Raw genomic sequence first — 69,366 nt, forward strand, 5'->3', positions numbered from 1 at the left:
GGTGGGTGCTGTCCACCTCCCCGCTGGGGTTGGCCGAGGTGATGGCCAAGGGCCCGGTCATGTCGATGAGGTGCACCAGCACCGTCAGGTCAGGCACTCGGATCATGATGCTGTCCTGGGTTCCCACCCTGCTGTATCCTGCTCCGACCCCTGCAAGGACAGGCAGAGGATGTTGGCAGGGGCACAGCTGGCACAGCCCCTGTCATGGCACCAGGGGGATCTCCTGCTGCCTTTGGAAGTGACCCAGCTCCATGCACCCAGCTAAATGTGTTTCTTTGGATGTCAGTTCCTGAGCAGAAATCTGTGAGAGCAGAGGTACAGTTTGGGGTCCAACTGGGTAAAAGGGAAATTATTCACAACTGGAGACATCACAGCTGTTTCCATGGACACAGGATCTCCCTGCATCCCAAAGTCTGACTTCCTGTGACCCCTGCCCACCCTCCCATCCTCCACCACCTTCCTCTGCTGTTAAACGTGATTAACTCAGAATCACTGAATCCACTGAGCTGGAAAAGACCCTTGAGATCATTGAGTCCAACTTGTGACCCAGACCATGGCACCAAGTGCCACATCCAGGCTTTCCTTGGACACCTCCAGGGATGGGGACTCCAACACCTCCCTGGGCAGCCCCTTCTATTGCCCAGTCACCCTTTCTGGGAAGATTTTTTTCCTAATGTCCAACTGAAGCCTGCCCTGGTGCAGATTAAGGCTGTGTCCTGTCCTCCTCTCCCTGTTCCCTGCGAGCAGAGCCTGATGTCCCCCTGGCTGTCCCCTCCTGTCAGGAGCTGTGCAGAGCCACAAGGGCCCCCTGAGCCTCCTTTGCTCCAGGCTCAGCCCCTTCCCAGCTCCCTCAGCTGCTCCTCACAGGACTTGTGCTCCAACCCCTCCAGCTCCCTCATTCCCTGCTGTTTCCCCAGGAGCCAGGGTTGAGGTGAATCATCCCAGTGCTCACAGTGCCTGCCTGTGTCCGTGTGCTGGAGGCAGAGGGATGAGCAGGGATGACCATCAGAACCCTCTCATCTCCTGGACACTGCTCCACCCTGCTTTGCTCATTCCAGTGAGCAGCGGGGGGCTTGGGAGAGGGGACCCTCCCAGGCTGAGGAGCCTCCCTTGCCTCTGGTTAAAGAGCTCATCCTGCTGGCTCCCACTCTTGATGAGTCATTCCAGCTGATTAATACCCTCTGCTAAACATCCACCAAAGCATCCGGGAGCTCCAGGGAGGATTTCTTGGAGAAAGTGACCGGAATCTCTCCCCATCCCATCCCAAAGGGTGTTGGGATTGCAGACCTGCCCTGCTGAAACCGTGAAAGGGAGACAGGAGGGCTGTGCTGTTCATCTCACCCAGCTTCTTCAGCCACTCTCCCTTCTGGATAATGCAGCCAATGCCACCGGGATAAACACTTTCCATGAATTCCCAGAGCAGGGGGCTGATGGGCGGGGCAGCTGCTCGCAGCTGCTCCAGGTTGGAAATGAAGATGCAGATGGGCTTCTCTTGAGGCCTGTCCTGAATAAAACAGAGGGGGGAAATAGATAAAGAGGGAAAGTTTGCCTGGAGAGCCTTGAAGCCTGCTGGGATCCTGGTTTGTGTGTTTCCCATGGAGCAGGAACTCCAGGCAAGGAAGATGCTGTGTCTGCACAAATGCTGAGCTGTGATGGATGCCCCAGCTCAGATCTGCACGTGCAAATTAAAGAGGAGACAGAGCAGCAGCCTGCCCTTGGGAACTTCTGGGATGCATCCAATTCCCCCTCTTTAAGCACATCCATCACAGGGACAGCGATGCTCCACTCAGTGTCAGCATTTTTGAGATGTTGCACACCAGGGGCCTGATTTTCTCCAAACTTCTGCTGATGTAAACCAAGGTCAAACATACCAATTTGTGATGGGATAAGGGATGGAGAGCTCATCCCCCTGCAAACCAACATCTCCATTATCACCCCTTCAGAGCTTTGAAAGAAGCTTGGTGACATAAGTTCAGTGTGAAACCAGCAGTGGAGATGGAGGGGAAATAAAACAAGCTTGCAGAGCGGTGTCATTTCAGTCCTCAACTGACATCAGCTTCAGTGGGGCCAGATGACTCAGGAACTGGGCATGTATTTACATTCTGTTTGTATTCTCTCATTGGCAGAGAAGGCCAGCACTGGCACCAGGGCAGTGCAGAAGAGACGGCCTTTGTGCCGCTGCTTGCGCTCGGCCAGCTGAGATCGTCTGTTATGGTTATTTCTCCAGGCTAGCCAGGAAATTGCCTCATGGACAGCAGACAGGGCCAGGTTGCAAAAGCTGGATTGAAGGTGCAAACTCTGAGGCTGGTTCCAGCACTGAATGGCTCCAAAAGTCTGGGGGAATGTAGCCCTGGGATTCTGATTCAGCACTTCACGAGGCACAGAGGACAAACACAGGTTTGGACCTGCTTGTGAGTGGCTGTTCCTATTTGGGGCTGTGCTCTGTCCATCCCCAGGGATGTTGCTGCCTAATTACCAGTGCTCTAGCCTGGAGAGGAAGGGCTGTACCCTGGGTTGCTCAGAAAATGGTCCCTCATGTTCTGGTGTGGCTGCCCGTGAACTCTGCCATGGTCAGCTCCTGAGTCTTGGGACAACCTAAAACCAGGGGCTTCCCTTTCTGCTTCTGCAGAAAGTCATGGACAGGACACAAAGCCAGGTAAGCAGAGACACTCCTGAATTCCCACCTTGATCCTGTAGACCTTCTCGATGGCCTGAGGGTGCTTGCAGGAGGCTGCCAGGGCGTACACGGTGTCTGTGGGGACCCCGCACACGGCCCCCGTGTTCAGCAGCTCCGCGATGGTCCTCAGGCCACTCGTGAGGTGGGACTTGGGGCAGACACAGGGCAGGGGATCCTCCCTGTCCTTCCTGGAGCTCTGGACCTGCCAGGAATCAGGAGGCAGGGAATAAGCAAAAATATGGAACACAGGGCAGGATTGCACCCACCTGAATGCAGGGATCCACCGTGCCGTGATCCCTTGGCCATCCAAGGCAGCACCTCTAGGAATGCTTCTCCCACAGCAGGGCAGGGAATTCCAATTATTAAAGTCAAAGAGAGCAGCTCAGGGTGGACATTTCAACTGCCAATGCCTTAAGTTAGAGGAGATGAATCCCACCCAACACAGCTTCCTGGGGAAATGGCTGCTCTCCAAAGTGACCTAAGGAGAATCAGGAATCCAAAATCCAGACCAAGATGGAGTATCAGGTGCATTCCCATGAAACGCTGATTTAATGGAAATGTTTCTCTGCAACAGGAACTGGAGCTGGCAGATCCATCACTCTGGATAGGGGGAATTGTCCTAGGCAGACACACCAGATGGCAGAAGGAGTTTGAAGCTAAGAAAATATGGGGAATTCTTGCTGTCCAGTCTGGGAAATTTGCAAGCTTCCTGCTCCCAAAGTTAAGGCTTTAAAACTCCAGTCTATAAGGAATTAGACTGGGGATGGCTGATTCCCCAGGAGCAAGGTATGAGTCTTGTAAACATCCTTGCCCTATTTCCAATATTATTCCCAATGGAAGAGAGCTCATTTCCAGCTCACAGCTCCCTACAAAGGGACCAGGACTTCAAATGGCACTGAAGGATTCAGCAGACGGGAAATGCCACAGGAATCTGCACTGAAGGCCTCAGAACATCCCCTCTAAGCAAGGAAGCTACACCACCATGCCAAGAACTCTTACTGTGAGCAGAGGAGGTCCCATCATCAGGAGGTCCTTCCCGAACATGCAGTTGGTGAGAGAGGCCATGGCTCCGTAGAAGCAGATGACACTGATGATGCTCAGCACCACAACTGGAAAAAATCCCAGAGTCAGAGGCAGGAAGGGTGATTGAATCCCCATCCCTGGAGGGATTTAACAGTGTGGATGGGGCACTTGGGGACAGGGTTTGTCAGTGCTGTGGGGATGGTTGGACTCAGTCGCTCAGATTTCATGGTGCTGTGATTCTATTCTGCGGTGACAAAGTCCTGGTGGAAAAGCTTCCACTAATCCCCTTGCTAAAGCACTCCATGGAATTAAAACTTAAATTGTCACTTGCAGCAAAGCCAAGGCTTCAGCAGAACTACAGCCATTGACAGCTGTGGCACATCCAGCTCATCCCACACCTCAGGGAACATCCCCTGGGAAGCAGTGCTGGACAGAACCTCTAGAGGTGCTCTGGTCCAGCAGTATTTGGTTTATTTGGAACCTCAAGGCCCTGGGGGTGATAGGAGGAAAGGTTTCCTTCTCCAGTCATGCTTATACACACCCCAGACTTCCAGGGAAAGAGGAACACCCTGCTTGATTTCCTCACACTGCTCCCCAACCCAGGACCCACTCCCTGCACTCTGTAGGTGAAGGTTTAATGTCCAGGTTTCCCTAAAACTCACTTTCAAATGGCAAAGGGAGGTTCTCCAGTGTAAAGAGCAGAAAACAAACGGTCAAGAGCTCCATGGCCAGGGTCAGGCAGAGCAGCACCAGGTTAAAAGAGGAAGCTGTGGAAAGAAACACAAACAAGAGGGACCCACATCAAGCACGGCCCATAAAATGTCCATGAACCAGCAGAAGAGTTCCTAAATCAACTGAGGCTTGTTTGATTGAACCGAGCAGCCCCAGCTCTGATTTCCCTGTTGGTGGAGGAACAAAGAGGCACAGCCAGGGTCTGTTCAGCCCTCAGGTTCCACAGACATGCTGCCAAACCCTTGATCTGCCAGGACACTGCGCTCACACGGAAAACACTTCTCTGGCAGCCAAGCAGGTTCTGATTTACACCAGCTGGGCTGGAGTGTGGCTGAGAATTGGAGCCAGTGGCCCAGTGCGTTGGACACTTTCACCTGATTTGATCCTTTTATTTTCTTTGAGATGTTCTTCCATTCCCTTGGGACTGTTTCTCCTAAGCCCAGCTCGGCTTCTGTTACTGGCTGTGGGCAAAACATCTCCGTTCTTGCTTAATCAGAGCGACAGGCAGAGCTGAGCCTCCCTCACCGGTGCATCCTCACCACAGAGCAATCACAGCAGGATTCATGATCTGACCCCAGATGCCCCTCAATAAACATCCCACGTGGTTCTGAGACTTACCCAAAATGATTAAAAAAGCATTGAGCACCAAAAAGGCAACGGAGCCAGCAGTGAATCCCTCGGTGTGCCCTGCCCCGATGTCCAGCAAGTGGCCTGAAACAGGAGCAGCACATCTGGTTACGAGCAAACCACAAAGAGCAGCGTGACAGGAGAGTGGCAGGAGAGTGGCAGAGCCTCAGCTGGGATTACCACAGCTCCAGCTGTTGGATGGTGGCCTCCCAAAACCCCTCCCTCACCGACACCCGCTGCTGCTGCTGCGCAAAGTATTTGAGGTATTAATTGTGGGGCTGGTGACGGTTGTCCAAAAAAAGCTCTGGATTTTACCTCCAGCTTGGAATACTCAGGGCCTGGCTGGACACTTCAGCTGCTCCTGCCACACATCCCAAGCCACAGCTTTAACTGTCCCCACAGGTGCTCATTTTAAGAGCTCCTGGCACGGAGGCTGTGTGAACACTCTGCCCACCTGGAGCAAAATGCAGCTTTTAAAAGCCAGGCTCAGCTTCTGAGCGCTTCTTTCATGGCTGTGACCAGCTGGAATAGACTTCTTCAGGCTCCCGAAGGAGAAATCCAGAACCTGGAGTTTCTCACTGCCTAAAAGCGTCTCCTGAGTTGTTATTCTGAGATAACAGCCCAGAGCCAGCCCAGTGTCATAATGTTTTTGCAGGGAAATCTTGCGTTTTATTGGAGTTGAAGACAGAACTTGAACTCCGGGAACTGAGGGCACCAAGTGCCTTGCAGCAATGGCAACCGAATGCAAACTGGGGTGATTGGTGAATTAACTTTTTCCATGGAGGAATATCAGTAAGCCTGATGTCACTGACTCTCCTGAAAGAAGGAATTCCATCAGAGAAAGCAATCTGAAATTCCCCGGGAACACCCCTTAAGCCAGGAACCATCCTGTGCTTTACCTGCCAGGCGCAGCCAGGTCCAGGCTGCCCAGAAGGCAGCGTAGCAGAAGGGGAGCACGGACCCGAACCTCTTCCCGCCCTGCACCTGGATCCGGCACACAAACAGCTGCCCCAGGGCTCCTGGGATGAGCACGGAGGGGATGGAGAGCTGCTGCCTGCCCGGGGCACCCACGCTGCCCTGCACGGCGGCGACCGCAGCCAGGCCATTGCAGATGTAGAACAGCGAGTCCGGCACGGCAGCGCTGGTGCCGCTGGGGATGTCCTTGGAGCTCGAGAGCCAGCTCTGCACAGCCCCCAGCATGGCCTGGAGAGATGAGCTGGGCATGGCCTGGGCGCCCACGGGAATCAGAGCCTTCTCCCCGATGGAGTTGATGAGGCTGGCGAAGGTGGCGTACAGGGAGAGCGCGGTGCAGAGGCTGCAGGCGGCCCCCAGGAAGGGCCGGGCGCCGGGCAGCGGGATCTGGTGGATGAAGGCCAAGGTGAGGAGGATGAAGGAGGCGTTCTGCAGCATCTCCAGGGTGTCTTTGTGGATCGACATCAGAAACAGCAGGCAGGCAGTGGCCAGGAAGAACCACGCTCCAAACATTCCCAGCCTGCTGTCCTGAGCTGCAGGCAGCCCGAGGAAGGTGGTGAGCACAAACTCCTCCCAGGTCATCACCAGCCAGAGCAGGCTGTGGACACCAAACTTGGTGGTGTGGTAGCTGTCCCCTCTGAGGTAGCTGTAGAAGCTGGACAGCAGCTGGCAGCTGGAGATGATGGAAATCCACGCTGCCCCCACACAGAATGTCTTCATGTACCCAAAGAAGTAAAAGGCAAATATAAAGGGTGACACGGTGTCGCAGATGTTCCCCAGGGCCATCGGCTCCGCATACTTGGTGTTCTTCTTCTTTTCTTCCCCAAGGGCCTTGGAGGAGCTTTTCTGTGCTGACCCCAGCAGCAGGACGTTGAAGAGGGGGTGCCCAAAGCCGGGCAGGACGTACCTCTGGGTGATGCCCTTCAGGAGCAGAGCCACAGCCCCATACAGCCCGCACAGGACGATGCCCAGCTCCAGGACCCCGGACACCACCAAGGCCCAGTCCCCGAAGAGCGCGACCGCCTCGAAGCCCAGGGCCAACGCAATGGCCCCGAAGATGAAGGGCATGATGTAGTTGACGGTGGCCGAGCAGAAGGACAGGATGAAGGAGATGGCAATGTAGGCCACCAGCCCGGCCACGGAGCTCTGGCTGGCTGAGAGCAGGGCCGTGCCGGCGGCCGGGAGCTGGCTGGCGTTCCCAGAGGGGAGCGTTGTGTTCTTTGGGGAGGGATATGCAGCAGACAGGACCTTCGTGGCCCCATAGCTGCTCCACAGAGCAGAGAAGGTGAGGAAGGCCGCGCCTCCAAGGTGGTCATACTTGCGGAAGGCGAGAAATCCGGCCAGGAGCTGGACAAAGCCTCCAATCAGGATGAGGTGGACACCTGAGGAACACAGGAAGTGGTCAGGTGTGAAGCCAAGCACAAAAAGGCTGGAGCTGCAGGAGTTTATGGGCACACCCCACGGCAGGTCCCATGGCCTTCCTGTGAGCAGCCCTGTGGCCTCTGCCTGCCCCTCTTCCCACCTTTATGGGAAATTTCTCTGCATGGCCCCTAAGCCCCTTGGCTCAGCGTGCTGAGCAGGCCCCAAGGACAGTTTGGATCTAGCAGGGAATAGCACCTGGAATACTTGGCCCAGTGGCTGGGGAAGGAAGAGCAGCCATCCCCAGGAGAACACCAACCTGTACAATGGAGACAGCCCACATTTCCCATCAGGGGTGCCCACTGGCCCGTGGGGATGACCCTCAAAGAGCTCAGGGGACGTTCAGCCCCATCCACGCCACCCTGAGCAGCAGCACCCACCTGCCAGGACCTGCTCTGCTGCGTGAGGCCCGAGGCCGGTGGCGGCCACGGTGAAGTTCTGCAGGCACAGGAGGAAGGCACTGACCACGTTGCCAAGCAGCCCCAGCACCCCTGGTTCACTGTAGAAGACAGCAGCGAAGCCCTCGGCGCTCGCCATGGCCCTGGCAGACAAAACAGCAGAGTCAGCCCTTGCAGACAAAACAGCAGAATTGGGCCTTGCAGACAAAACAGCAGAGCTGGGCCTTGTAGACAAAACAGCAGAGCTGGGCCTTGCTACAATACAGCAGAGCTGGGCCTCACCCCTACAGCCTCCCCAGCCAGGCCCTCTGCACCAGGCCCGGGCACCTGTCCTGGGCTGACTATATGGTGCTTTTATCCCCAGTTGTCTTTTTCTGTTTATGCTGAATAATAAGTTTTGTACCTTTAAGACTTATTGCAGAGAGTGAAGCGGGGAGAGAAGAAGCAGCAGTTTGTTTTCAGACACTGCACTCACTCCTCCACATTCCTGCTCCTGGACTGTGTTGTCTGTGGATGGACAGACAGCGGGACAGAACTCTCCTTTATTTTAGTTAGTTTAGCTAGCTGAGGCAAAGAAGTTCCCTGGACTGTGGTTTTTTTCCCTTTTCTTTTTTCCTCTTGAAACCTGCTCTGGACTGAACACCCAGGGGAGCACCGGCAGCTGCAGCTGTGGCCCACCAGGCTGGGCCTGGCCTGCGACATTTCCAGCACCGGAGGGACTGATCAGAGCCTGAGTGAGCTGAGCTGCAACCCGGGAAGGGACTTTCTCAGTTTGTCATCTCTTTTGGAGCAGCAAGGGGTTTTATTGTTTAATAGTGTTTAGGTTTTATTGTTTAATAAACAGGTTTTTTCCACTTTTTTCCCAGGAGGTAATTTCTCCCAGACCAGTTGCGGGGAGGGACCAATTGAATCTGCTTTCCTAGAGGAGCCCTTTGGGGGTTCTCTCCAAAATTTGCTCTGAACCAGGACAGCACCCAGCCAGCCTGCAGAGCTGTGCCCCTGCCCTGAGCAGGGACAGGCTGGTGACAGGCTCAGGTGTTTCCATGTTCCTCCCCACTCCTCGCTGCAGACAAAGGCTCCATTCAAAGCACCACTTGAGGTGCCTACTTTCCGCAGCCCTATCCAGAAAAAACACACACAACCTATTTAGGCGACCAGGATTCCTGGCAAAAACATGTTTAGGTGCCCCAAAGTGCTGCAGGTGGTGGTGATGGTTGCTGTCCCCTCTTCTCCAGGCTGCTGGAGATGGAGAGGCATGAATAGCCCAACACAAACCAACAAACATCCAGACAAAACCCACAAGGTATTTTTGAGCCGTTCCAGGACGTTTCTTATCCACTGTTGCAGACAAACAGGGCAGGCACGGTGCACACACACACACAGTCTCCCTTCCAGCTGGAATTTTCCAGCTCCATCCCTTTCTTGAAACCCCAGTGACTAAATAGGCTATTTTCAAACCCTTCATATTTCTCCCATGAACTCGTCTGTTTGCAGGCAGCCCCCACATTTCCACTCCTCGGCACTCCTGGGTACCAGGAGCTGAAGTTTTCTCTCTGGAGGGTTTTGTTGGGAAACAAAGATGAAAATAAAACAGCAATGTTCTTGTTATTTGGGTATTTTTAGAATATTTGGTGAGCTAAAAAAGCTGGAAAGGGAGAAGGTGATGTATTCTGTCCTCAGCCATTCCAAAGAACCATTTGGAAAGGGAGGAAAGCTCCACTATTGTTAGGGGAAATGAGGAGGAGGGAAGGAGCACCATCCAAAGAAAAATAATATAGGAGTAATAACGAACCTAAATCCCAGGATCACACAAATCCTCAGCCCAAATTTACATTTTGCAAAATTTCAGTACCCTCTGGACTCTCTTGTTCTGCTAAAACCCCTGTGTTTCACTCTTTCCATTTATTCTAAAGGATGTCACTTCCCCAAAGGAAGAAGGATGAAGGATAAATCGACTCCAACAGCTCCAAACTGCTTTGGCAACACCAATTCTCATCAAATAAGGAAGAGCTAAACACCTCCAAGCAAAGCTTGGGGAGCAATGAATTATTCAATTACTTGGTTGTGCTAAAGGCTGGGATTTTGGGTTCAGAGAGGGAGATGCACCAAATCCCACTTCCCAGAGAGGAATTCTCCCTTTTCCCATCAAGGCACTGCCTTTTAGGAGGTCCCAAGAAATGCTGTGCCCTTGGGCAGAGCTGAGCCTGTGGATTCCATGATTTGGTCTCTTTTATTGTTTAAAATGACACTTCTATATAAAGAAGCAGTTTGGTTTAAATGGTTGTACTTGGAAATGAGCCACAAAATTAAGCTTCTCCAGTTGTTTTTCCCTGAAACAGCCCAGGCAGTGGCTCAAAGGCACACTGAGAGCCCCTGCTTGGAGTGGGTCCCAGGAAGAGGGTGAGCTGGGATTTGGGAGGGAGCTGGGCTGGCAAGGTGACTCCTTGGCTCCCACCAGTGGATTTTAATTTGCCAAAGCTCATTTTGTTGGTGTTTTCTGCATAACAGACCTGCAACAAAGAGCTGAGGTTGGAGGGGGAGGGAGAGACACAACTCACAGGGATGTTTTCCTCTTCTTCCAGTGCAGATATGGGGGAAGGAAGACAAACACCAGAATATGCTGTCAGGCTAAGGAGGTGTAAAGGGGAAGGATGTGAGAGGATCCAGCCCAAGATGTGGAAAAGGAGAAACCCACTGCTCACACCCACGCGTCACACACCAACCCAGACTCGTGGTCCCTTGCCCTGAGACATTGGGCACGATGTCCCTGGGCATTGTCCCTGCCTCAGGTTCCTGCAAGGTCACGATACATCAAACCAGGAAAATCCTCCTGGTGCTGTCTCGGGAGCAGCAGCACCAGAATGCCGAGGGCTGCGCTGAGCTGGAGAAACAAGGCCCAGCAGGGGAACCCCCAGGGGGTTTTCTGATCAAATATCCCCAGGTTTGGCCCTGGGATGGCCCCACCCATGGGTGCTGTCGATGTCCTTAATGCTGTCATTTCTCCACACACACCACAGAACCCTGGTGGTGAGACAGGATAACGCGGGGCTGTGCAGGGGGCAGATGGAAAATCCCTCTGTGCCAGGTGGGATTAGAGGCTCTCTGCACACCCAGGGCACCAGCAGCACAGCCACTGTCCAGGGAACCACGGGATGGAGATGTCCCCGTGCTGAGGAGGCAGCTGGACACCTGGGGTGCTGCCTGAGAGCCGCATCTCCCAGAGGGAAGGGGCAGCCTGGGATGATCCTTGCCTTGCTCAAATATCTTGTGCAGCAAGGGCAAAGCCAAAGCCACACCCTCCCTCACCCTGCTCCCTCCACCCTCTTTCCTCTCCCTGCTTGCCCCGACATCCCTCATCCTGGGGGCTGCAGGAATGCTCTGTGATGTCCTCCCTCCCTCCTGGCTCCTGTCCCTGCTGACCTCGGAGCTGCGTGGGACAGGCTCTGGGCACCACTTCCTTCACTCCCTGCTGTCCTCACAGCAACCTCACCCCCTGCCAGGAAAGGTCATTCCCATCTCATCCCAATTCCATGGGCTGTCAGGTTTGCAGGAATCTCTCTGTGCATCTCAGAGCCGCTGCTGCTTCTCCGTGACCAGTATTAACAAGAATATTCCAGGGCACAGGAATATTCCGTCCCTAGGAAGCTGGAGCAAGGCTCCCCATGCAATGGGACACATCTACAAGCACCAAACCATTCCATTTTCACTCAACCCCAGGGGCACCTTGCCATTAGTTTTCCATCCCACCTTGTTAGTGATAGCAAACATTTACAGAGCTCTGAGGAAATGCTGCTTCTCTCCAGATAAACATGGAAAGAGAACAAAATTCATTTTGGATAAACACACAGCGAGATGAACAGTGCACAGCCACAACACACAGCTGGATTTCACATCACAACCCTGCCTCTCCTCTGGTGCAAACCACGACAGAATTGCCAGGGATGCATTGCTACAACAAAGGTCTGCATGTGGGTTAGTAAAAAAAATCCAATTTTAAATAAAGGTATGTCCCTCCAGGCTGTTACTCTGCCCAAAATAATAAATGCCCCCAGGTTCCACTGCTGAACAAAGCAAAGAGCCGTGGCACTCCCCCAAAATCCAAACATTGCTTTGGGAATGAAGGCTCCCGGTGTTCCCTGGAAGCTCCAGGGTGCACTCCCAGTTCAGTGACCCAGCAGAGCTGGAGATGGAGAAGGAGAGCTGAGAAAGACTCAGCCAAACACCCAAACACTGAAGGTATTCAAGAAAAGCATCCAAGAAAACCACCACTGCCTCACTTGTGCCTCTGCAGCTGGGATTTACCTGCTTTGGTGACACTTCAGCTCAATGGGAGGATGCTCTTGTCCCTCTCATTTCCTGGTGAATCTCACTTTTATAGTCCTCCTTGGGAGGAGGAGCCTGGAGCCAGTTGCTTCACCCATTGGCACCTGTGGCACTTTGGAGACAGGAGTTTCCTTGAACCTTGTCAGTTATTGTCTGAAATCTTTATTTATTTCCTGAAACCGGGGGTGTGGGGGGGGGGAGGAGGGTTTCCCTTCTGTCCAGCAGGGACAAACCACCCCTCCTCACGGATTCCCCCCACCCTCTGGCTCCCCAGGGACTGATGTCATCCCCCTGGAAATTCAGTTGCACAAAACAGAAAGCAAATTGCCTTTTGGACGCAGATATAAACTCTGCCACCAGCACCTTCAGCCACACACCTCTGCCATCCCTCGCGCCGAGCACACCGAGCCGGGAAGGGCACTGGGAAAAGCAGCCACCAGCATGGTCTACTCCACCTTCCAGGTAAAACTCTTCCATGCAAACCCTCCCCATTCCTGAGCTCGCCTTTTGCACTTTAAGGAGGAAATGTCGCTTTCCGGACGGTTCCTCAGCTGGTCCAGCTGATCATGGCACTAAACGGGAGCCTGCCTCAAAATTAACAAATTCCAATGGTTTTCACAGTCACTTAATTCAGCTACTGACCTTTTCCTGCCATCCTGCTCCTTTTATGAGTCCCAGACATCCCCTAGACCGTGCCACCTGGGGGTTGTTGTTGTTGGGATGTGCTCTGTGGGTTCTGCTCCCTGTGCCCGCTCCGAGCTGGTCCCACTCGCTGCAGGATCTCGTGGCAGGGCTGCACAGGCTCTGCTGCCCCTTCAGCTCTGTGGCTTTATTTCCCTGGATGTTCTTGGCATCCCTGCTGGACGCAGCTTCGGAAAATATTTTTTTCCCTCCTTTAAATATGTCGCTACTTTTACGTGCTCTTTTGATCTGTGAGTGTCTCACGATGAGAGGCACAACAAGGAAAACTGCTCCAAAAAAACTTCCAGCAGCTCCAGTAACAAATTCCCTCTCTGTGTCTCTCCTCTAGAAATCCCAGAAGTTCTTGGCAAGCTCTCGGCAAGTCCACAAAACTGCTACCCATGGTTTGTATCTCTCAGCATTCCCCATCCTTTCCTAGCATGCATCCCTAAATAATTGCTGGAAAAGAAGGTGCTGGGCTGAGCACATCCAGAGAAATCCTCAAATTCTTGGAAGGAAAAGCTTCCAAATGTTTGGGGGTTCTGTGGTTCTTCTTGCCCTAGGGGATAAAGGACCAGGGGAAAAGCAGCAAGGAGTAAAAATGTGGATTGTTAGTCCTGTGCTAAACCAGATCTTTAACTGGTTTAGAACCAGGCTTTCCAAATTCTTTGACCACAACTGTAAGGTGTTCAAGGGGTGGCTCAGATCCTTAACTCCTCCACTTGTCACTGCTTCCTACTTACACCTGATCCTGCTCTGGGCATTGCCTGCAGACATTCCTGGCTCTCCTTCTGTGGCTCCAGCACTGCCCATCTTTGGATAAATTAATCACAACTTGGCCATGTAAACACTTGGTCTATTTTATCTCTTAACTTGATCTAAGATTGGCTATAACTGATCTTGAAATATGTTTTTGTTCTATTATGTTTATTAACTTCTTTCTAAAAGTTTTCTTGGTTTAGTATAAGTTTATTATAAGTTTATTAACGTCTTTTAAAAGGGGCTCTTGGTTAATTGTAAGTTTTATTCTAGGTTTATTAACTCATTTTAAAATATATTCTTAGTCTATTGTCTCAATTTATTTTAAAATGAGTTATTAATACAATAAAAGCAAGGAATGTTGCCTAATGAGATCCGAGGACAAGAGAAATAATAATCCACAGGGATTTATTTGGTCTTGTATCAAATTTAATTTTTGTATGAAGTCCTGCCATATCAGAAGGAAAACCCTGGAGTCATGGAGTGCTTTTAGCTGAAGGGTTAAAAACCTCGCTGCCTGCTGAGGTGACAAAGAGCATTTGATGCCGGGGAGGAACCAATCCAGCTTTTCTGGGCGCTGGGTGATGGGAGCAGATTTTCCTGCAGCCCCTCCAAGCCCTGACATCACCACTCCCGCTCCGGGGGGGTGCGGGGGGACCCGGGGATGCTCCGGGGGGACCCGGGCTGGGCTGGATCCGGGGTGCTGAGTGCCGGGATTCCTATGGGAGCGCCGGGATTCCTATAGGAACGCGGTGCCGGGAGGGGGATGTGCTTTCTCCCGGTGAGTCAGGCGGTGATGGCATTCCCAGCTGTGTTTACAGGAGCCTCAGACTGGGCTCGAGGTGAGCCCGAGCATGAGCCAGCGCTCCGTGAGTCACTGATGTGACATTTCGGGATGGATCCAAACTAGCGATATTGGGGAATGGTCATTTCATTAATTGCCATGTTTGCTGCTCCAAAACCAAAGCCTCCTGTTTACCTGCCGGTCTGGATGAGCTTGGGTTTTTTTCTCACCTGTGATTCAGTAAATTTAGGCATTAATTCATCTTTTATCTCCATCAATGTGTGTGCCCCCACATCCACCCGTGAGTAAATGGATGGATTTGCCATCCTGCAAATGTTGTCCAGGTGGAATTTTATTTTTCCTGCTCTCCTGTGCACTCTCAAATTAACAGTATAAATTGTAATGGGCCATATCAATTTTAACTCTATGAGTTATAAATATAATTATATTAATAATATTCTGTATTCTTATTATAGAATTATGAATAATTTTATAAATTATAAATTAATATCTAAATTATTAATATATAAAAATTAATATAAAATAATGGTATATTTATATAATCTAAACAAGGCAATTTGTCACTGAAATTAAAATATAAATAGACACAAACTGGGTATTTTCCATAGACTTTTAACTTACTTTTAATGATTAGCATCCTTTGGAGCACATAGGGCTTAAGAGCTTTGGTGGCTGAATCAAGACACTTCCGTGTCTTTTAGGATGAAGCACCTGGATAAATCCGGGCTTTGGGTCTAGTCCTGCTTTCCAAAACATTATGGAAGTGTTGGATTTCTGTGGTACATTTGTATTTGGCTTTCCTCTGGATAAAGGGACATAATTTGTGTTGATCCCTCCCAAAAAATGGTCGTTGGAACCCCAAGGTGAGGGGATGGGGCTGAGCTCTGAAGTTTCTTCACCTGAACCTTCTGGAAGCCACCCCATCTGTGGAATATGAAATGTTATGTATAGAACCCATGGAATCAGAGAGTACCCCAAGTTGGAAGGGAGCCATGGGGATGATGAATTGCAGCTCCCTGCCCTTGCAGGCTCCCCAGATTGACCCACCTGCCTCGGGCAGGTGCAGCTCCCTGGGCCTGGTGGCACCAGTGCAGGGCTCACCGCTGTCCTTGTCCCCTCCTGGTGTCGTGGCACTGCAGTGGCAGCCCGGAGCGCTCCCGAGGACACGGTGACCAGCAGCTTCGCCTCGTTCATCCGTGCGGCGCGGCCCGAGCACCTGTCCCCGACTGTGCGGCAGCGGAGCAAGAGGATGATCCTGGACAGCATCGGCGTGGGGCTCGTGGGCAGCACCACGCGCGTCTTCGACATCGCCCTGCGCTACTGCCGGGTAGGGACAGCCCCACAAATGCCACTGCCACTGCCACTGCCAATCCCACTGCCACTGCCACTGCCATTGCTACTGCCACTGCCAGTGCCACTGCCACCGCCACCACCCTCACCACCACCACTGCCGCCTCTGGGGCTGATCGCCGTGGCTGCTGTGGCTGGCACCATCGCCACTCCTTCTGATGCCTTGTGAAGGCTGACCCAGAACAGAGATTAGATGGAGCTAAGGAATAAAGTAGGGGTTTATTAAAAGGTCTCAATGGATGCACCTTGGGCAGCACAAGAGCCCAGCCAGGGCTGCACCCAAGTGAACACAAAATGGTCACAAAATGGTCACAAAAATCCCAACCAGTCACAGGGGTCCCACACCTCTATAAGCCTTGGTCCACCAGCACACTGGAGTCAATTGCCCAACTACAGCCCCAACCTATGAAGTCTCACCTTTCCTGCTTTTCTCTCTTTAGTCTACTGTTGTCCATGCTCTTGAGCCTGAAATTTGGATCATTTGTCCTTGGTCCCCAGCTACAGCAGGAATTGTTTTGTCTCCCTGCTCTGTGCACAGAGCTCACCATCCCCTAGTATGAAGCCCAGACCCGCACACACTAAAGTAGCACAGAATGTGAAAAACATAAAAGCTCAAACCGATGGCATCACCTCCAGGGCTCTCCTGACATTCCCTCCTTCCCACAGGAGCTGTACTCCTCCGTGGCCGTGAGCTCAGTCTATGGAAAGCCAGGGGTGAAGCTCTCCCCAACGCTGGCTGCCTTCACCAACGGTGTAGCGGTGAGGCTGGATCTTCCCAGGGGATCTGTGCTCCCGGATTTTCCAAGGGGGATCTGTGCTCCTGACTTTTCCATGGGGGGTTTGTGCTCCTGGATCTTCCAAGGGGGATTTGTGCTCCTGGATCTTCCAAGGGAGATTTGTGCACCTGGCTTTTGCAAGGGGGATTTGTGTTCCCGGCCCTTCCAGGGGAATCTGTGCTCCCAGCCCTTCCTGGGGGATCTGTTCTCCTATTTTTTCCAGGGGGAATCTGTGTTCCTGGCTCTCCATGGGGAATCTATGGTGCCAGGAATTAGCATTCCAGGAAACAGAGTGGTCACTGATGGGGGACAAAAGCTGGGAATCTTCTGGCTCTTAGAGGAGCTGAACTGCCCCGTGGGGACACTGAATGGAGGCTTTGGCAGAATTTCCTCAGGAATATCAGCAGGGAGCCCTCATTCCCTCAGCACCCAGCCAGCACATTCCCATCTCTGTTTCCCTGGCAGACTCATTCCATGGATTTTGATGACACCTGGCACCCTGCCACTCACCCCTCCGGGGCCATCCTGCCGGCTCTCCTGGCAGCTTCCCAGATGCTTCCTCCCAACACCAAACCCAACGGCCTGGATTTCCTACTGGCCTTCAACGTGGGCCTGGAAGTGCAAGGGAGGCTCATGCACTTCTCCACTGAGGCTCATGACATTCCCAAAAGGTAAAGCTCCTGTTCTTCGCCAAGGATGAGGAGGGTTGGTGAGTCTGGGTTTTAAAATGTTCCTTTAGGTTAAGCCAAGTTTAAGTCCAGTTTGATTTAGCTTTACCCCAGGATAAAGCCTTACTGAAAGCCAAATGCCAGAGGTGATTGCACCATGCACTTTTTTGGTGATTTCCAGAGATTTTGCCTCAAAAATAACCCTCAGGAGGACTCCCAGGGAGTCTGCAGTGCCATCACCTGACTCAGCCAGGGTAGGATCTCAGAACCAAGCAGCGTTTGGTGGTGGGCATGGCTCCTGGGCCAACTGCTGTCTCCAGCAGTGCCCTGGTGTGATCCAAGCAATGGAATCAACCAGGAACTGTTCCCTTGGGTGTGGTTGAAGCTGAATTGTTTGTCTGAGGGATAGAAAGTTTGGCTGGGGGGACACAAACCATGGCACCTCCTGGAGAAAGTTCCAATTGGTCTTTGGAGATGCTGAGCTCACCCTGGTGTTTCTGAGGAGGTTTCAAGGAGAAACTCCATTTTTAGACTAAATTTATGTCCATTAACTCTAAATTTAGAGTTAAACTAAAATACAGCAAAACTCTGATTTCAAAGTTAATTTATTAGCTAAAATTTATGGTTTAATTCTGAGTTAGGTGAATTCCATGAAGCCATGAGGGAGTTCTGCTGGCTGATGGGCTCCTCACTTCCCATTAATTTTTCCATGAGAGGGCTCCTGTGGTGTTCCCTGTGCCAGGCAGCAGGGCTGCTCATTCCTGCCGTCCCCCTGCAGGTTCCACCCTCCCTCGGTGGTGGGCACGCTGGGCAGTGCCGCGGCCGCGGCCAAGCTGCTGTCCCTGAGCTCAGCGCAGTGCTGCCACGCCCTGGGCATCGCCGCCTCGCTGGCCGGGGCGCCCATGGCCAACGCCGCCACCCAGGCCAAGCCTCTGCACGTGGGCAACGCCACCCGCCTGGGCCTGGAGGCCGCTCTGCTGGCAGGCCGAGGCATGGAGGCCAACCCCCTGATCCTGGATGACATCCCGGGCTGCTCGGGCTTCAGCGCCTTCTACAGCGTCTACCAGCCCAAGCCGCTGTCCGCTCCCGGTGAGCACCACGAGTTCCTGCTGGAGAAGCAGGACATTGCCTTCAAGCGATTCCCAGCCCACCTGGGCATGCATTGGGTGGTGGATGCTGCCTTGTCCGTCCGGAACCTCTTCATCAACTACGCGGGGTCCTTCTCGCCATCCCTGATCCGCACCATTATGCTGAGGATCCCGGTGTCCAAGTACATCAACCGGCCTTTCCCCAGCTCGGAGCACCAGGCCAGGCACTCCTTCCAGTTCAATGCCTGTGCTGCCCTGCTGGACGGTGAGGTGGGGCTGGACTCCTTCTCTGAGAGCAGCATCCACCGGCAGGAGCTCAGGGAGCTGCTGGACAAGGTGGTGGTGGAGCACCCTGAAGACAACGTGGCCAACTTTGACAAGATGTACGGAGAGGTGGCCCTGCTTCTGCACAGCGGGGACGTCCTGACGGGCAAATGTGACACTTTCTATGGGCACTGGAGGAAGCCCCTGAGCAAAGAGTCCCTCCTGAAGAAGTTTCGATCCAATGCCTCCCACGTGCTTCCAGAAGAAAAAATAGAAGCCATCATCGCTCTGGTGGACAACCTGGAGAACCTGTCAGACAGCTCCCAGCTGGCCTGCAGCCTGTGAGGGGACAGCATGGGGGCTTGTCCTGGTGAAGCTGCGATTCCTTTCTTCATTGGTGCTTTCCTACTGATTCCCAAGGACAGGCAAGTTCCCACCCCTTCTACTAGATAATTCCAAAGGAACCCATGAGGCAGGAGGTGTCTGGGTTAACACATGGAGTAAACTTCAACTCCTCATTGGTGCTGGCTGAGGAGCTGAAAAGCCACCATAAGTATAAAAATATTCCCATGGAAATCTCTGAGAATCCTGGGGTATCATCCAGTTCTCCAGAAGGAACAGTGCCTGTGCATCTCTTACAGCTGGATTCCAAACTTTTCCTGTGCAGAATGCCTGACTGCCCAGGCTGGGAAGAGGAGGAAGTCCAGCTGCAGAGCCCCTGTGCTTTTCTCAGTGCTCCTCTGGGCACTTTCGGGATCAGGGTCAGGCAGTCCCACAGGCACAGGAGGAATCCATCGTTGCTGCAAACAGCCCTGCCTGCAGAACTCTCCAGCAGAGTGGGATTCTTTTCCTTCCCAGTGAAAGGCTCCCATTTCTCCAACCCGTAGGCAGTGTTTGCCACTTCTCTGTGTACAAAGGATGGTTTGAGGACCATTGAGACCTGGGTGTCTTTTCTGTAGGGGAGACAGGTGAGGAGTCCTACATCAGTTCTACACCCTGAGGGTGATCCCTGCCCATCCCAGGACTGTCCCACACCATCCCTCCTGGCTTTCCCAGGCTTTCCCAGGCACCTGTTCTGAGCTGGCCCACCAGGTGGCCCATGGGCTTCTCTGGGAAGTGACTTGGGCACATACACTGTGGCTCCCATTGGGAAACTCCTGTTTCCCTCCTGTGAGAGGAGGGCAATCTCCTTGAGATTTGGCTCTTAACTCATCTTTCCATGAAAATGGATGAAATCTGGAATCTGTGCTCCTAAACAGAAAGCCATGAAAGGCTCCTTACCCCGTGCCCTCCCTGAGTAGAGAGATGGAGAACTCAATACTTCTCCACATTAAACACTGGGATTGCTGATCCAAAGAGCTCCTTTCCAATGTGATTGTGATAAAATTGTGGAATCTACTGTGGGAATCACTATTCAAGAGGGATGAGATGGGAGCAGACAAGAAGGAAGATCCTTTTCTCTTGCTGGTCGTGGTTTGTGCAGGGAATGAACCATCCAGAAGAAAACTGTTTTCCCACCTCTGTTCACCCACTCTCTCCCACTGTCCAATAATCACAATGAATCTTACTGAATAAAGAATGGAATTAAATTTTCTCCATAAAGATTTAATGCTGTGTTGTGTAAACCATCAGTTTGATTTGGAATACTCACAATACAGAGGCTTTTCCAACAGATGGGGAGCCCAGCAGAGGTTGGGACAGGGACAACTGCAACGCTGGCCTGTGGCCAGTGGTTCCTCCAGGTAAAAACCTTGAGCCCCACAGGTTCTTTCTCCCAGAGACAACCACAACCATCAGCCAGCAAAGCCTCCGGGGCTCCAGCACCATCACTCCAAGAGAAGTTCCTCCATCAGCAGCACATTCCTAACACTTGATAAATTTCCATGACAAGTTTTGAGTTTCCCATGGTTTGGGTCAGGTGTGAGATCCCCAAAAGTGTCATTCCATGTTTCACCCTGTGGTGAACAGGAAAGCCCCGAAACCAGGCAGGTCCGCCAGGCCTTAAAGGGATTGATGTGTGGGACAGAACCAAGATGGTCTTCAGTGGAGGGAACAAAATTCTCTCCCATGGGCTTTGACTCCCTTCCATGGGCTTTGACCCTCTCCCATGGTCTTTGACCCTCTCCCATGGTCTTTGACCCTCTCCCATGGGCTTTCACCCTCTCCCATGAGCTTGGATCCCCTCCCATGGGCTTTCACCCTCTCCTGTGGGAACCAACCCTATTCCATGGGGATTAACCCCTCCCCATGGCTTTGACCCTATCCTGCAGAGATTAACCCTCTCCCATGGGCTTTGACTTCTCCTGTAGGGATTGACCCTTTTCCATAGGAACCAATCCTGTTCCATGAGTACCAACCCTCCACCATGGGCTTTGACCCTCTCCCATGGACTTGGATCCCCTCCCATGGGCTTTCACCCTCTCCCATGGGCTTTGACCTCTCCTGTAGGGACTGACCTTTTTCCGTGGGAACCAATCCTGTTCCATGGGGATTAATCCTCCCCCATGGGCTCTGCCCTCTCCCATGGGCTCTGACCCTCTCCCGTAGGCTCTGACCCCCTCCCATGGGATTTGACGCCCTCCCATGAGCTTGGATCCCCTCCCATGGGCTTTCACCCTCTCCCATGGGCTTTCACCCTCTCCTGTGGGAACCAACCCTGTTCCATGGGGATTAACCCCTTCCCATGGCTTTGACCCTGTCCTGCAGAGATTAACCCTCTCCCATGGGCTTTGACCTCTCCTGTAAGGATTGACCTTCTTCCGTGGGAACCAATCATGTTCCATGGGGATTAACTCTCCTCCATGGGCTCTGACCCTCTCCCGTGGTCAGGACGCCCCGAGGGGTCCCTCCGTATCCGGGGACAGGGCCGGGGCACATCAGCACCCTGGAGAGCACCGCCGGACGCTCCGCGGGCGCCGGGGGGACTCCGCTCCCGGGAATCCTTCCCTGGGATCCTTCCCTGGGATCCCTTCCCAGATGTCCATTGGAGGAGATGCCCGCGGCTTTCTCCCGTGGCACTCCTGTCTTTAGTTCCCACAAAGGACCCAATGGAAACCAGCTCATCCCTGCTGATCATCCAAAGCACTGAATATTTTGTGACCTTGCCCTTTTTCGCACCATGAAGAATTTTGGATTTCCCATGAAATTCCAGCAAAGGAAAAATGAGTACGATTCAGAGATTGTTTCAATTTTATAGAGGATTTGCACTGTAGAGGTCAGAAGAGTCCTCGCTCCTTTCCAGCGCTGCTCCCTGAGGATATCGATGCTACCTCAGTGTGGCCAGCCTCGGAACTGCTCTGCTTGAGAATCCCCAGGTCCTTCATTGTTTTATACTTTTTAGACAACTTTGAAATGGCTTTTTAAATAACTAAAGGGAGAAGAAAACTCAGGACAGTCCCACAAGTAACCAGGAGCCATCACAGTCAGACTCCTCTGCATCAGACCATCCTCAATCCCTGCATAAATCAGGTGAACTCCTGGACTTCTGACACTTTGCCCTACATGTAGGCTCCTCATCCCTGCTTTTTCCATTTGTGAGTGACAGAAACTCCAAAATTATTGATACAGAGCTGAGGATGAAACTTGGATCTTCAGTTTCAGAAGTGTTTGAGTGTCACACCGAGGCCAAATTCCCAAACCCCAGGAGAGGAATGTGTTTGGACAGCCACAGCTGGATTTAAACCTCTGGCATGGTGGGAGAGCCACCAGCACCAGGCAGCTTGAGACAAGAAGCAGGAGGATGAGAGGAAGGGAGACAGAAATTTCCAACTGTGGAAAAGTGACTCTGGAGAGGAGAGGAGTGACAGGTGGACAGTGTAGCAAAAGGGAAAGCAGGAATTAGGGAAGATGTCCCAGCAATTGCAGTGCAGCAGCAGCAGGACAGATCTTCCCAGAAGGCCAGGAAATCTCCATGATGGAGATGTACAAAAGCAGGGTTCACACGCAGAGCAGAGCAGAGCAGAGCAGGCTGCCTTGGGAAATCTCCCAACATCCTTGCAGCCCTACTTTGTGGCTATGATTTGAGGGTTGTCCCAGGTCTACACAATTAAAGCCTGGACCTTTAAATGGGCCAGGCAAACGCTGCTGGGACCCAGGCAGAGCACGGGCTGTGGTCAGGGCTGCCCCTCAGTGCCTGCAGCCACATCCGTGGAGTACCTGGAAACCTCAACCAGGTTCTCGTCGGGGTCTCGGAAGTAGATGGAGGTTATTGGACCCACAGCACCAGTTCTGGCCACGGGACCTTCTTCAATGGCCACCCCACAGGCCTGGAGGACACAGGAGAGCAGGGGTTTGATGGTCATATCATCACTGTGCCCTCCTCCCCCAGCCTTGACAACATGAACTCTTGGATGAGACAACCCCAACATTCCCAGGAAAGGGTCACTCAGAGGCCCTGGATGTGTGTCTCCTGGGTGACACTGCCCTGGGGACACTCTGGGCCTGCCTCACCTGCAGATGCTCCAGCAGCCGCTCCAGGGGCTCTGCTGTGATCAGGCAGAAATCCGCAGAGCCGGGCACGGGGCGCCGAGCCTTGGGCTCGAACTCCTGCCCAGCCTGGTGCAGGTTGAACTTCTGCTGGCCAAAGCGCAAAGCTTTGCGGTTGCCCTGCTCCCAGAGGAAAAGGCAGAGTCAGGGAGACATCCTGGGCTGGATTCCTTCAGCATCCACCCCCCTGGGCAGTCCTGGACACCCTGGGGCCTGGTGGGTCCTGCTAACTCAGGTCAGGGTTACCTTGAAAGTCACCACCTCCATGCCCAGGACTTTGGAATAAAAGGCCACAGTGTCCTCGATGCTCTTCACAGTCAGCACAAGGTGGTCCAGGCGCTGGATGAAACACGAGGGTGGGCTTGTGCCGCCTTCCTTCCAAGCCATGCTCTCAGGGCTGGGAACTGGCACGGAAAACCAGAGAATATGGAAGTTAGGAGCACCCAGCTGTGCAGGGAAATGGAAAATGGTCCAGGGAGCTGTGGGCTGAGAGGGACCGCCCAGGTTTTCCTCTGTCCTGCAGGTGGCAGAAGTACAGAAGCAATAAATCCTTCTCCCTGCAAGAGCCTCGGACTCTGGTCTGCATCTGGTGGCACCCGAGGTTGTCAGAGCCCCTGGCTGGGCCGGGTGTGGGGACCAGCTGGGTGACATCGCCGAGGGCTGATGTCACCGAGATGCCAAGCTCCAACACACAAACCCCGTGTGCACCAAGGATGGGACCGTGTGTGTGATCCTTCCTCCAGCCCCCTCTGGGGTCCTCCCAGGTGTGGACACTCATCCAGGTGGAGCCAAGCCAGACACTGGAGACAAACTGGGGCCTGGCACAGCAGCAGGAAACATCTGGGAATGCTTCTTGCCATTTGTCTTTGAGCTGCCAGATGTCACCACCAGGCAGAGGGTGAGGCCAGGGGCTCAGGGTGACCCAGCACCAGAGTGTGGGGACTCACCAGGCTGGGGTCACAGGTTCCTGGGGCTTAGGTCGGGTTCAGACCCTCTGGCACTGCCCTTGGCTTTAGGCACACGGGTTAGCATGTTGGAAGGCCAGGGGAATGGTTGGACTCAATGACCTCAGAGGGCTCTTCCAGCCTAAATGATTCCATGATTCTGCACGGGAAGTGGTTGGTGAGGGGAGATCCCCCAGCCCCACTGGCACGGGAGCAGGGTCAGCGTAAAGCCAGGTGCAGTTTCACTGGGATGTCAGAGGACCCTGTTTGGAGCAAGATCCCATTATCCCCTTCCATGGGCTGTGCCCAGTGACTGTGCTGGTTATGGGGGGGCCACCACCAGAGCCAGAGGGATCCCTGCCCCTCCTGGCTGTGTTTGGTGCTCAGCTACCTCGGAGCCACCTGGCTCAACCCCTCTACAAATCCCCTCACCCCGGGTGTCCTCTCAGGTGTTCCCAAATTGCAGCACCTCCATCTCCCAGCCTACAGCCCCCACCTCTTGCCCTCCCCTCCCAGGGGAGCCCCTCCTGAGGCAGAACCTGCAAGGAAACGGGGCTGCAAAATTCCTGTTACCTGCAGAAGAGCTGGGAAGGCAGTGCTGAATGGTTTCCTGTGACCGTCCTCTTCCTGCTGGGAGCAGCCACGTCACGGGACAAAGGGAGGGAAGGATGAGGTTGGAAACAGGAGCTCTAAACATTGCTCCCTGCAGAGGTGGACCTTGACCCAAAGGCCAACTGCTTGAAAAACCCCAGAAAAATTATCTAGATTTTTCCCTTTACAAGGGAAAGTTGGGTTTATGTGCTGGCTTAAAGCTCCCACTGAAGAATCCAGGATATCCCTGGAGAAGAGGGGCTGTCCAAGCAGCCACAGCAGCCTCCCACCTCCCTGCCAATGCACAGGGAATCTTGCATCCAAGATAATTTTCTAACACGCAAAATAACTAAAATAATCTTTGTCCTGTGGGGCAAATATCAAGGAGTTCAAACTCTTCAGTTGTTTAGGAAGAAGGTTGTGACACACAACATGTGAGTCCCATGATCACCCCAAGAAACAGAGACAATATTTACAGAATGACAATATATTGGTGAGTTGCTGTAGGAAGATTCCTACAAAAACGGGTTAAAAGCAGGCAATTCCCTGCAGGATTAGTTTGGATCTCTAGAACTGCACATTTCTCCACTCCACTTAAGATGTGAGTAAATCTGTGCTAAAAGCAATAAATCCATTAATATTTACAGCTCTGGACTTTCATCTGCTGGATGACTTTCAGTGCAGAGCCGAGGAGCAGCTTGGGATACCTGGATGTGGGAACACCTCTCAATCAGAGTGTTTCCATGTGGTTTAACCTCTGGTTTAGCTCAGGCTCACTGAAATTCGAGCACAGAAAAGGAGAAAGTCCCTGGAGAGAAGACACTTTTCCATTGTGAATGTTTTGCTGAGGATTTGCAGCACCAGTACGCACTTAGGGGGAAATCTGAGGCTTGGAGTGTCATTTCCTGGTGGGGAAATGGTTTCCTGGAGCAGGGAAGTTGTGGTTTGGGTCTGACAACTCCACTTCCCCAAGAGAGATTTAGTCTAGGACCAACAGGTTGGAGATTGGGATTGAGTTCAGAGTAGGAACCCCAATATCCAACTTGGGAATGGTTTTGTGTTCAGCTCCTCGGAGGTGGGGCTGCAGACAAGGGTTCCTGAGCTGCTCCCGACATCCAGAGAGGGATTTCCCTACATGTTGGCCATGGTGATGGAGTTGAAGTAGCTCAGCAAGTCCTCCATGGTGAAGTCCAGGGCAATCCCTGCTCCTGCATAGCAGCGTTGGATGAGCTCCTCAAACTCTCGGTACTGCCGGATGAATCCCTGCTCCATGGCCTGCCACACCACCTGGAAAACCAAACACCCTGCTCCATGGCCTGCCACACCACCTGGAAAAGCAGAAACCCTGCTCCATGGGCTGCCACACCACCTGGAAAACCAAACACCCTGCTCCATGGCCTGCCACACCACCTGGAGAAGCAGAAACTCTGCTCCATGGCCTGCCACACCACCTGGAGAAGCAGAAACTCTGCTCCATGGCCTGCCACACCACCTGGAAAAGCAAAACCCCTGCTCCTTGGCCTGCCACACCATCTGGAAAAGCAAACCTCAGCTCCTTCCCCAGCCCCTGCAGCCACCCAACCTGAATCCCAGCCATCCCAGTGTCACACCCATCCCACTCCAGTTACCGGCAGCAGATTTTCCTCAGGGGACAGATGTTTGTGCATTGTCCTGTAGAGGCTCTCCAGGGCCCTTTTGACTTCCTTGCCAGGATATTTTTCGATGACTTTCCGCAGTTCCTGCTTGCTGTAGGCCAGCTGGAAACTGAGCTCCTCTTCCTTCACCCCCTGGGCCAGGCGGGCCTTGACACCCTCGAAGAAATGCTGGGAAGGGAAGGGAAAGGGAAAGGGAAAGGGAAAGGGAAAGGGAAAGGGAAAGGGAAAGGGAAAGGGAAAGGGAAAGGGAAGGGAAGGGAAGGGAAGGGAAGGGAAGGGAAGGGAAGGGAAGGGAAGGGGACATTCTATGAGGAGCCATCCCGAGGTGGATTCCTGCACCAGGGCTGACACCTGAGTGCTGCCCTCAGTTCCCATGTCTAATTCAGTTGAAATGAAGAATTTAAGGATGCTTCATGGAGTGTTGGAGATTTTTATCCTCCAGGAAAGCAGAACTTAGGGAATTTCATGGTTCTCTCCCCTCCCTTCTCATCAAGCAGCATCCCTAAGGGCTACAGGCCCATGGAGCAATGGGACTGCTGGAAAACCCCTCTGGTTCCTTGGTGCTCCCCCCAGTTTTCTCCCCACAGAGGGTCCGGAGCCAGAGGTGGGGAAGGGGGATCCCAGAACCTGCAGAGGTGTAAAGCAAAACCTGAATTTTCTCAGTTCTCCTGACATCTCTGCCAGAGCTGGACAGGAAACTCCACATCTGCTGTAAAACAAGGGAATAATCCCTTCCTTCATCCTCCTGCCTCTTCATACAGCCCAAGAATCTGTTTGGGTACTCTGGCTGCAACCTGGCTGTGGAGAAATATCCTAAATCCCAAGGATTTTGAGTTCCCAAATGTAGGAATTGTTTCCAAGAACCAGGAATTGGCCTCTAGATTACTTACACTGTCACAGACATCTTTTATGAAAATTCCTTTCCTTAGGATTTTTTCTCCTGAGAATCTGGGAGGCCTCAGGAACAAAATGTAAACAATGGTTATCTGCTGCTGTGGGATGCAACAGGTGCATCTGTGATTGGTCTCATGTGGGTGTTTCTAATTAATGGCCAATCACAGTCAGCTGGCTCAGACTCTGTCCCAGACACAAGCTTTTGTTATCATTTCATTCTTTTTCTATTCTTAGCTAGCCTTGTGATGAAATCCTTTCTTCTATTCTTTTAGTATAGTTTTAATATAATATATATCATAAAATAATAAATTAGCCTTCTGAAACATGGAGTCAGATCCTCATCTCTTCCCTTATCCTAAGACTCCTGTGAACACGGTCACACTTACTCCTCTTTGCATCTCCTTGTGGTGAAGAGAAAATGGGAGAGCTGGAGAAGGCCATGCCAGGATTTTCAGGTGCTGTCATAGCCCACTCACTTTGTTGTGAGCAATGAAATGATCTTTTCCCTTGGAAAAGGGAGGATTTGAAGCCATAGCAGAGCTCAGGTAGCACAAGACACGGAGCTGATTTTCCAGCCAAGCCAACAAATGTTTGACAGCAAGGACTGGAAACAAATTGGAAGTAACAGGTCCCATAAATAATTCCAGCTGAGCTCCATCTGTGAGACATTTTAGGGAGAGGAAGGAGCGGAAGAGCTGAAGCCTCGGGAAGGGGGGGAATGTCTGTTTGAGTTAGCAGAGCCAGATGCTCTTAGCTCAGTTAACAAAGCAGCCACTGGGGAAGGGTTGGATGGATCAGCCCAGGCAGCTGTGAAAAAAGAGCTGGGATCTGCCAGATGCAGGCACGCAACCGGAGTGGGGATGGGAGCAAACTGGGAGAAAACTGGGAGAAAACTGGGAACAAAGTGCAAACAAACTGGGAACAAACTGGGAACGAACTTGGAGCAAACTGGGAACAAACTGGCAGGAAACTGGGAGCAAACTGGGAACAAAGTGGGAGCAAACTGGGAACAAAGTGGGAGAAAACCGGGAGCAAACTGGGAACAAACTGTGAGAAAACTGGGAGCAAACTGGGAGCAAACTGGGAACAAACTGGGAGCAAACTTGGAAAAACCTGGGAACAAAGTGGGAGCAAACTGGGAACAAACTGGGAGCAAACTTGGAGCAAACTGGGAGCAAACTGGGACCAAGCTCCCCAGCAATGCTTTGGTATTTTACCCCCCCGTGTCTTGGTTCACCATTTGGAAATGGGCACGTGGACAATGAAGCAGGAAAATGAAAACACCTAAACATGGTTTGGATTGTCAGAAGAGGGAGTGGGAAAGGCTTCCCTGGGGGAAAGGAAGGCTGAGCACATTGTCTGGACATCAGGAACTTTTTCCAGTGAGAACAGGCTGGGATGGCAAATCAAACCTGCCCAGGGATGTGATGGAGTCCCACCACTGCACAGGGAGCTACAGAATCTCATCCAAGCAGTGAAGCTTGTCCTGGGTGATCCTTGGGGATCCCTTCCAGCCTGGGGTTCTGTGGTGCTGCTGAGGTGGGACTGCACAGCCAGACCCAGCAGTGGCCAGGGAAGGGAGCACTGGAGAGGACATTCCACATCTGCTGTGAAACAAGGGAATAATCCCTTCCTTCCTCCTCCTGCCTCTTCATACAGCCCAAGAATCTGTTTGGGTATTTCTGCTGCAGTTTTGCTGTGGAGAAATACCCTAAGTCCTAAGGATTTAGAGTTCCTAAAAGTACAGACTGTTTCCAAGGAAGAGGAGTGGGCTCCGGCACTATTCACACCCCTTGATGTCTGTGCTCAGACTGGCAGAGCTGGAGGAGGCCATGCCAGGATTTTGGGAATCCCTGAGCAGAATGAAATCCAGGTGCTCTCATATCCTGTGACAGCAAAGTAACAGAATCTAATAGAATCCCAGACTGGATCCAGGGCAGGGAGATTTGCACACCAGTTAATGCAGAGCTTTGGGAAGAGCCCTTGGGGTCCTGTGCTCACCTTGAGCCTCTCCAGGGGCTGGCCCACGTACGTGGAGATATATTTCTCCATGTGCTCCCTGCACCTTTGCTTGGCCTCTCTCTTCTTGCCCTCCAGGCAGGGGATGCTCCTTTGGCACAGGAAGTTGTGGATGTGGTGGAAGTTTTCCATCATCACCATATCTGTGTTCACCTTCAGGTTGGCTGAGGAGAGGCTGCTGACTGGGAAGGAAGGAGGGAGTCGGGTGTGGAGAGATATCCCTGCAGGCTCTCAGGAGGGATGTGCCCTTGGGATGGCTCATTTGAACCATCTGACTTCACAGGGAGTCATTATAACACAAATCCTGATCCCTGTCCATGATTGCCTGCCTGACCTGCTCCCCTGCCAACACTCCTGCAGCCTGGCATGGTCCATGGATTGTTGTCCATGTCCATGGACTTATGGGTCACCCCAGGCCCACCCACAGGTGGGAGCTGCCCCTCTGCACCACCTCCTGATTTGTGGTCAGAGCTGGGAATTCTGCAGCCCCTCAGGTCCTCTCCAGGCAGGAAAACAGGATATTTCCACTGACAGGAAGCTGAGGGCTCCAGCTGGGACAGCACAGGCATCTACTGGGAGCTCCCCACTCCACTCTCCCAACCCCTCTCTCCCTACCACCCCTTGGTGCTTTTGGGGGATTTTTCTGGCTCCCAAGACCTTGTAAGAGGAGTCTGATCCATGAGGAGCTCTCCCTCCACAGTGGGGCAGGAGATGTTGGAACTGGATCCAAAGCTGAGCCCTGTCACCCCTGGGGCCATCCCCCTGTGACAGAGCACCCAGAATGTGCCTGGTGCTCCAGGACCTTGCTCAGGGAAAGGGGTTTGAGGAGCAGGCTCAGGGGACAGGCAGCTCCCACCCTGCCACACCTGGGATGTGCAGAGGGATTTCAGTGCCAGGGCCAGGCAGCTCTCCCACCCTGCCCTGGTGGCCCAGCTGGTCACTCCTGCAGCTGCAGGGGACATTTCCTGCCCAGCACACCCAGCCCTGGCACTCACTGCTGCTGAGGACGCTGCTGGCCAGCCTGAGCTGGGCCCTGTCCAGCTCCCCCCGGCGCTGGCATGTCTGGAACATCTCCTCAGAGAGGGCCACCAGCTCCTGGAAGCGGCTGACACAGGGCAGGATCCCCCCTCTGGTCCTGCTGGCAGGCTTGGCCTCCTCCAGCTCCTTGCACAAGGTCCCCTGAGAATGACACGGAGGTAGCACCCTCAGATCTGGCCTTGTTTGGAGGAGCACAGGCCAGGAAACAAGGCAAGGAATGGGGTTTGGGAGGGCTTTGCCATTGACAATGCCCTCTGCAATCCCAAGGGGTGTGACGCTCCCTGTTGGAAGCTGACATGGAGCTGTGCCATTGCCGAGGGAGCTTTGGGGTCCCCATCCCTGCAGGTGTCCAAGGAACACCTGGATGGGCACTCAGAGCTCCGGGCTGGGGACAAGCTGGGCATCAGGCACAGCTTGGACTTGGTGATTGTGGAGGTCTTCTCCAGCCTCCATGGTTCTGTTTGGAAGGTTCTGGAAGAGTCAAACACCCCTCAGGTGTGTTGGGCTCCCTCCCACCACGGACACTCACGATGCATTTGTTGAGGTTGCTCTTGGCCAGGAGCAGCACGTTGCCCAGGAGGGAGTGCAGGAAGGATGAGGAGGGAGCTGAGGAAGGGCCCCAGGTGCCCAGCACGGAGTCACTCAGGGCCACCAGGACCTGCAGGCAGCCCAGGGGCTGAGCCTTGCTGCAGACATCCAGAAATGCCCTCAGCTCCGGTTCCAGGCAGCTGAAGATCTCGCTCAGCAGTTGGGTTGTGGCTTCTTCTGGCCTTAAAAACCAAACCAAACCATGGGAAAGGTCAGGAATCAGCTGGGAGGGGACACTCCAGCCTGTGTCCTGTCAGAGGACCCAGAGTATCCCATCCCCACGTACTGGCTTTGGCTCTTGGAGCAAGGAGGGTTCTCTTGAGTTGCCGTGGGCTCTCCTGCCTTGGTGGCAGATCCCTGAAAAAAGATTAGAGTGGAAATTACCAAAGGATCTCTGAGTGGTTTGGGATGGGCCCCAAACTCCTGGGCAGGGACACCTTCCACTGTCCCAGGTGCTCCAAGCTCTGTCCAACCTGGCCTGGGACACTTCCAGGGATCCAAGGGCAGCCACAGCTGCTCTGGGAATTCTATCCCAGCACCTCCCCCCTCACAGGGAGGAATTCCTCCCCAATATCCCACCTAAACCCACCAAGGGATGATTTATCTGCCCTCCCTCAGCCAGGAAAATGAGCTGCGGATTTATTTCTGCTGCCTCTTGTTCAATGCTTGGAGAACCCTGATTTTCCTGGAGCTGTGAATTAAATTCCATTTCATCCTCCTCTGAAGCTTCCCCTCTGCTGGTTCCTGGGCGATGGGAGCCCAGGAGAGCCCAGGTGCCCCATGGATAATGGAGAATGGAGAATGGAGAATGGAGAATGGAGAATGGGCCTGGTGAGGGCATGGTGCTCACCCTCACCTCCAGCTCCACGGAGCCACAGCCGAGGCAGAAGAATTCCTGCAGGAATTGCTGCTCCGAGGTGCAGAGGGGCTGCAGCTCGCCCAGCACCTGCTCCAACACCTGCTGAGAAACCACCTTTGGTCTGGGAGCCCTCTGGGACTCACTGAGGACATCAGAGCATCCCTGTGCCCACCCAAGGGGATGTGGGGGGCACAGAGAGCACCTCAGCCCTGCCCAGGGAGGCACAGGAGCCCCTGAGGAGCCCTGAGGAGCCCCGAGCCCCTTACCCTGCTCATGCTCCCCCTGGCCACGGCGTCCTCCTGGCTGTCCCTGCTCCTGGGGAGGCTCCACCGCGGCCGCCTGCTCCCTGCTGGCTTCTCCCACGTCTCCTGCAGACCTGCACGGGGTGTGGGATGTCACAAACCACCTCCCTCTGGCATTCTCCAGTGCCTGAACTCCTGGAGAGTCAAACTCTTAAATGCCTCTTTTTATGTCTGACCTCATAGATTGGTCTTCTCCTGTTGCGTTCAGATAAATGGGGAATTCAGAAAAAAATCCCATTTTTTTTCTCTGCCTCCTCACTTGTTTCTCCCTCTTTTTCATGTTTTTTTTTTTTTTGTTTCATTAAACTGCCTTTTGATTTCACTGATTGAGGTGTTTATCCCTTTGCTGCCTCATGCTTACTCCTGACAGCTGGGTTGTGGAAAATCCCAGGGGATAAGAGAAGAGATCAGCACAAAAACCTGCAAAAGCCTCAGGAAAATTGTTTGGTGCTTAATTTCGATTGTAAATTGCCATAAAAAAATATCCAGGGGAGGTGGGAATGGCTTTTTTCTCAAAAAATGCCCTTTTAAAATAAAAATATTTCACCTGGAAATAAGTACATTTCTCCAACATTGGCAGTTTTAGCACTGGGGGCTTGGCCTGAGTGGAAAAGTTTAAAAAAAATCCTTTGAAAGATATATTTAAAAAGCATTTTTCTACTCCCTGAAAGGAATCAGTGGGGAAACATCCAGATTATTTCCTAATTATTTCCAGAAATGGGAATCATTCCCCTATTCCAAAGGTTCTGGGGCAGTCAGGTCACCTCTCCATCAATCATAGTATCTCAAATACCTTTATTTGAGCCACTCCTGAAGGGCTTTCCCTTTGGGGAGGATTTGTGAGCTCCATGCCCAGCAGGGATGAGGGATGAGCCAGCCCTGCTCACGACCTCAGCCTTGCCAAAACCAGGACTAAATTAAGGAGCTGCTATCTGGCCTTTTTCTCATCATTTCATTATAATTTCACCAGCTGGGAAGTGGCAAAACCGGGAAAAAAATAAATCTTCCAACAGCAAATGGGAAAGAATTTAACAAGCCTGCAGAAAATGGAATGGCAAAATGAGAAAGGACTTAATTACTGGCCCCTAATTAATTATAAACAGCTCGAGGTTGCCTTCTAAACTCACTCTCCCATCACATAAGGCAAGAAATCAGCAGGTGGTGCCATAAATAAAATCCTTTATGGGGGCAGAGGATCAACCCAAAAAAATTTACTGGGATAATCAGGAGAAAGGAAATGGCCTGGAGACCTGGACTGGAATATTTTCCAGCAGGGATGAGGGGTGTTTGACAGCTGGGATGAGGGGTGTTTTGGGGCAGGGATGAGGGATGTTTGACAGCTGGGATGAGGGATATTTTGCAACAGGAATGAGGGATGTTTTGGGGCAGGGAGGAGGGAAGTTTTTGGGCAGGGATGAGAAAAGTTTGACAGCAGGGATAAGGGATGTTTTCCAGCAGGAGTGAGGGATGTTTTGGGGCAGGGATGAGGGATATTTTCCAGCAGGGATAAGGGATGTTTTGGGGCAGGGATAAGGGATTTTTGACAGCAGGGATGAGGGATCTTTTGGAGCAGGGATGAGGGATGTTTTGGGGCAGGGATAAAAGATTTTTGACAGCAGGATGAAGGATATTTTCCATCAGGGATGAGGGATATTTTCCAACAGGAATGAGGGGTGTTTTGGGGCAGCGATAAGGGATATTTTCCAAGAGGAATGAGGGATTTTTTGGAGCAGGGATTAGGGGTGTTTTGGGGCAGGGACAAAGGAAGTTTGACAGCAGGATGAGGGATATTTTCCAGCAGGAATGAGGGATGTTTTGGGGCAGGGACAAGGGATATTTTCCATCAGGGATGAGGAGTGTTTTGGGGCAGGGATGAGGGATGGTTTTGGGCAGGGATGATGAGGGATGCTTTGGGGCAGGGATGAGGGATGTTTTTGGGCAGGTTTCCTCCCAGCCCAGGCTCCATCCATGAGCAGGAAGGCCCTTGGCTGAGGTTCCTGCAGAGGTTCAGCAGAGCCATTCCTGCCCTGCCAACCATCCCGGTGGCTCAGCCATCTCTGCAGGAATGCTGCAGCAGGAGGCTCTGGGGGCAGGGACAGCCCTGGGACAGCGTGAGCAGCACCCTGACAGCCAGAACAGGAATTCTGGCCTGTCCTGGGTCTGGGCAGGGTCACCTTCCCCTGCTGTCCCCCTGCTGTCCCCCTGCTCTGCTGCAGCGATGGCACAGAGAGACAACGCCTGCCTCAGGGAAGGTGCCACCGCCTCTGTGGCACAAACTGCTAAAAATTCCCCCTTTTCTCACAAACTGTGAGGTTGTTCCAACGCTCTGCTCGCATCAAGGATGGGCTGAACAGCCCCTGGGGCTTCCTGCCTGTCCCAGACCTGTCCTCGCCCTCTGGAGCAGAGCGGGGACATCCCAGGGCAACAGAATTCACCCTGTCCTGCCCGTGGAGCAGCCCCAGCGCTGGGCAGGCACTTTGGGATGATTTCTACTGGAGCAGGAACTCCTTGTAGCCTTCCAAGGGTTCAAGGGTTTTCTCATGGGGTTTAATCCCTCCTGGGGTTTATAGATTCATGTAGAATTTAAAGATGGATAAAATACTGGAAGCAAATCCCAGTTTAGTGTTTATGGAACGGGATAGGGCAGACTGGCTGCCACCCATGCCCTGCACCACCTTTTGTTTAATTTAACAACTTTATTCCCATAAATGGTCCAGTGGTGCCCATTTTGGTGCCATTAGGACCATTTAGGTGAAATTTTCCTCCTTTTTTCCCCTAGACTGCTGTGCAGGTATTTGTGTCAGCACTCCCCATCCTGCTTTGATCCCAGGGTTTGAGATCCCTGTTTTTCCAGCACTGAGTGTCTTTCCCAGGGCAGTGATGCTGGAGAGGGTGGTGGGGACTTTTTGGGTGTGAGGAACCCCAAAAGTGGGAGCCACCAAGCCCATTCCCTTCCTTCAGCTCCATCCCCTGGCTTGGGATCTGGACGCTGGTGCTGAAGGAAGTGCAGAGCTGGAAGTGCTGACTCTGATGGACAAAACAAACCAGCCTGACCTTCAAACTGGGCCAAACTGGCCTGGAAATTTCCATTACAGCCCTTTGTTTTGCTGAGGGAAAATGTGACTTGTGGGCCATAAAAAATTTCCAGAGGAGACAGATCAGTTTCTCATTTTATCTTCAGAAACACCTGACTGGAATATTTTGAGTCAGACCCAGCGATTTGGGTGGAAATGAGCACCTTGGGAGAGCAGGGCCTGGCAGTCAGCTCACTGTGAAATCATTCCATAAATATTGCTGTGAATTCCCTCTGTCTCCTGGGACAGGCTTCCCTCTGCAGGGGAAAGTGTCTGGGGAATCCTGCATGAAAGATGGACCAGGATTTAGAGAATCCTAAAATCCAGGAGTGCTTTGGGCTGGGGGTGACCAAAAAATCACCTCATTCTGTCTGTGCTATGGGCAGGGACACCTTCCACTCACTATCCCAGGTTGCTCCAAGCCTGTCTGACATGGTCTGGAACATTTCCAGGGATGGGGGAACTACAGGGTGTTCCTGGAGCCTCCTCCAGGCTGAACAACCCCAGATCCCTCAGGGTGTCCTCACGGGAGAGGAGCTCCAGCCCTTGGAGCAGGGAAGAGAAAACCTGGTGTGTTTTTTTCAGGAGATAATGGTGGAGTGGGAATGTCTGAGAGCCTGGGTTTTGGTTTTCAGGCTTTTCTACATCCCTTCTCTCTCCCGTGGCTGCTTGGAACAGGATCCCAGCCACCACTGTGCCATTCCTGAGCCCTGCACAGGGAAGGACACAAAACCTCCAGCTCTGAGGAGCAGCCAAACAAAAGTGAGGAGTTCATGGAGCTGAGGGTCTCCCCAACAGTGCCCATAGTGGAGCAGAGCTGGATTTTCCCTCCTGCCACCTGCAGAGCCAGGAAACAGTGTTGGAGCAAACCTGGGGATGACACCTGTGCTGGAGGTGACTGTCCCCATCCCTGGGTGCCCAACCCTGCCCAGGGCACATTTTGAACACTCACTTCCTTTTCTTCTTCCTGACAGGGAGATCTTGGCCTGCTCAAAAAGGGCTCTGATTTCCCGCTCGTAGAGCCTGCCAAGGTTCTGGGAGTACACCTGGAATGGGGAGGAAAGGCCAGGTAAGAGCAGAAAGTCCAGATTTGGGCATTTCAGACCTTTCTCTTCAGCACAACCCTGGCACCCCTTTGTCGCAGACATCTTTTATGGAAAATCCTTTCCTTAGGACTTTTTCTCCTGAGAACCTGGGAGGCCTCAGGAACAGAATGTAAACAACGATTATCTGCTGCTGTGGAATGGAACAGGTGCATCTGTGATTGATCTCATGTGGTTGTTTGTAATTAATGGCAATCACAGCCAGCTGGCTCGGACAGAGAGCCAAGCCACAAACCTTTGTTATCATTCTTTCCTTTTCTATTCTTAGCTGGCCTTCTGATGAAATCCTTTCTTCTATTCTTTTAGTATAGTTTTAATGTAATATATATAATAAAATAATAAATCAGCCTCTGAAACATGGAGTCAGATCCTCATCTCTTCCCTCACCCTCAGACCCCTGCGCACACCATCACACCCCCAGGCTCCTGTTGGGCACAGGGCCCCAGGCTGGCCAGACATCCCCAGAAGCTCTGCAATCCCAGGTGTCTCACGGCTCAGGTGAGAGCCAGGTCCCACCAGGAGCTCCCCGCTGGACCTGCTGCTCCCAGGGAAGGTCTGCAGTGCCTGCTGAGGGTCTCAGCCCACCTTGGGGAGGTCCCAGAACAGAGCAGGGTTGGAGCTCCTCAGCCAGGCCATCAGGGGGGTGAAGGGCAGCAGCTCCTCGTGGTGGGGTCTGTGCCCTGGGGCAGCCACGGTGCCACCAGGAGCAGGGACCTGGGAATTGCCCTGAAGGGAGAGAAATGAGAGAAAAAATTCACATCAAACAGCCTGGAAAATCTGCTGGGACACTGCACCCGCAGAGCTGTGCAGGTGGGATTGGAGTGGGGCAGGTTTGGAGCAGATCCAGATGGAAAAGTTTGCTCAGGGATGTGCCCAGCCAAGGTCTGCAAATCTCCGAGGATGGGAATCCCACAGCTCCTTCCCAGCTCCCTTCTCAGAACCACTGCTTGAACCCAAACACCAAGGATTTGAGGAAGTAAGGATTTGGGAATTGCTCCTTTCCACAGAAGGAAATCTCTAGAATTCCTGCCCACAGGGATCTTGTCCATCAAATCTTTCAAACTGCCACATCAGCGCTGGAAGGTGTTAATCAAAGGATCACAGGATTGGGGTCTACCCTGGGGTTTTAGGTTACAAACAGATCAACAACTCCCAAAATAAAATAAGAAAACTCAAACAAAATATCTCCAGGCCTGAGGATTTAAGGAATGCCACCAGAGGGATTTTGGGAGCATGGATTGCTCCTACAGCCCTGGAAAATTAACCTGAGGACTGAGGGACAATGGCAAGGGGAATGTATGTGGGGAGATCTCTTTGGAGAGACAATTGGGGACAATCCTGCCACAGCAGCACCTGCTGCACCACTGGCCCCATCTCCCCAGAATAAATCCAATTTCCCAGGATTTTCGGGAAGAGTGGAGCCCACCTGCAGCTCGAAGATGTTGGTGATGTGGCTGATGAAGGAGCTCTCGAAGTTCTGCTTGAGGGTTTCAAACAGGATCAGCTGCTCAGCCACTGCCTGCAGCTTCCGGTAACCTCGGGGGAAAAAAAGGATATTTTGGGATTTGGGGGGATCTGGGCGAGCTGCAGACACACACCCCTCAGAAAACTGGGAACTCAGATAGAAGTCTTGAGATAAATCCACCCAAAAGCTGATGAAGGAGCAAAAGCTTTCCTGTGGTACCAAGTGTGATGGTGTTCACAGGGGTTTTTAGATGAGGGAAGAGATGAGAATGTTGACTCCATATTTCAGAAGGCTTGATTAATTATTTTATCATATATATTACATTAAAACTGTACTAAAAGAATAGAAGAAAAAGTTCTCATCAGAAGGCTGGCTAAGAATAGAAAATAATGAATAACAAAGGCTTGTGTCTCGGACAGAGAGAGAGACAGCTGTGCTGTGATTGGCCATTAATCAGAAACACCCACATGAGACCAATCACAGATGCACCTGTTGCATTCCACAGCAGCAGATAACCATTGTTTACATTTTGTTCCTGAGGCCTCCCGGCTTCTCAGGAGGAAAAATCCTAAGGAAGGATTTTTAATGAAAATATGTCTGCGACAGACAAGGAGTGGAAAATAAAATTTAAAAAATAAAAATAATCCATGGGTCCAGCCTCAGCCAAGGAGACACACCCAGTCTCACCACAAGGAAAACTTGGGATTTCCTGCCAGGATCAAGTCCCTGCACACTTCCAGGGATCCAAACCTCCCCCATCCTGCCACAATGAGCTGCTGTTTTCCACAGACAGCACCGGCCAGGATTTCCAGCCACGGCTTCCCCAGCTCCTTCCCGAGCTCCAGGAGGTGCCCACCCCTGTCAGGGGATCCCGAGGGAGGAATCCCTGCTCCTACTCACAGGGCTGGATGGGGAGCTCCATGCAGGAGGACAGAGCCTGGGCTGCGGCCGTGCAGGCTGCAATGGCTGCAGGGCTGGACAGGTCTGCCCTGCTCAGGGCGGCGCAGTGCTCCCTGCTCAGCTGCAGCTGGGTCTGAAACACAGCCAAACACAGATAGACACAGCTAAACACAGCTAAACACGGCCAGAGCACAGATAGACACAGCTATACACAGCTAAACACAGATAAACACAGATAAACATGGCCAGAGCACAGCTAAACACAGAGCACAACTCACATACAGCCAGAGAACACAGCCAGAGCACAGCCAAACACAGCCAGAGCACAGCTAAACACAGCCAGAGAGCACAGCTCAACACAGCTAAACACAACTAAACACAGCCAGAGCACAGCTCACACATAGCCAGAGCACAGCTAAACACAGGTAAACACAGCCAGAGCACAGCCAAACACAGCCAGAGCACAGCTAAACACAGCCAGAGCACAGCTAAACACAGCCAAACACAGCCAGAGCACAGCTAAACACAGGAAAACACACAGAGCACAGCTAAACAGAGCTAAACACAGAGCGCAGCTCACATACAGCCAGAGCACAGCTCACACACAACCAGCCCCTCATCCCTGCCATTGCATGCCTTCCCATCCCTTTCCATCCATTCTCATCCCATCCCATCCCTTTCTACCCCTTCCCATCCCATCCCTTCCCATCCCACCCCATCCCATCCCATCCCACTGGGAATGCTGCTGGCTGGAACAGCCCAGTGCTGCCCTCAGCAGCAGCTGCTGTGTCCATCAGGAAATCCATAGAAGTCCCCACGAAAACCAATGTTCTGCTTAGGAACAGCTGCAGTGGTGGCCGAGGAAGGCCTGGAGTTGCAAGCTCTGCCTCTAATTAATTAATTAGTTTGTTAATTGCTGGGTTTGCATTCCCAGGTCATGATTATTTAATCAGCTTTGTCATTCCTAGTCCTGCCCTGGGAAAGGCCTTTCAGAGCCCCCTCCGGGCCATGGTGAGGGTGCTGCTCATCCCAGCCCTTCTCTGGGCTTGCAGCACCATTTCCCAGTGCCCTTGCAGACAATCAGAGCTCTCAGTGTTTAAAATTCCCTGGAAGTGTTCCCCAGCAGATTCACCAGCTGAAGATTAATGTCGCTGCGGGCCCACGCACCGTGAGGAGCAGGATCTCATCCATCAGCCTGCTCCTGTTGGAGGCCAGGCGCTGCAGCAGGGAGCTCTCCTGGTGGATGTGGTCCATCCTGTGCCTCACAGCGCCCAGCAGCTCCTCACACACCTGCAGGCTCTGCTCCAGCCTGCCCACCTCGGCCAGGGCCTCGTCCAGGGCGCCCATCAGCTGCGCCAGCTGCTGCTCCGAGGACAGGATGGCATGGAGGTTGGCCTGTGGGAAACGGGAGCACAGGGGTTCAGAGCTGGGCAGGGATGGGTGACCATCCTGGGGTCAATTGTCCTGCCTCTCACCCTCCTGACGCACAGCAGGGATGGTGTCGCTGTAACCTGCAGGGTGTTGGAGGGAGTGCCACTGTCCCACCCTGGCCAAATGCCACCTGCGTGTCCCCAGGGCACACAGAGCCCTGCCCTGGGCAAGGGGTCCCCTCAGGGCACCTCCAGCTGCCCCAGCAAGCAAATTCCTGGGCAGTGTCCAGGAAAATCTGGCCATGAGCAGAAAAATCTCCATCGGTCCGGAGAGGCCACCAAGCCCTGCTGGAAGTGTGTCCTGGGAATGTCACTGAGGGAGTGTCCAACCCTCCCCTCCATGAGTGGTGGAGTCCCCTGAGAACCTGAATGTCCATCCCATGAGATTTCAGAGAATCCCAGTCTGGTTTGGAGTGGGAAGGGACCTTAAAGCTCATCCCATTCCGTGCCATGGCAAGGACAACTCCCATTATCCCAGGCTGCTCCAAGCCCGGTCCAACCTGGCCTTGGGCACTGCCAGGGATCCAGGGGCAGCCACAGCTGTGCCAGGGTCTGCCCACCATTGCAGCCAGGAATTCCTTCCCAATGTCCCATCCATCCCTGCCCTCTGGCAGTGGGAGCCATTCCCTGTGTCCTGTCCCTCCATCCTTGTCCCCAGTCCCTCTGCAGCTCTCCTGGAGCCCCTCCAGGCCCTGGCAGGGCTCTGAGCTCTCCCTGGAGCTGCTCCTCTCCAGGTGAGCATCCCCAGCTCTCCCATCCTCTCTAACCATGGACACTCATCTCCAAAAGAACCAGCTCCAAACTCTGCTTCCCTGCCACACCCAGGGACCCCATCCCATCCCATCCCATCCCATCCCATCCCATCCCATCCCATCCCATCCTATCCCACCAGCTCTGCCCAGAGTTTCCCATGTATTAATTGCTCTTTAATTAGAGCCAGAAGCCTCCCCCACGCCTGTCCCTGCCACTCCTCCATGCTGTCACCCCGGGGAGCATCCCTGGTGACATTGATGGGACAGGGCTGTGGGAAGGGGCTCTCCAGAGGCTCCAGGAACAGGAATAACATCCAGCCCCAGCACAGAGCTGCTGAGAGCTGCCTGCAGCTCCCCATGTGCTGGGATCCTGGAATTCTGCAGGAATATCAATGTCCAAATCAGAGCCTTTGGCCTCCCGGTGTCCCGGCCGTGCCATCCTTCCCTTTGCAGAAATCAGCTTTTCCTTGCTGCCAGTGCAGGGATTTCTGTGACACCCAGAACAGCTGGGTGAGAGGAGGGTGATTAATATGGGAGAGAAAGCCCAAGGTGCTATCACTGGGATGTGGGGAAAATATTGAAATAGATGCATGTGCTGGTCTAACTTGCTGGGATTAATAACATTTAATATTGGAGATTAAGGCTCGGAAATGGAAATGCTCATTAATTAATTTGTATTAGAGGGAAGTCACATTTATTCATTAGAGGGCATTAAAATAATGTATTCAACGGTGCCTTTCATCTCAAAAAACTTAATAAAGATGTATTTGTTGCTCTCCCAGGGTGTTTTACAGCTGGGAACAGTCACAAAGTGCCTGAATTCCTTGCCAGGAGCTGGCAGGAACAAACCTCAGGAGTTTGGGCTTCCAGATTAACTTCCAAGTGTAATAAATCATATATGGGAATACAGCAGACTCTGCAGCTAAAGGAGGTTCGATTTAGGGTTTGTGGTTTCTTGTATGGTTTAAGATATTTCCTTTGGCTTATTTCTTCCCTGTTTTTCCTTGGCTACCAACCATAAAATCCCAGATATTTTAGCAGAAGATAAGTGCTCAAAGCAGCTTTCCTACGTTTTTTGTTCCAGCACTTAAAGGAGAAACTTCCTCTGCAGAAATGCAATAAATCACAGCAACCCAAATGGAGTCAGTAAAGCTCAGCAGTCAAAAGCCATGGAATGGTTGGGGTTGGAAAGGACCTTAAAGCCCATCCAGTTCCATCCACCCAGGGATGGGAGCCAGGGATACTGAAGGATCCTTTTCCAGGGGACCCTTGAGCTCCTTGGTTTCGTTTCCTCCCTTTCCCTTCCAAATCCATGGAAAACCACAGAATCCTGGAACAGTTTGGGATGGAAGGAACCTTAAAGCCCATTTTGTCCCAACAGCTTCCACCATCCCAGGCTGCCCCAAGCCCCATCCAACCTGGCCTTGGACACTTCCAGGGATCCAGGGGCAGCCCAGCTTCTCTGGGCACCTGTGCCAGGGCCTGCCCACCCTCACAAGGAATTCTGGAAATATCCCGTGCCTTTTCCACTGGCCCTTCCTGCTGGTTTATATTTTCCTTTTCAATCCCCTTCCAGCTCTGTTTTATTTTTCTCCCCTTTTCACTCTCCCTGGATCCTGCTGTTCCTTCTGTAGGGACCTCTTTTGTCCCTTCCCTTCCTCAGGCAGCCCCAGAGCACCCCACAGTCAGACCCTTCCCTTCCCTTCCTTCCCTTCCCTTCCCTTCCCTTCCCTTCCCTTCCCTTCCCTTCCCTTCCCAAACCTTCCCAAACCTTCCCAAACCTTCCCTTCCCAAACCTTCCCAAACCTTCCCAAACCTTCCTTTCCCAAGCCTTCCCAGAACGTTCCTGGAACCTTCCCTTCCCAGAACCTTCCTTTCCCTGAACCTTCCCTTCTCTGAACTTCCCTGAACTTCCCTTCCCTAAACCTTCCCAAACCTTCCTTTCTGGAACCTTCCCAGAACATTCCTGGAACCTTCCCTTCCTGGAACCTTCCTTTCCTGGAACCTTCCTGGAACCTTCTTGGAACCTTCCCTTCCCAAACCTTCCCAAACCTTCCCAAACCTTCCCTTCTGGAACCTTCCCTGAACCTTCCCTGAACCTTCCCTTCCCTGAACCTTTCCAGAACCTTCCCTGAACCTTTCCGGAACCTTCCCTGAACCTTCCTGGAACATTCCCTTCCCTGAACCTTCCCTGAACCTCCTTTCCCTTCCCAGAACTTCTCTTCCCAGAACTTCCCCTTCCCTTTCTCTTTCCTCCTGGAATTTCTCCCCGAGCAAAGGGCAGAGCAGCTGATGCCCAGAGCCTCATCCCCTCCTTCCAGGCACCTCCATGGCTCCGTTACCTCCTCCAGCTCCCGCAGCTCCCGTTCCAGGTGCTCGGCAAAGGCCACGGAGTGGCTCAGCAGGGGCTCCTCGTGCTCCTCCAGCAGCGCCAGCACAGCCACGGCCTCCGCAGGGCTCAGACCCTCCTGGAAGGTGCTCAGCCCCTCCTGCAGCTCAGCCTTCGTCTGTTCCTGCCTGTCCTGCTGCATCCCCGGGGCACAGCTCTCCTCACAGACTGCAGCACGCACAGCTCCCTCTCAGGACTTTTCCTGGGCAAGGCAGGAATCCTCTCTCTCAGGATTTTTCCTGGGCAAGGCAGCGAGAAGGACAGAGAGAAAAAGAGTGTGGTGGTGTTTGAGGGTCCCCAGGATGAGGGAAGGGGTGAGAATCTTGACTCCATGTTTCAGAAGGCTGATTTATTATTATATTATATGTATTATATTAAAAGAAAATTATATACTAAAACTATACTAAAGAAAAGAGAAAAGAGACATCAGAAGTCTAGCAAAGGATTGTGACGGTGTTCGCTGGGGTCCGAGGATGAGGGAAGAGATGAGGATCTGACTCCATGTTTCAGAAGGCTTGATTTATTATTTTTTTATATATATTATATTAAAACTATACTAAAAGAATAGAAGACAGGATTTCATCAGAAGGCTGCCTAAGAATAGAAAAAAAAAAGAATCATAACAAAAGCTTGTGGCTCAGACTCTCTGTCCGAGCCAGCTGACTGTGATTGGCCATTAATTACAAACAACCAACATGGGCCAATCACAGGTGCACCTGTTGTATTTCACAGCAGCAGATAACCATTGTTTACATTTTGTTCCTGAGGCCTCTCGGCTTCTCAAGAGGAAAAATCCTAAAGAAAGGATTTTTCATAAAAGATATCTGTGACAAAGAATGAATAATATAAACCTGTGACTGCTCACAGCCTCAACACAGCTGGACCATGATTGGTCATCAAGTAGAAGCAATTCACATGAGACCAATCAAAAATGCACTTGTTGGTGAATCATCTCCAGACCACATACCACGGCCATCACATAGTTATTGTTTACATTTCTTTTCTGAAGTTTCTCAGCTCCTCAGGAGAAAAATCCTAGCCAAAGGATCTTCATAAAATATCACAGCAACAGAAGAGAAAACAATTCTTATCTCTACTCGCTGCTCCTGTTGTTTTTGCACATGTGGAATGTGTTATGGAGATTGTTTAGTCAAAGGGATTTGCTAACTGGACACCAGTGAGGGGTGTTTTGATTCCTTGGCCAGTTGGGTCAAAGCTGTGTCCTGCCTGTCTCTGACAGTCACAGGTTTTTCTTTAGTACCTTAGTAGTATAGTACACTTAGTCGTACCTTAGTAGTATACTACTACTATACTTAGTAGGATAGTATCTCTTTAGTATGGCACAGTATCTCTTTAGTATGTAATTTAGTGTAGTATTAGTGTAATATAGTATAGCTCAATAAGGCATTGGTTCAGCCTGCTGGAATCGTGGAGTCAGAGTACATTATTCCCTGCTTGGAGGCTCCCTACTCTGATACATCCCTGTGCGGTGGGGATGGCCAGAGCCCTTTGCTGAGGTCATTTCAGCAGCCCATGTCAAATCAGGGCCTGCTGAGGCCAAAGGGGAGAGTCCAGCAGGTGGAAAAGATCACAGAATGGGGCAGAGAAAGATGGGTGTGGGGTAAAGGGTCAGCTTTGCAAGAGGGACAAAACAGACACTGGGGCTGGGATGGGATTTTCCTTGCTCAGGTCTCCAGGACTGTGGGCTGAGCCATCCTGATGTGTCACACAAAGCTGGGACAAATTCCAGAGGTGAAGAAACTCCTCGATTTAAATTAGAAACTGCTCTGATTTAAAGTAGACACAAGGAAGAAGGGTTTGATAATGAGGGTGGGGATGCCCTGGCACAGGGTGCCCAGAGCAGCTGTGGCTGCCCCTGGATCCCTGGCAGTGCCCAAGGCCAGGCTGGACACTGGGGCTCGGAGCAGCCTGGGACAGTGGGACATGTCCCTGTCCATGGTCCTTAAGGTCCATTCCAACCCAAAGCCATGTTTTTCTATGGAATGGACTTAAAGTCATCTGTTGTGGAGTTAAATATACTTCCAATAATGCATATATAAAATACATTTTCTATTCACAAATGTATTTACTCCTTCATGAGAGGATATCACCAGGCTCCTGCCCTAGTGTTACCAACCCTCATCTCCCGAGGCCAGAGACTCAGGGAAATGAGATAAATTGTTTTTATTCCCAGCCTGGCTCTGTGTATCAATCAATGGCTGTGCCCCAGACACCCAAACCCAGCTCCTGCTGCTCCCCTCTCCAGACATCACCTCACCCTGTCCCACCACCCTCATTCACTGCCTGAATTTATTCACCTTTCACTGACAGGGACAATGCGAAAAGCTCAGAGTGCTCCGAGTGGGACAAGGCCATTAATTAATTAATTGATTTGTTAATTACCTTCCACTGCACTTGAGGGGATGTTCACAAAGCACCGGTTCAGCTTCCACAAGCACTGAGGAAGGTTTTCTTCTCCTCCAAGCTGCTGGAGATCCACTTGTAAAACTTCTCCAAGGGAAGCTCACAGCCCAGGCTGGCCTAGACATCCACAGGTAATTAACACATCAATTAACGGGGTTCAACCAGTCCTGGTCCAGCACTGCTCATTGAATTCCACATTACAGAACCCCTTCACCTTTTCCTGCAGTTTTGGGGGATGAGTTTTGACAGTTCCTGTGGCAGATGCTTGGGATCAAAAGCAGTTTCTGGTGCCTTCAGGATTCCCTGGCAGCTCCAGGATCCCAGAGCTGCAGGCTGGATGCACAGCCCTGTGTTTAACAGCCCTTGAAGGAGCTGCTGTCCCTGCTCTCCTCTAATGGCTTTGGGATTATTCAGAGCGTTGGCACTTCCAGCACCCTGCAGGAATGAGCTGGAAATGCTGAGTGGGAAAGGGTGACCAACTGGAGGCAAGGATTTGGGATAAATCCAGCACCCACCCCACCCCCAGTGCAGATATTCCCTCTGCAATCCCCATCCTGCTGGGATCTCCTCACTCCAGACTGGACATGCTCAGAGAAACCCCAGAAAGGCTTCCCAAAGCCCTGCCCAGAAATCCCTCTGGAGGCAGTGTGGATAATCTGGGTAACCCAGCATGCCATGTCCTGGCAGGGAAGGAAAATGGACAGGCAGGAAACACTCCTGGCATTTCCCACGTTGTTTCCATCCATACAAATGTTCCCATCTCCCTCTTCCCGAGGGATGTTGTCTCCTGGAGGGCCTCTCCAGCCACACGAGGTGCAGTTTTGCCACTAAGCTTTGTCTAAGTGCAAGGAACAATGGAGGCTGCTGAACTTGGAATATCCCACAGCTGGAAATTCCTTCTGCACCATCCCAGCTCTGCAGCACAGCCTGACCCTCCTGGAGAATTTCTAATTATGGGTACTAATCACCCTCACAGCCATGGGGAGCTGATGGGGGTCACTGCAGTCCTCAGACGAGCTCACCTCTGGCCAGGTTGCTCCAAAATACCTTGAAGTGACACTTCCAGCCAGGTGCCAGCCCCTGGGATGGCACAGAATTTCATGAGGAGCCATTGAAGCAGGGACATGTTAATTAGTTGCCTCATGAATATTCATGATGTTTTGGTCAAGGCAGCGGGAGCTTCAGCAGGGCTGGATCTGCTGTGTCAGCGTTTGCTGGCGCCAGGGAAAGCCTGGTTTGAATTCCAGCTGCTGAGGGGGTCCCATCTGAGGGGTGAGAGGGATAATTCTGGATAATTCTGCATGCAAGGCGCCAGGAAGGGGCAAGGAGGAGGCTCCAGGGGTGGTGAGGGGAAGAGACAATCAGAGAATCAAGGAATGGTTTGGGATGGAAGGCACCTTAAAGCCCATTTTGCTCCAATGCTTTCCATTATCCAGGGGGCTTCCAGCCCCATCCAGCCTGGCCTTGAGCACTGCCACGGTCCACGGGCAGCCACAGCTGAATTGTTTCCTTTCAGGGAACAATTCCCAATTCCCAGCATCCCATCCATCCCTGCCCTCTGGCAGTGGGAGCCATTCCTGTGCCCTGGCACATCCAGAGGAGGATGTGGAGGGGTCACCCTGCTCATCCCGCTCATCCTGCCTGCAGGAAGGTGAAAGGAGAGGAGGCTGCAGTCTAAAAATACATCTGGGAAGGCAAAGAGCTGCCTGGGCTGAAGGACATCACAGCAAAGGGGAGCGATGGGGGCAGGAATGCAGGCTGGGAATCACAGGAAGGAGAGCCAGGTTCTCTCTCTGCCTCCCAGGGGGAGGTGGGCAAAAATACACCAATATTTCAGATCAGTATGATCAGTTTATCCCGTGGGATGTCAAATGAGGGGGGAAAGACTGAAAATCCAGGAGGCATCTCCTACTCTGAATTCCCGAGGAGCCAAAGCAGTTGCAGGAGCCAGGCTCACCTGCTAAAGGAATTCTCAGGTGTGGTGGGAGCTCCTGATCTCCCCGTCTGTGGGAAATGCGAGATAATGAGGGGTCACAGCAGATCTGGTATCTGCATTGGGACTTTTCCTGCCAGCCATGCTGTACTTCATTTGTTCTGGATGTAAAACTGGGAAGCTGCTCTTTCTCCCATTTATTTTCACGTTTGTGAAACCCCAGGCGTGTTGCCAAAGCCTCTGGAACATTCCCATTAATAAAAACCCTCATTATCCCAACGTTAACGATGCTCTGCCAGCCCCAGCAGCAGAGAGGGAGAACCTGATCCAAGCTGCACTTCCCCAAAACCTTAATGCCACCCTAAAGGCACAAATTCCTGCTGACTCCAGCCCTCCATAATCCCTCTTTCAGTAAATCCAATCTTTAAATCCCTGATGGAGTTGTCTATCGAGGAGCTCTGTCCCCGTGGCCAGATGGGCTGCTGAAAACAGCTCCAGAGCTCCTGGGCCCTCCCTGGGAGCTGTGTCCATGCACCACCAGGGAATCATGGAACAGGCTTGGAAAAGGACCCCATAATCAAGTCCAGCCACTGTGACTGCTCCGCCACACTCGGGTATTGGCCAGGTCAGGTCTTTGGCCATCCTGACTTCCCCAAGTCAGAGATGGAGGATCCAGGAGGGAAGGAAACCCCCCAGCATCCCCTCAGCACCTGGGACATGGGGACATCTCCGTGCCAAACACAGCCAGGATGGAGAGAGGATCCACACAAGCTCCAGCTGCCCCATCCCTGGGATGCTGCAGCACCCTGGGCTCTGGAAGGTTCCCTGCCCATGGCCCGGGGAATGGGATGGGTTGCAAGGTCCCTTCCAACACAAAACTCTCTGGAATTCTGGCACTCCCAGCTCTCAGGAAGATGGGTTGGAAGACACCCTAAATCTCCTCTTCTTCCCACCCCTGCCATGGGGCTATTGGGGTATATAACCCCTGACATGGGACTATTGGGGTATATAACACCTGCCATGGGGGTATTGGGGTATATAACCCCCTGCCATGGGGGTACTGGGGTATATAACCCCTACCATGGGTTGTTGGGGTATATAAACCCTACCCTGGGGGTATTGGGGTATATAAACCCTACCCTGGGGGTATTGGGGTATATAACCCTTCCAGATGTTATCAGGGTGCTTCTCCATTCTCAGCAGACCCAGCAACATCAGGATTCCCAGCAATCCAAGGCCTGGATAAACACCTGGAGACCACCAGCCATCCTTTGACAGCCTCTGAGCTGCATGGGGAGGGGAGAAACTGAGGGGTTACAAGTGAGACATAGGGTTTTGTAAATATTTGAGAGAGAACCAGGGGTAAATAAAAATAAAGACTGCAGGAAAATAAAATAAAATAAAATAAAATAAAATAAAATAAAATAAAATAAAATAAAATTTACAACAGGCACTGGGAATGTTTGGGAGGAGGATTAATCCAGCACCGACCACCTTTCACAGCCTCTGAGCTGCATGGGGAGGAGAAAAACCAAGGGGATACAACTGAAACATCAGGTTTTGCAAATATTTGAGTGAGAACCAGGGGTAAATAAAAATACAGACTGCAGGGTAGTAATAATAATAATAATAATAATAATAATAATAATAATAATAACAAGAGGCACTGGGAATGTTTGGGAGGAGGAATTTGTTGTTGAATTTGTGGCTCTGCAGTGAACTGAAAGCAATGAACTCCTCAACAACTCCCTCCCAGTTACTTCCTTTAGCTCAGCCACACATTTAACGAGCTTAGAATCACATCCCCAATTATTAAAAATTCCTACCATGCCTGCGACCCCCCCCCCCCCAAAATAAAATGTGATTTGCTGCTAAAATGATTCTGTCAGCACCACATCGCTTTGAACCTTTCTGGGCTACCCTGGTTCCTCCATTCCTGTCAGGTTTTCAGCCTCTCCAATGGCATTTCCCTCCCCACACCCATTTCCCAACACTAATTCATTTAGAGCAGCACTTGAACTGCAGGGAAATGATGGAAAGGCAGAGTAATAGAGGGCTCCGTGCTGCTGGATGAGTTAATTCGGGAGGCTCCTCACCTCCCGTGGCTGGAATGGAAAAGCTGCCAGCAGCAGAGCAGGAGCACAGCCCCAGCACACCCCAGCATCCAGAGACAACCTGAGGGACTGAAAGATGTCAGGAAAGCTCCTGAGCTCCCCCATCACCCACCCACACCCCTGGGAAAAGGGAAAACACATTGGGACAGGGAGGGGAGGGCAAAGATTTACCCTGAGAGGAGCAGAAACGGAGGGGATCGGCCACGGGGAGCCTCAGAACAGGAAATGATTTGTGGGTGAAATGAAAGCTCCGAGAGCAAAACAGGAAGCCTGAAGGACCTGGGTGAAGCCCTGAGCTGAGGCCGGGGCAGGAAATCCTCAGGTGCAGGAGGAGCATCACAGCTGCAGAGGGAGAGGAGCAAAACACAGTGAAATCACACCAAATTTTCTCTTTGTTTGGTTAAAGAGTCAAAATCGGGGTTAAATTCCCTTTAATTTCCTCTTTGTTTGGTTAAAGAGTCAGAACTGGGGTTAAATTCCCCTTCATTTCCTCTTTGTTTGGTTAAAGAGTCAAAATTGGGTTAGATCCTCCTTCATTTCCTCTTCGTTTTGTTAAACAGAGTCAAAATCAGGGTTAAATCACCTCCATTTCCTATTTCTCTGATAAAAAGCGTGAAATAGGGATTAAAGCACTTCCATTTACTATTTCTTGGTTAGAAAGAGTCAGGATCAGGGTTAAATCACCTCCATTTCCTATTTCTTGGTTTTAACATGCCAGTCTTTCTAGAGGGAAATGGTTCCTCCATCTGAGCTCACCTGTCACCCAACAAGCACGGAACTGCAGCTCCGGGGAGGATTTGGTTGGGATTTTTCTTTCTATTTTTCTTTATCTTTCTTTTGAAATTCCCCTCCCAGTGCCAAAGGCAGGAAAATCCCAGACATCCCAACCCTCCAGCCCTGGCACTGCCTCCTCCCATGGGCTTTTCTTGTGTGGATGTTCAGCACTGAGGGTTTGTGCAGCACAGGCTCCACTGATTTAGATCATCCCAAAAAATCACAGAAAAGGGAAAACTGCATGGGACACTGTGGAGTTTTTGGGGTTTCTTTTGCTAGGATTGGGATTAAATGCATGAGATGGTATTTTTTGTTTGGACTCCGATGTTTATTAGTTTTTATCTAAATTATAATTTCGCAAACCCTGAGTTCTACAGCACTTCACTCTAACAAACTAAAAATGGAGACCTGTCTCTCTCTCTCTCTACAAGGATAAACTGTCCAATTAAGAAATGGCACCTAAATTATTTTTACTTTTAACCCAATAACCAACCACCCATGGCCCGCAATGCAGATTTTTTTTATCCAGTTACACAAAACCACCCAAACCCAAGGAGAAGAAGGTGGAGAAGGAGCAGCCTCCACCCTAAAACCTCCATCTTGTTTTATATATATTACTATATTCTAAACCCTTAAAAGTAATATTACTGTATTATTTATACATATAACTATATTCTAAATATTTTAAAAATAATATTACTATATTATTTATATATTACTATATTATAAACCTTAAAAAATAATATTATTATATTATTTATATATATTACTACATTCTAAACTCTTAAAAATAATATTATTATATTATTTATATATATTACTATATTCTAAACACTTAAAAATATTACTATATTATTTATATATATTACTATATTCTAAACCTTTAAAAAATAATGTTACTATATTATTTATATATATTCCTCTATTCTAAACCCTTAAAAATAATATTACTATATTATTTATACATATTACTATATTCTAAACCTTTAAAAAATAAAATTACTATATTATTTATATATATATATTACTATATTCTAAACCTTAAAATAATATTACTATATTATTTATATATATTACTATATTCTAAACCCTTAAAAATAATATTACTATATTATTTATATATATTACTATATTCTAAACCCTTAAACTCTGAGTTTTCCACCCTGTGATATCACACACTTCTATTCAAAACCCACACCCACAATCCCAGTGCTATAATTTCATTTTAGAGTTCTATCATTCCATTTTGGAATCCTCTCCATGGCCTCAGGTCAATGCAGAGTTCTCCTGGGGGTCAGTGTCTGTGAGCACAGAAAGTCTGGAATTCTCAGCACCCAGGGCTCCAACAGGACACCAGGATCCAGTGGCAATGGTGGCACTCGGTGGCACAGCCAGGCCTGGCTGTCCCTGCTGTCCCTCTGTCCCTCTGTCCCTCTGTCCCCAGCAGGACGCCGCCCTTCCAACGCAAACAGGGTGATTAATTAAACATAAAGCCTCGCTTTTCACCTCCGCTGCTCCCTGCTCACATTTTTCTGGCCTGCTGGGTTTCTTCATGCCCCAGATAACTGCGGGCGCTTCCTCTCCCTGCAGCCGCCTGCTCCTCGTTCATTTTTCATGAAGATTTCTCTCGCTCTGCTCGTGTGCTCTGAGCCTCGCTGCATTCAAGGGCGGCTCTTTGTCTTCAGCCCTCGGTTTGCTTTCTTGCACACAGAGACAAACCTGGGCCCTGTGCTGGAGCTTCATCCCAGGAAAGCTGATTTCTCCCCTCTTCCCTGCTGGCAACGAGCAGAGTTTGGGATTGGAGGTGTTCCCGCTTCGTTTTTGGGAGAGAAATTGGCAAAACCCATGGGAAGATGCAGAAATTGCCTTTTCCAGGCTCTTCTGGGTGAAACCACCTTGCAGACAGCTCTGAAAAGCTGGGAGGGTGGAAACAGATTAAATAGATGATATTCCTTCCCAAAGCCAAACCTTTCCATGATTATAAGATCCAAGAGCTCAAACTGGGGTAGTGCAGAGGCTCCCGTTAACTCCTCCTGACATTCCCAGATTTGCAGCTCTCCTGCCCATCCCTCCAGAGCCTGGATGAGGAGCAGGACTGTGGAGAAGCCACTGGTGGGGGATTCCTCACAGGCTGTGGAGCAACAGCCTGGAGGCAGCTGGCGATGGGAAATTAGGTCAGGAAGCAGCTCCCTGGCAGGAGATGGATGAGGCATGACCTGGCCTTGCTCCCATCCCATCCCCTCTCCTGGAGAGGATGGCTGGAGGCAGCAGCAGCCGAGTGGGATCTGCATGTGCACACACTGAAAAGTGAATTTTTGCCCTCTCGTCTTTGCCACACAGGAATCACACTTGGGATATAAAAACCTCACCAATCAATTTTTTTTTCCTGGGTTTTGAGCTGCTTCGTGTTAGGAAATGATAGAGCAGCAGAATCAAGATTTATGGAGGGTAGAAAATATTTTAGGAGAAGCCATTTGTTCTGTTCCATACCCCATAAAGTTCCAAGGTGTTATTTGTCCCCAAACCCAGAGCTTGGGGACAAAAGCCACTCCGCAAATGAAGAGGCAAAGCTTTAAGACACACAGAGCAGCAGCCTTTCAGGTCACATGGAATTGCCCTGGGGAAGCCACAGCCTCAGGATTCCAGTAGGAAAAATGGCTCCAACAGTTCAGGAAAATTGATTGGAGTCTTACAAAGGATCACCCAGGAGGGCTGGAATGGCTGATCCCAGCAAGGGCAGCCTCTGCTCTGCAAGATCTCTGTGGTGCTTGAGGGTCCCCAGGATGAGGTGAGAGATGATGATTTGACTCCATGTTCTCAGAAGACTGATTTATTATTTTATGATATTATATAATACTAAAAGAAATTCTATACTAAAACTATACTAAAGAAAGGAGACATCAGAAAGCCTCACAAGAATGAATAATAAAAACCCATGACTGACTCCTCAGAGTCCAGCACAGCTGATGGTGATTGGTCATTAATTAAAACCAATTCACATGTTTGGATAAACAATCTCCAGACCACATTCCAGTGCATCAAAACATGGAGAAGCTGAGGCTTCCCACCTTCCCAGGAGAAGAAATCCTGGTGAAGGGATTTTTCAGAAAATATCACAGTGACAGACCTCATCCAGGTCTAGTCAGGAAAACAGGCTGTGGCTGCCCCTGGACCCCTGGCAGTGGCTGGACTTTGGGGCTGGTGCAGCCTGGGACAGTGGGAGGTGTCCCTGCCATGGCAGGGCTGGGATGGGATGAGCTCTAAAGTCTGTCCTGGTTTGAAAAGCCAGGTGTCTGCTCAGGAAGGCAGGAGCCTCCCTTGAAATGGAAAATGTAAACCCCTTCCTCTGAATTATTATAATTTTGAAATTAAGGGGCTCTCAGGCAAAGATGTGGAAGTAGGAATAACAGTTCTTTATTAGGAAAAATAAAAGTAAAAATGCAATAGTACAAACAAAAAAAACCACCCCACTGCCAGAGTGAGAGCAGTCCCTGCCGCCTGTGTGCCAGGGCGGTGTCCCAGCCCCATCCCATGGGGGCTCAGCCCTCCTGCAGTGCCAGCTGTGGCTCTGCTGCAGCAGGGATCCTGCACAAGGGGGGAGTTTTCCTCTGCAGCTCCAGGGCTGCTGCAGATGGGCCTGGGCTCCCTCTGGCCATGCAGGGCAGCAGAAAGCTGCTCCTCTGGCAATGCAGGGGGCAAAGGCTGCTGTGCCGTGCCAGGCCCAGATTGGATCCAGGGAGGAATGCTTGGCTCCTCCCCTGGGCGGAGCATCTCCCCATGGGATGCTGGGATTGGATCAGCCCTGCAGGGACACTCGGTGGCCATGGACAGCAGAGATCTCCTGCAGGGAGGGTTGGCTGTGGGAGAGAGAAAGAAAAACCTGCCCCATGGACAGCAGAGAACTGCCCCAGCTCTGACAGATGAATGAACACACACCCCAATAACATCTTGCCTTTCTGACCTAAGACAAGTCCCTTCCCATCCAAACCATTCCATTATTCCATTTTTCACTCTAAAAATAATGAGGCCAAGCAGGCACTGCTTTGTTCCAGGGAAGAGCAGGAATGGGTTTTGCCTCATATCCTTTAATGGCAAATCCCCCCAGGATGATTTCCCATTCCTCCAGGGTTCTTGCTTTGCAGCAGGAAGGAAGAACGCCCAGGGATGCAGGGAAGCTGCAGCATTTGGCATCTCCCACCCTGGAGCCCTGAGCTGATCCCCTGTACTGCCTGGAGAACCAACCCTGGCTCCATCCCTGATTTTTGGGGGCTCTTTCATCCCAGAGCATTCCCGGGGTGCTCTGATCTGAGCCCTGGCTCCACTGACCATCCAGGGAGCAGAAGGGACAGGAGGGGACAGGAGGGGACAGGAGGGGACAGGGGGGACTCAGCTCCTGGGGCACCGTGGGGCCCTGATTTTTGCAGTGTGGACAATTCCAGGGCTCTCCCTTCCTCTGGAAAAGCTCCCGATGCCACAGGGACCTTGCCCTTTCTGCCTGGGCAGCCCTGGAGGGGATCCCGAGCCCCTGGCGGGTGCCAGGGCTGCACACCCTCACCCTGCCCCGTGTGCCAGGTGTTTGGGATGCTCGGTGGCTTTTTGGGATGCTCCGGAGGCAGAGATCCCACTAGAGGGTGCTGGGAATCGCGGAAAGGCTCTGCCTGCTCCGGGCCACCCCTGCCGGCTCCTGCGGCCACATTCCCTCCCCTCCTTCCCTCTCTCCCTTCCCTCGCTCCTGGTTTATGTCCCGCACAGCCAGAGCTGCCACAGCTTTAAACTGCCGCAGCTTTATGGCCCCACTCTTCTTTCTTTCATTTTTCCCCTCGAGTAAACACATCCAGCAAATGGAGAGAGCCCGAGTGACGGGTGGGGATCACAGACTGGGATATTCTCAAATCCCCAAAAGTAGTGGGGATCACAGACTGGGATATCCCCAAATCCCTGAGTGAGGGGAAGGGATCACAGACTGGGACATTCCCAAATCCCCAAGAGGGGTGGGGATCACAGACTGGGACGTTCCCAAATCCCTGAGCACCCAATGAGACCTAACACTCATGGAAATATCCTCTTCCCACCTCAGCAGCCTCCAGCAGAATTGAAAAATATTCACCCACCTCTGGACCACCTGCAGGTGACCCCACAGCCATTTATGGCCCTTTTTTGGCTGTTTGTGTCACCACCTGGGTGTCACAAGGGTGGAACTTTGTGTCACACACGTCCAGATGAGATAAAGGTTTGATCTGACATTTGTGACGTTCACATTTTCTGGAAAAATCCCTTCGCCCAGGATTTTTCTCTGAGGCTTCTCAGCTTTCTTGGAGGAGAAAAATCCTGGGAGAAGGGATTTTTCCAGAAGATGTGAATGTGACAAACATAAACCTAAAAATGAGAATTTTCCCTCTTTCCCCCAATGTTTTCAGAGTTCCAGCCCAGTGAGATGGTGATAAACGTCATGAATTCTAATTAATATCTATTAATTCATCACACTGAGCAGGCTATTAAGATTTCTTTTTCTGATAGACTGTACAGATAATCAGATTAATTGTATTTAATTATATATTGGGGGGGAGGGGAGACAGAATTGGACACAGGGAAAAGTTGGAATCATCTGAGCATCCCACAGGAGCTGATCAGCTGGAATTCCATGGATTTTGCTCCTTGACTCTTTGGATAAATTGGAATGATGGCTCCAGCTCCAGCAATTGACTCTGCCAAGGCCACCCCAAGCCTGTCCCCAAGTGCCACAGGGCTGGGAAATCTCTGAAGGAATGGGGACTCTGGGGCTGGATGAGCTTTTCTGTGGGGAAATCCTCCCTAACATCCAACCTGGAGCTCCTCTGGCACAACCTGAGGCTGTTTGCTCTCATCCTGTCCCTTGTCATGGCTATCACCTGTCACAGTTGGGATGGAGGAGCACAGCCTGCCTGGGAGATGCTGCAGATCCTCCAGGAAAACTCACCCAGGGCCAAATCCAAGCTCTGTTGGGAATGAAAGCCCTTGGAAAGGGTTTCACATCCAGCAGGGTCACCAAGATCCCAAATCCCTGCACTGCTCTTGTGCCAGGCTCCTCCTGGGCCAGAGGGAAGCGGGGAGACTTTTCTCCAAAAATTGTTCTTTGCCCCACCTCCAAATGGTCCTGAGAGGAGAACCAGGAGCCAGGCAGGCTCAGGGAACTGGCAGAGAACACCCTGGGAATGCCCAGAAATGTCCCTTTGTCACTCAAGTCCCTGAGGTCCCTGACCCCTCCTGGCACTGGCGCCACTAGGGGACAGCAGCACAGCCCAGTCACTGCCACCCCACCCTTCCAAGGGGTCCCTGCCCATGGCAGGGCTTGGGATGAGATGGGCTTCAAGGTCTCTTCCCATCCAGATTTGGGGATTTTTGATCCTTCTCTCAAGTTTGGAAGGATAAATTGTCCATTTAGGAAGCTCCAGAGTTCTGTCCCCATGCCAGGTTCTGTCCCTGCAGGGCTCTGCCCTTCCAAACCACTCTCAGAGGAACAGTTATGCCAAACTGGGCTGGGATCTGGGGAGCTGCCCCAAGGAAATGGGAGCAGTGCTCCAAACCCCCTCCAAGCCCAAGCAATGCTCCATTCCCAGCCCTGTGTCCCTGGAGCACTGGCACTGCTGGATCTGCCTGAGCCATCAGGCACACGGGGCACACAGCCAGGGAAATGGGCCAACAACTTCCCTGGCACGGTGCTGGGGTAGGGCTGTGCCTTCCAAAATCCACCCCGGCTGGCACAGGGACATTGGTGCTCCTGGGCCTGTCCCTGCCCAGCTGCAGCTGCACGGCCAGCAGGGCTGGGGCTGATGTTCCCAGCACAGGGAATGTTCTCTGTCACAGACATCTTTTATAAAAAATCCTTTCTTTAGGATTTTTCCTCTTGAGAAGCTGAGAAGCTTCAAGAACAAAATATAAACATTGATTATCTGCTGCTGTGGAATGCAACGGGTGCATCTGTGATTGGTCTCATGTGGTTGTTTCTAATTAATGGCCAATCACAGTCAGCTGGCTCGGACGGAGAGCCGAGCCACAAACCTTTGTTATCATTCTTTCTTTTTCTATTCTTAGCCAGCCTTCTGATGAAATCCTTTCTTCTATTCTTTTAGTATAGTTTTAATATAATATATACCATAAAATAATAATTCAGCCTTCTGAAAGATGGAGTCAGATCCTCGTCTCTTCCCTCATCCTAGGACTCCTGTGAACACCGTCACAGTTCTCCTGGCTGGAGTGGAACTGATGTTGCCAGTACAGGGAATGTTCTCCTAGATGGAGTTGATGTTCCCAGCATTGGGAATGTTCTCCTGGCTGGGGTTGATGTTCCCAGCACAGGGGATGCTCTCCTGGCTGGGCTAGGTTTGATATTCCCAGCACAGGGAATGTTCTCCTGGCTGGGGTTGATGTTCCCAGCACAGGGAATGCTCTCCTGGCTGGGCTGGCCCTCCTCAGGGTGGCTCTGCACGTGTCCCTGACCCTCTGGGACACTGGGAAAGCAGCTCCAGGGGACAAAGGGACAGGGACTCTGTTCTGAAGGGTGAGGGTGGCATGGGAAGGAGTGGAAAGGACAGAAGGACAAGCCCATTTGGACTGGAGATGACAGAATCCCTGAGGCTGGAAAAGCCCTCTGGGACCATCAAACCCAGCCATTCCTCCAGCTGTGAGCCACGTCCCCAAGTGCCACATCCACAGGGCCTTTACATCCCTCCAGGGATGGGACTCCAGCACTGCCCTGGAAAGACTTTCCCAGTGCTGGGCAGCCCTTCCTGGGAGGAAATGAGTGAAGAGGAGAAGGATCTCAGCACTCTCCTGAGCCTGGTCCAAGCCAGGAAAGCTGGAGATGTGTGGGACTGAATCCCTCCCAGCTGCAGGAGAGAGGGGAGGGCACAGCTGGGTTTGCTCTCAGGGGTTCCTTCCTGCCCAGACAGATCCCCCTGTCCCTGTTCCTGTCCCTGCAGCATTCCAGGCTGGCCCTGGCAGCCAGCTGGCACCTGCATGCCAGGGCAGGGCCTTGGCAGAGCCTGAGGAACAGACTGTCTGCCCCAGGCCCCCCCAGACCCCTCCTGTCACCCACCTGCCACCTCCTCCCTTCTCCTTATCCCATCTCAGCTGGGCCTTTCTGAACAGCACCGAAATAAATCCTCTGTGCGTGGCAATCCAGTGTTTGGGGGGAGTTTGGTGGCCCAGGTTGTTCCCAGCTCACCGTGGGGATGATCCACATCCCAGAAATCCCATGAGGTTTTCACAAGATTTTTTTTAACCCATTAATTTTTATTGTTTGCTGGAGATTTCTCTGGACCCTGCAGAGTACCCAGGCACTTGTAGCGGAGTGAGAAGGCAAAAGTCATGGGACCTGCTTCAGGAAAAGGAGGAAAAGGCTGGACTCACTGGGTTCTCCTGTTCTGGGAGCAGAATTCAGCCTGGAGAATTCCCTTGGAGGGAAAAGTCCTCCAGAATGCTGGCAGAGAGTGCAAGGCAGAGAAACTGGGAGGCCTTGGTGTCCCTTGTTCCTCTGGCTCCGTGCTGCTCTTCAGGGGCTGCTCCTGCTCTGGCCAGGCCATTCCTCACCCCTTCCCCTCTGAGGCTCAAATATATTCCCAACCCTGCCCCAGCTGGCAGCTCTGGCCTGAAATCCAGAGGTGTCTGTGCTCCTTAATTGGGATTTTAATTGCTCAGCTTGGACGAGGCCATAAGGAAAGGTCTGAAAGACATCTCTGCCTTAGGGATGAGCAGTTCCAAAGTGTCCATCCAGGGATGGGGTGGGATGGGATGGGGTGGGATGGGATGGGATGGGATGGGATGGAATAATGCGATGGGATGGGATTGGCATGGCATGGCATGGCATGGCATGAATGGACTCTCCTTTGTTTCTCTCAGCAAATTCAGGATGGAAGCAGGTCCCTGACACAGCATTTCCATCACCCTCATGGTGACAACTCCGGTCCCACCAGAGCACAGCAGGAAACCCTGAAAACCCTCCTGTGGTGATGCCCCAAGCCCTGGCTCTGTCGGGAGGAGTTCCCAGCCCTGCCCTCACCTCCCTGTGCTGAGCTCCCCTAATGAGGAGCCACTTAAAGCTGAGCAGAGCCTTTTTCCTGCCCTGTCCAAGCCGATCTGTCACCAAAGAGCCACGACAATCACGGGGCGGGGTAGCAATGGCTGCTGAGAGCGGCCAGACCAGACGGGCCCGTGAATTATTGAATTTATTGAATTATTGAAGGAGCTCCGGCCCGCCGGGGCCAGGGGGGTGGCTGCTGCTCCCCGGGGCTGCCGAGCACCTGAGCTCCGGGCAGAGCAGATTAACCCTTTGTATAGCAGCTAGGAAGAGGCAGATTGAAAAGGGGAGTCAAGCAGATCCTCGGGGGTCGAATCCTCATTCGTATGGGGATAGTTTTTATGAGTCCGGGGTTATTTGGGCGAGTCAAAAGTTTATTGCAGTTAGGAGGATGCTTAGGGTCAGTGATAGGGCTAGTGTGAATAAGATTATGTTTATTACTCTTCTCTGGATTTAAACCAGATTCTAAAGATTGGAAGTTGATTGTAATTAATAAACTAGAAGAGTAAGACCCTCATCAGTAGATAGAGATGTAGAAATGTAGAATTGTCCTGTAGCTGCAGCGGCTGCGGCTTCCAGGAGGTCCATGGAGGCGCAGGGAGGCACGGGGGTGGCTCGGGCACAGCCACATCAGGGACATCGTTTCTGTCACCTCGGTCACCTCTATTGCTTCTGTCACGTCTGTCACCTCTGTCACCATTGTCACCTCTGTCACTTCTGTCACCTCTGTCTCCTCTATTGCCTCTGTCAGAGCTGGCGGCTCCAGGAGGAGGGAAAGACCAAAATGTGGAGTTTGGGGATGCTGGGGGGAGTTTCCTGTGGAATTTTGGGAATCTGGGAGCCTGCACGGTGCCAGTGATTTAAGGCTGAGTTCCTGTCTCAAGCATGAGCTCTTCTCACCCCAAACCCCATGGTGGGGTTTTAATTAACCCAGAGAGGAAAACCCTGCACGGGGGGAGAATGAGGATGGGGAAGAGGGAGACAGGGCTGGGAGCACCAGGAGGAGCAGGGATGCTGCCAAGAGGGATTTTCCCACTGATGGACAAACAGACAGAAGACCCTGAAGGGATTAAAAATAATTCAGTGCCCCAAATGTCTTTAAAATTATTCAGTGCCCCAAACCTATAAAAATACTGCAGTGCCCCAAATGTCCTAAAAATAATTCCGTGCCCCACAGGAGTCTGGCACTCAGGGATTCTGTTGCCTTTTTAGGACTTTTTAGCTCCACTTTGTTTAAGGATGAAAGATTCCTGTCTCCAACCCTGGCTTGTGAATCACAGCTGTGGCACCGAGGAATCTGAACCTCTGTGTGGACCCTTCTACGCCCATGAATTAGGGGATTTTCCTCTGGTAAATATTCCTGCCTCCACTGGCAATTCCCTTTGTTATCTCTGGATAAGGAATGGATGGAGCAGCATCAGGGCTCTGGGGTAACATCCTTGCATTGTGGTGGGTCATGGGATCCTCATCCCAGCATGGCTCACAATCAATTTATTGGATTTTGGGCTTTTTTAGCCAAGGAAAATCAAGCAATGGAAAATCAAACATTTGTGTCTCACTTCCAGTTTACACTCCTCAATCTGTAAAAATGCAGATTTCAGAAGGTTTTGAGGAGTTTTGGGGCAGCACAACGGGATTTTAGCAGTGCTGGGGAGTGGGCAGAACTCTCTGGAGGGGGATAAGGAGGATGAGGCACCATGGGATGAAGGGATTTGTGTCCAAGCTTGGAAAACATGGGAATAGCAGCCAGGAAGTGACTCCAGGGCCTTCCTTGCAATCACTGTGGAATCCCAGAGTGGACACAAACAAACCCTCATTAAACCCTTCCCTGCCTTCTCTTGGGATGGGGATGAATCATCTGCCACTCTTGTGGCTGATAAAAGTCTTCAGAAGGCAGAGAGGGACCCAAATTCCTGCTCCACTTTTCTTGGAAGACCTTGTAAAAGCTGCTTTATGAAACTCCTGGCAGCTTCTCCTGAGTTTCCAGGCCCCTTGGTCATTTCCACGGTGCCAAACATCTTCCCCTTCCCTGGAGATCCCATTCCCAGTTGCCTCTGGACACATCAGCAGTGCCTGGATGGTGTCCATGATTTCCACATCAGTTCATGGGAATATGTGCACCAATTTGGGTGCAATTTTTGCCCCCCATGAGCCTCAGGCATGTGAGGAAAAAGTACAGAGGCAGCTGGGGAAAGGGAAAGGGAAAGGGAAAGGGAAAGGGAGAAAAGAATGGGAAGTGCCGTCGTTGCTTCTGTGACTAGGCCTGTCCTGAGCTCCCATCCCAGCTCTTCCAACACAGCCTCCAGAATAAATCAGTTTAAATTTGATTTTAGGAAAGATTTCTTCATTGCCAAGCCATGGCACAGCTGCCCAGGATGAGGCACTGGGCTGGAGCAGTAACCATGGCTGGGGTCACAGCATCTCCCCGAGACAGGGAGCTGTGAGCCAGGAGAGCTGAAAATTCCCTGGGAATTCTTTGATGAACTTGCAGTTACATTGGATCAGACCTCCAGAAAAATGGGACAAAACCATTCTGGATTTCATCCCAATCCCAAAAATCAAACAGGCCCATGGTGGGTAAACTTTCCTCCAGGCCAATTTCAAAAATGCTTCAAGTACCTTTTGAGCAAATCTCCATCCATCCGTCCATCCATCCATCCATCCATCCATCCATCCATCCATCCATCCATCCTTCCATCCATCCATCCATCCATCCATCCATCCAACAAATTGGTCTGGTTTATAACTCTCCCCCATCTGTAAATGCATCCCACAAAATATCTACGGGACACAGTTCCTGCAATTTATGGGAAAATAATCAAACATCCCTGGGATACAAGAAAACAACAAGGAGCAACCCAAACAGAAAAATTCCTTGGATGTGAGTGCCCAGACTCAGGGGTTTGAATTGTAGGTGAAGAAAAAAATCTCATCTTCTGCTCTTATAAAATTTAACAGGGACAAAAATTCATGGATGAACTCAGGCCAGCTCTGCTGTCAAAGAACGTTGGGATTTAAGTTTCATAGGACTTCCAGGAAACGTGTAAATATTGGGATGTTGTTTGGAGTTGTCATATTTTCCTGGATTCACATAAAACCGGAATTTTCCAGTAAATTAAAAAGAGCTGGATACTCTTTCCTTGCTTGGTTTTTCCAGCCTGGACAAAGAGGCTGCCACAGCAGCCTAAGCTCCTTCTGATCCCACTGTGTCATTCCTACCTTGGGAAAGGGAATTTCAGTCCCTCCAGCTCAACAATATAAAATCATCCATGGAGTAGCAAGAGTTTGGCTGCTGAAAGGTTTTTGCTGGCTGGGTTTGGAATTATGGAATCATGGAATGGTTTGGGTTGGAAGGAACCTTAAAGCTCATCCAGTTCCACCCCCTGCCATGGCAGGGACAACTTCCACTATCCCAGGTTGCTCCAAGCCCCAGTGTCCAGCCTGGCCTTGGACATTCCCAGGGATCCAGGGGCAGCTACAACTTCTCTGGGCACCCTGTGCCAGGGCCTGCCCACCCTCACAGGGGGGAATTTCTTTCCAGTATCCCACCTAAATCCCCATTCTTTTAGTTTAAAACTGTTCCCCTTTTGTCCTGGCACCATCTGGGCGCGTCCCTCTCCCTCCTTTTTCACAAGCCCTGCTGCATTCCCAGGCGATGGCGAGGGTGCCTCTGGAATTCCCGTCAGTCCCGCCCGGTACCAGAGCGGGGAGGATGCGGGGACGGGGGATGATGGGGGGGTGTGGAAGCGGGATGGGCTCACAGGAGAACGGGATGGGCTCACAGGGGATGCGGGAGCGGGATGTGCTCACACAGGAACGGGATGGGCTCACAGGGGATGCGGGATGGGCTCACAGGGGATGCGGGAGCGGGATGGGCTCACGGGGGATGCGGGAGCGGGATGGGCTGACAGGAGATGCGAGTTGCGCTCACAGAGGAGCGGGATGGGCTGACAAGGGATGCAGGAGCGGGATGGGCTCACACGGGAGCGGGATGTGCTCACACAGAAGCGGGATGGGCTGTCAAGGGATGCAGGAGCGGGATGCGCTCACAGGAGCGGGATGGGCTCACACGGGAGCGGGATGCGCTCTCAGGGGACGCGGGGACGGTGGGGGCTGGTCGGATGGAGGCGGAGGCAGGCGGGGGAAGGCGGTCCCGGGCACAGCGGGGGACGGCGCTCGCCGCCTCCCCGGCCATAAAGCGGCGGGGCCGGGGCCGGGCGGGCGGAGAGCAGCGGCGGGAGCGGCGCGGCCGGAGCGCACGGCGGGAGCGCAGCGGAGCGGCCGGGCCGCCCTGCCGAGGTAACGGGGGCGGCGGGGTCGGGGTCCCGCGGCCGGAGAGCGCCGGGACGGCTGCGGGGCTGAGCCGGGCTGAGCGGGGCTGTCCCCGCCGCTGTCCCCGCCGCTGTCCCCGCTCAGTCCCCGCCGCTGTCACCGCCGGGTCCGCGCCTGGGGCGGGCAGAGGGGACAGCGGGGCCGCTCTGCCCGCGCCCCCCGAGCCCCCAGCCCACCATGAGCAGCCCCCCAGCCTGACAAAGGGATGCGAGCTCCGGGCACGGGCGGCTGCTGCCCGCTGGGCTGTGCCGTGGGCATGGAATGGCCAGGGAAAGGGAGCCAGAGGCACTGCGGGAGGGGACCGGGAAGCCGGGACCGCGCTGATCCTCTTTCCATCCTTCCGTCTCTTCCTTGCCCAAGTCACTCCTTGCTCAAAGACGATTCTCCCTGTGAGCCGGGAGGAGCAGTGGAACGCGGGCTCAGCTCTGCCCCCGTACCCAAAGTGCCCACAGAGTTCTGTCTTTGTCCTTTAGTTGCTCCAGAATTTGTGTTGGGATCCTTTGGAGCAGCTCCTGGGAATCTTTGCGGCAGGACATGGGGACGGGACGAGCCCTTGGGCTGTTCCTTGGGTGTGGGGCCGGTCCTGCGGGGTCCCAACCTCCGAGCAGACCCAGGGCAGCCCTGAGATCACCCAGGGAGGGGGCAGAGCTGGAGGTCAGCTCAGGGAACCCCCTCCCTCCGTGCTCTCCCAAATGCCTGCACAGAGCACGGCATGGATCCAGGCTCCGGCTGCTGAGCCAGGTTTATGTAAGCTGCTGATTTGCAGTGTCAAGAGACATCCAAGAACCGGCTTGCCTTTGGAAAATGTACAAATCCGTGGCATCTGCCACGGAGCAATTGCTGTAGCAGCAGCCCAGGATTTGTCTTGGTCCCAGCCCCTTGGAGAGGTTCTGCCATCTCCCAGCTTGGCTGCGAGTCCGCGTTGAGCACTTTTCAGGAGCAAGGACAGAGCAGGAGTGCCAAAGGCTCTGTCCCTCTGTCCTTCAGGGAGCTGGTGCTGCTGTTCCCCAGCACCCCCGGGCTGTTCCCTGTGTGGCCCCACAGCCCCTCCAGCCCCGGCTCTGCGGGGCCCCTGCACGGGAACTCCTCCCTCGGCAGCTGCAGGATGCGGGGCTGGCGGGTCCCCAGGGTGTGACCGCCCTGCCTTTCCTGTTGTTGACAGCAGCCCCACGTCCCTGCACCTTCCTGGGCAGAGGCCGAGCCCCTCTGCTGCCTGGAGAGCTCAGGTGGAGACGGCACGGGCAGTGTGCCACGGTAGGGGAGGTGGCTGTGGATAATGCTGCTTGTTCCAGGAGCCGGGGATCGGGGAAGAGAGATGACTTCCAGACTCCTGGAGAGACAAGGATCGGGTCCTGCCCTGCCTGCTGACCCAAACCAGGCATTTAGCAGCGGCTTGGCAGTGCCGGGTTGGACTCCATGATCTTAGAGAGCTTTTCCAATCTAAACAATTCTATGATTCCATGTGTGATCTGGCTTGGGATCGTTTCCAATCACCTGGGACTGGGACAATGGCTTGGGATGCCCTGCAGCCAGCCGGGATCAGGGCGGTGGGCTGTGTTTTCTGGCAGTTCTGACACGGTTTTGATGGTTTGTGCTGCAGGAGGGAGCAGCGGGAGCTCACCATGGCCCTGGCGGAGCCCGCGAGCTGTGCCAAAGGCGGCGAGGACAGCAGCCCCTTCCCTGAGATCATCGAGCTGAACGTGGGCGGGCAGGTGTACATCACCCGGCTGCCCACGCTGCTCAGCGTGCCCGGCTCACGCCTCTGGCAGATGTTCACGCAGCAGAGCACGCGCTCGCTGGCCCGCGACAGCAAGGGCCGCTTCTTCGTGGACCGGGACGGGTTCCTGTTCCGCTACATCCTGGATTACATGAGGGACCAGCAGCTGGTGCTGCCCGAGCACTTCCCGGAGCGTGGCCGCCTGCAGCGCGAGGCCGAGTACTTCATGCTGCCCGAGCTGGCGAAGCTGCTGGTGCCCAAGCTCAGCGAGCAGAACTCGCTGGGGGACGATCCGTGCCAGAGCGACCCCGAGGAGCCGTCCCCGGGCGCGGACGCCGCACGCAGCCTGGGCTCGGCCGCTGCCACCGCTCTGCCCAGCGTGGGCACCGAGGGCCGCAGGGCAGGGTTCATCACCATCGGCTACCGCGGCTCCTACACGCTGGGCAGGGACAGCCAGACGGACGCCAAGTTCCGCAGGGTAGCCCGGATCATGGTGTGCGGCAAGACCTCGCTGGCCAAGGAGGTCTTTGGGGACACCTTGAACGAGAGCAGGGACCCGGACAGGCCCCCGGAGAGGTACACGTCCAGGTACTACCTCAAATTCACCTTCCTGGAGCAAGCCTTTGACAAACTGGCCGATGCCGGCTTCCACATGGTGGCCTGCAACTCCACGGGCACCTGTGCCTTCGCCCACGAGCAGACGGACGACAGGATCTGGACCTCTTACACCGAATATGTTTTCTATCGTGAGTGACACAAAACCAACCCTCCGCCAACCAACCGCTGACTGTCCCTTTCCTGTCCCATGCTGGCTGTGGCCTAGAAGGTAGAGATCCATCCCCGAATCCCGGCGTCCTCCCTTTGCCTCCTTTTCAGTTGGTTCTTGGGTTTTTTCCCTCCTCCTTGCTCCACGTTGAACCTGCCCGGCTCTTCCTTGTAGCAGCTGCTGACCACCAACCTTCCTCCCTCTCCGTGACCTCTGCAGTCGCTCCCAACCCTCCCTGGATGTGCGGACTCGGACACTGCTGTGGACGTGGGCTGGGTGGGAGGGGTGGGACACACTGGACACTGCTCTGGGCTGCCATTCCTGCAGCTTGGACACTGGACTGGGCTCTGTGTCCCGTGCAGCTCCACAGGATCCTGCTGCACTCACCGGGGGCTCGGAGAGGAATCCTTGGGATAAAGACATGGGAAAGGTGGGAAGCAGAGCCGGGGAGGGGGTGGGGAAGTGGCAGCCTGGCAGCACGGCTGGATTGGCAGGAGCCCTGTAAGCAGCTTAGCCTGAGGCTGGCAGCGCTTGGCAAGGGGAGAGGCTCCCCCTGTGCTCGCAACTCTGAGCTCAGACATCGCCGCGGCTCCGGGGTGCTCGGGAGGGATTTGGGGGGGATTTTGGGGAGGGTGGGAGGGGCAGGCGTTCTGTGAGGGAGGTGGGGGGGAGTGGGGAAGGTTTGATGTGCTCGGGGTTGTAAAATGCTTATACAGCTCTCCAGCTCCTTGGAGCCTTGTCAGACAAAGTCCCTTCATTTTTTCATGGGAGCACAACAGAAATCAGGGGGATGAGGTTAGAATGCTCCGGTGGTGACCACGGCTTCACCCAGCAAAGGGAATTTTGGCCATTTGGGTGATCCCCATGAGGTGTCTCCAATCCCAGCTCTCCAGGCCCTCCTGGGGCTGGAGCTGCTGCTGCTCTCCCCCAGTGGGCAATGAGAAATAAAGGGAGAGCCCGGAGTGGCCGTGTGCCCCCGTGCCCAGCTGGCACAGCACAGGGGAGGTTTGGTGGGGGGCTCCAACAGGAGAAGGAAGGGAGGAACACAAAGTTATGGGAGCCTCTGTGCCCTGCTCTGCCCCTCCTGTGCCTGCTGGGCAGGATCCCAGGGCAGCACATCACCCTGGGTGATGCCCAGCCCCAGCTCTGGCACACAGCCTCAGCCTGCAGGGGACATGAGCCTGATGTCCCTGATGTCCCTGATGCTGCCTCTGCTGTCCTCTGGTTCTCTGCCACCCCTTCCTGGCACCCACCAGCCATTCCTGACATCCACCCAAGGCACCCATCATCCATCCCTGCTCCCACCCTCCATTTCTGCTCCTCCACCCTCCATCCCTGCTCCTGCATCTTCCATCTCTGTTCCTACACTCAATCCCTGCTCCTCCACCCTTCATCCCTGCTCTTCCAACCCTCCATCCCTGTTCCCACCCTCCATCCCTGCTCCTCCACCCTCCATCCCCTCTCCCACCCTCCATCGCTGTTCCCATCATCCATCCCTGTTCCTACACTCAATCCCTGCTCCCACCCTCCATCCCTGCTCCCAGCACCCAGCCCAGCCCCTGTGAAGCTCCTGGAGCTGCAGGATCTCCTCCCAGGCTGGAGAGCATCCAAGGGGCCATTCCAGCTTGGGATCCATGTGGGAGGAAGGTTTGCAGCTCCTTCCTGGAGAGGAGGGAGGGCTCTGGGGCCAGCAGAAGTTTCAAACCAGGTTCTTCTCCCTCTCTCCTGAAGAAGGGGAAGGCAAAAACGGTGTTTTGACAGTTTTCATGGTCCTGTTCCTCATTCCAACGACCTCTGGAAGAGGAAATGACAGCAGGCTTTTAAAAAGGCAAGAAAAAGGAACTTGAGCTCTGTGTGCACACAAAGAAAACCTTTAAATAAAGGGAGAGGGGACCTGCATTCCATATTTGCTTTATCTTTTTGAACTTGAGATTCTCCTAAGTAGAATTGGGAAAGAAAATTGCTGCCTTGTGGGAAATGGGGCTCTTTTGATGTTTTTCCCCACTGGAACTGGGCTGAAAAATTGATCTCTTGGGAGGAGGAATTTTTGCCTGAGGGAGAAACCAGAATGGCAGAGTCACCATTCCGGGGGTTTTGATGTGGCAGGTTCTGGGATCAGGGCTGATCCCCCACAGGAAACACGAGCAGGAATTATTCCTGAATCCTTCCAGAGCCCGATGGTTTTCCTGGAAACTGAGACTTCATGAAAAAACCCTTCTGTTGAGATCCATCTCCACAAAAATGCACCCGCTTTGGGGTTGTTTCTTTTCCTTGCATGCATTTATTTATAGGAAAAGTGTCCTTGGCATGGCTGGGAGGAAAACCTGGCTCATTGATCCCCAGGAAAGGTCTTGGATCAAATAAGATCAAGCTTGCAGGGCATGGAAAAGCATCTCAGGGAGGTCTCCTCCTGTGAACAGTCCTGGCAAGCTGGGAAGAGCCAGGCAGGGAATGGCTGGAATGAGCTGGGAGCTCTCAGGGAGACAGTGGAGAACCAATTCCCTGGTGCTGCCTGGTTTTCCTGGGAATATTCACAAATTTCTGTGATTCCCAGACCCCAGGCTCCTGCTGGGCCATCCCTTGGGCTTGTCCCAACCACCCAGAGCTGCTCTGCTTGTCCTGTCCTTGTGCTGCCCCGAGCACCTCCCACATCTCCAGGGAAATCCAGCCTTGTCCAGCTCCTTCCTTCCCTGCTGGCTTTGGATTTGGGGCTGGTTTTCCCTTCCCTCCAAGAGGACAGGACCCTGCTCCTCGGCTTCCTGCCGGGTTAAGCCAAGCTCCAGGTGCTGCTGGGGGCACATCCTGCTCTTTTCCAGGAGCTCCATCCCGAGATCCTCCCTCCCCACCCTGCATTTCCAGGGCTGGGCAGAGGTTTGGGATGGCCCAGCTCATCCCTGGGAACGCTGGCACCCCGAGGGGCAGAGCACAGCTGGAGCAGGGGGGGCTGGCACCTTCCAGGGGGGATTATCCACCTTGTCTGGGAACACCAGGGCCGGCAGGGATCCCTGGGATTGCTGAAATCTGCCCAGCCCTGAGGACTCAGCAGCTTCTTCATCCTGCTGGGAGCGAGAGCCGAGGGCTGGGGTGGCTTTGGGATGGCTTTGGGATGGCTTTGGGATGGGTTTTAAGGCAATGAGGTCCCAAGGGGTGTCCAGGCAGCAGATCCCTGTGGGTCCCTCCCCTGCCCTCCCCTTCCTGCAC

General features: G+C 52.6%; 4 protein-coding genes across 4 annotated transcripts; 2 read left to right on the plus strand and 2 right to left on the minus strand.

Annotated features, from left to right (window-relative positions):
- The first annotated feature begins 14,465 nt into the window (after positions 1 to 14,465).
- LOC128945969 (cis-aconitate decarboxylase-like) lies at positions 14,466 to 18,907 on the plus strand. Its single transcript, XM_054289902.1, has 5 exons — positions 14,466 to 14,480; positions 15,477 to 15,743; positions 16,433 to 16,525; positions 17,008 to 17,213; positions 17,989 to 18,907. The coding sequence occupies exons 1-5, from the start codon at positions 14,466 to 14,468 to the stop codon at positions 18,905 to 18,907; spliced, it is 1,500 nt and encodes a 499-aa protein (XP_054145877.1).
- A 3,767-nt stretch (positions 18,908 to 22,674) lies between these two features.
- Positions 22,675 to 23,698, minus strand: GLOD5 (glyoxalase domain containing 5). The gene is made up of 3 exons (XM_054289903.1): positions 23,294 to 23,698; positions 23,012 to 23,167; positions 22,675 to 22,827 (listed from the first exon to the last, which is right to left on the minus strand). The coding sequence occupies exons 1-3, from the start codon at positions 23,696 to 23,698 to the stop codon at positions 22,675 to 22,677; spliced, it is 714 nt and encodes a 237-aa protein (XP_054145878.1).
- A 2,015-nt stretch (positions 23,699 to 25,713) lies between these two features.
- Positions 25,714 to 43,192, minus strand: LOC128945675 (exocyst complex component 1-like). The gene is made up of 14 exons (XM_054289475.1): positions 43,004 to 43,192; positions 39,647 to 39,874; positions 38,480 to 38,612; positions 37,541 to 37,650; positions 36,700 to 36,840; positions 35,964 to 36,057; positions 31,902 to 32,011; positions 31,627 to 31,734; positions 31,063 to 31,133; positions 30,718 to 30,958; positions 30,146 to 30,329; positions 29,133 to 29,332; positions 26,211 to 26,405; positions 25,714 to 25,869 (listed from the first exon to the last, which is right to left on the minus strand). The coding sequence occupies exons 1-14, from the start codon at positions 43,190 to 43,192 to the stop codon at positions 25,714 to 25,716; spliced, it is 2,160 nt and encodes a 719-aa protein (XP_054145450.1).
- A 22,094-nt stretch (positions 43,193 to 65,286) lies between these two features.
- Positions 65,287 to 66,431, plus strand: LOC128945681 (BTB/POZ domain-containing protein KCTD12-like). The gene has a single exon (XM_054289484.1). The coding sequence runs from the start codon at positions 65,305 to 65,307 to the stop codon at positions 66,151 to 66,153; it is 849 nt and encodes a 282-aa protein (XP_054145459.1). The 5' UTR covers positions 65,287 to 65,304; the 3' UTR covers positions 66,154 to 66,431.
- The last annotated feature ends 2,935 nt before the right edge of the window (positions 66,432 to 69,366 follow it).

The sequence above is a fragment of the Melozone crissalis genome, unplaced genomic scaffold (genome assembly GCF_028551555.1).
Source record: "Melozone crissalis strain CALT ecotype California unplaced genomic scaffold, PUWL_Pcris_2 ptg000068l_1, whole genome shotgun sequence".
NCBI lineage: Eukaryota > Metazoa > Chordata > Aves > Passeriformes > Passerellidae > Melozone > Melozone crissalis.

Coding starts and splice junctions, on each gene's coding strand:
- LOC128945681 (XM_054289484.1), top strand. CDS start 65,305: ATGGCCCTGGCGGAGCCCGCGAGCTGTGCCAAAGGCGGCGAGGACAGC.
- GLOD5 (XM_054289903.1), bottom strand. CDS start 23,698: ATGTCACCCAGCTGGTCCCCACACCCGGCCCAGCCAGGGGCTCTGACA. Junction 23,168..23,293: donor TGGAGGTGGTGACTTTCAAG/GTAACCCTGACC, acceptor CTCTGGGAGCAG/GGCAACCGCAAAGCTTTGCG. Junction 22,828..23,011: donor GGCTGCTGGAGCATCTGCAG/GTGAGGCAGGCC, acceptor TGTGTCCTCCAG/GCCTGTGGGGTGGCCATTGA.
- LOC128945969 (XM_054289902.1), top strand. Junction 15,744..16,432: donor TCGCCCTGCGCTACTGCCGG/GTAGGGACAGCC, acceptor TCCTTCCCACAG/GAGCTGTACTCCTCCGTGGC. Junction 16,526..17,007: donor CCTTCACCAACGGTGTAGCG/GTGAGGCTGGAT, acceptor TTTCCCTGGCAG/ACTCATTCCATGGATTTTGA.
- LOC128945675 (XM_054289475.1), bottom strand. CDS start 43,192: ATGCAGCAGGACAGGCAGGAACAGACGAAGGCTGAGCTGCAGGAGGGG. Junction 31,735..31,901: donor CCAGGGGGAGCATGAGCAGG/GTAAGGGGCTCG, acceptor GTTTCTCAGCAG/GTGTTGGAGCAGGTGCTGGG. Junction 30,959..31,062: donor TGCTCCAAGAGCCAAAGCCA/GTACGTGGGGAT, acceptor TTGGTTTTTAAG/GCCAGAAGAAGCCACAACCC.